General features: G+C 35.6%; 1 pseudogene; it reads right to left on the bottom strand.

Annotated features, from left to right (window-relative positions):
- Positions 1 to 38354: 38354 nt before the first annotated feature.
- LOC109447239 (eukaryotic translation initiation factor 4 gamma 1) lies at positions 38355 to 46683 on the bottom strand (annotated as a pseudogene).
- Positions 46684 to 72089: the final 25406 nt, after the last annotated feature.

Raw genomic sequence — 72089 nt, 5'->3', positions numbered from 1 at the left:
AAATTTGTAGATATGTCAAATTGCATCTTCAATTTCTTCCACTTTTAGAAGGCACCTCTCTCTCTCTCCCTCCCTTGCTCCCTCCCTCCCTTTGCCTCTCTCCCTCTCCTCTCTCCCTCTCCTCTCCTTCTCCCTTTCTATCCTTAGTAGAATGCTACCTGGTTTGTATGACATGTTTTATTATATACACATTTTAAACTTAAATGAGAAGATGTATTTCCTGTCTTGAATCCTGTCTTATATATACCACATTGTCTAATCTTTCTCTAAAGCATGTGACAAAAAGGATGTAAACTGAGGTCAATGTAGTAGGCAAAAGGCTAATGTGGCAATCCATGTCTGAGTTGGAGAAACAAGTAGTGATGAACCAAATTAAATTGTGTTATCAGGGTTCACACAGGTATTAAAACTGTTCAGCCTGGTTCTATAAGAGACAACAGTTCAAAGTCAACATGAAGTGATGTACAGATTTTTATGCTTGTTCATTTCTAAACGTGCATGTAATAGGATGTAGGTCATTAGGAGGTGTACTAACAGATTTTTATATCCAACCAATAACCTGTTTCCGTATACTTTCCTTTTGAACCTCTGTCTTCTATGTTACATGGTAAATAACTAAAAATAATAGCAGACATTTAGGATAAATATACTTGTATGCGTCAAAAAGATCATTTACTATATTAACTTTATATTTGTTAATAATTTCAGGCTAGTTAAAAAGCTATTTCACTCAATACTTGATTTCAACGGCTTACATAAATAAGGCATTCATTCTGAATCACTAAGTGTTACATCCATTTCCTAAGGTAGTTTCCAAAAGCATAACGGGCTCATCGTGGAAGATTTAAGCTTGAAAGGAGGCCAGATCCCTCAACAAGTTTTCCAGTGGAAGCAGTTACGTTTGATGCAGTGACTTCCAAAATGTACTTACTCTGAAGATTTGTATTTTGTTTCATAACATGTATTCTAATAATGATTTTTCTAGGATCATCCCCTAGAAGTATGGGTATAAAATAGGTAGCTTATCAACTCCCTGAAATTGTAGGCAAACTTTCGTATGACTATAACATGAACAATTTTCAACAGTGTCATGATTTTCATCAGATTTTTCCAAGGAGCCCATGACTACCCACCCACCCAACCCCAAATTAACACTGTTTTTAGGACTTAAACATTTATTTCTAATTCAAATGGAAACTTCAAGGTGTTTAATTTTGAACACCACACTTATGAAAATAATCTTCAAGGGTGACATTACAAGGTCAATGCCTGCTTGGAGAAAATTGTCTTCTGCCTACGTATCTTCTACCCATGTGGAGTAAGATATTAAAATACAATGCCACAGCTTGTTTTATTTCTTTTCAGGCATCACAATTTTATCTTGAAAGCCTTAAACCAGACCTAATGGTACCAGTGACTTAACATGATTTCTTCAGTAATACTCCTCACAAATTGATTATTTCCTGATTTGCTTTGCAAGCTTGTGCTAGGATTTGAATGTTGCATCTGTAATAGGAAGTAGTATTATATTAGTTTCTATGAACTTGGAGCACTCAAGAGGACAGACACTTGAAAATTCCCCTTTGCAATTAAAGGTTTTTCTGGTGGCCTAAAGTAGACAATATAGAACTCCTCAAATGCCTAAATTATTCCTGAGGGCATTAAGATTGAAAGAGAAGTGTTCTTGTACAGTTCTCTCTGTTGGACATAGAACTTTTCATGTCTTTTTAGCTAAAATGTTACCTTATTAGAGACAAATGAATTAATATACAGAAATTCTTAATATATAAAACTGTTTTGCCAGAAAGTGGTTTGATAGATTATTCCTGTTAAGGGTTAAAAGATATGTTGAAATCCTAACTCTAAGAATCATGTAGAAGGGTATTGAATATAAACCTCAGAAGGCAACCTGACTTGGGAATAGGGTCATCATAGATGTAATTAGTTGAGAGAGGTGAGACTTGAATAGAGTAGACCCTTAATCCACTGAAACTAGTGTCCTCATAAAGAGAGAGGAGACCTAGAGACACAAACACATGAGTCACAGGGCCATGAGGGATAGGGCCATGTGACAATTGTGACAAATACTGAAGTGCTACAGCTGCCAGCCAAGGAATGTCAGGAATTACATTACCTGTGACACCCAGAAGCTAGGAAGAGGCATAGAGGGATTGTCCCTTGTGGGTTTCAGAGGGAATATGGCCCTGCCCACACCTCAGTTTCTACCTTTTAGCCTCCACTACTATGAAACAATACATTTTTGTTGTTTTTAAGCCACTCAGGTTGCAGTACTTTGTGATAACAGCTCTAGCAAACAACTACAACTCCTGAGAACTTTCTGCTCAAGTAGCCTATGAGTCGTTAAAAACCACTGGGTGCTATTATTTGTTGTGTTACAGAGCTCTGCAAGCGCAGCATAGATCCACCCTGTTTTGTTGATTGAGTTATAACTTTATTATTTGTATCACAACAGCACTATTATAATATCGACAAAACAATCTTATGACTCATGGCTCTATATTCAGAAAAAAAATATGCATATAGATAGTTGCATGATACTCAGAAAATAAAAAGAACAAAGGAGCAAACCTCAGATGGCAGATATCGGTTTGGTTTCAGCATGGAAAGGTGAATAAAAAATCAGTTCTATTTTGTATTATACTAATTCTGACTCTTAAATGGTGTTTAGCTTCTAATTGCAAATATTTGGAGAAAACTGAAAATATAGCAGAAAGAATATTGAAGTCATAAACCCCGCGTTGTATAAAGATGCATCATAAATATTGCAGAAAGTGTTAAACTCTACAAATCCAATCTATATTTAATGTAGTTCCCTCCACTCTTTAAAGGGTTTGAATTACATTCAAACTTTTTCATTAATTGAAAATCTTAAAATATGGAACTTTTAGCATATAAAACGCATTGTCCTTTAAACCACCTGTGAAAAGATGACCAAAAGAACACCACAAACACAGTGGTTTTAGATAAGTGCTGTTTACTGTGACTGGCTTTAGTGGAGAATAAATAATTGGGCCCTAATAAATCATCCATCCACGTGGGGCTCACCACTGAATGGGTCATGGACCTTGTAAACCTTTTCTTTCTCTTTTCTACTTGGAGCAGTTACAGATCAGGGTGATTAACCCTAGTAAAACCCACTTTCCTACTACAGATATATTATTGATTCATAGTTTCCCACAAAGTTTTAAGGATAAAAAATGATTGAGGTTAAGGTGCCTTTGCTGGTTTGAGTGCCTGTCCTGTGACAATTATATGTGTGAAAGGGTATTGACAAAGAGCTCTGGGGCCTCTGATGAAATACAGCAGTCAGGGTGAAAAAACCATTTTTCATTTAATAAACACTTCGGAAAGGCTTGTCCCTGCACACCATATTTATAGGCACGTCTCAGTTCCATTTTCTTCCAGTCAGCTTCTGTAAAACTTCCTTAATCAGCTGGAATTGGATGTGACTCTGATGCTATAAATCTCACCACGGAATCAGTTAAATTAGCCCCATTTTAGGGGCATATAGGGCATGTTTTATAGGTATTTTAATGAGTGATACTACTAGAAGGTTTTATGTGCTTGCTTTCCAAACTGGGGTACAGAAACATTCCTTAGCTGAGAAAACGGTAACTCAATGGTTAGATTTTATAAAGAATCCGAAATATTAAAAATACGATGTTTTAATTCATCTTAACTGCCCCACTGTACATTATATATTGACTGTCATTTGAAATCACTTATGCTCTGGTCGGTGTATTAATGTTGTTTCTTATCTATTATATCCCTTTGGTCTCACAGGAGCCACACCTGTGGAAATCCTCCTGGGGTGTTTTGTAAGGAGAACTAGTCATAGTGCTGTTGGCTTAAAAAGATTCTGAAATCAGAGACGCGTTGGTCTTCCTAATGGTTTTATTAACTTGCAACTCTAACCTCTCTAGTTTTTATTTCAGTAGTGAAACAATACTTGACAAGTTGTAGAATGTTTTTTTTTTCCTTTTACCAGAAGCAATGGTATTATAAAGTGTCTCAATTCAGACTTTTTTACTTTATGTAACTTCTTTAACTATTGCAGTAAATATGGATTATTCTAGGAGTGAAATTCCTCCACAGAAAGTTCTTCCTAACCCAACTGTATGAGGCCAGCTCATTTTAGGCTGGGTCCATGAACAAGACTGCATGTCGGCTGTGGTTTCAGAGACAGAGTAGTATACATATCCAGAAGAACAAATGAGGGAGCTTTAATTTAGCTCCCTGATCCTCTTTATTTCATTGCACAAAATGCAGACAATGCTTTCTCATCAGTGTAGTAGAAAGGATATAATAGGTAGGTAGATAACTCATAGCATAGAATATAACACTTCAGTTAAAAATGATATATTTAATAGCAAACACTACTGTGGTATATTTGAAAGTGAAAAATAGATCCTAAGCATTCTCATTGCAAGGAGAAATATGTAGTTTATTCCTTTCTTGCTCTTTTTTTTTTTTTTTTACCTATATGAGACATTAGATGTTAACTGAACTAACTGTGGCAATCATTTCACAATATATAGGTAAGTCAGGAAGTTATGCTGTACACTTTACATGTATGCAGTGCTGTGTGTCATATCTCAATAAAACAAAAAAACTATATACAATACTAACTTTATATGCAATACTATTATTAGTATGAGTAGTGGTAATATTAATTCTCAGTGACAACAAATGGCAATTAAAGCAAACTGTCAAGTGAATTAAGTGTATTATGTATCTATTACCACTAATAATAAATCTTTGTGAATATAGAATACATTTTATAATGGCTTAATTTCTTTTCTTGGATAATCATATGGTAAAGAGCTAAATCTCAATCTGTGTTTAAATGTTATATTCTACGGGAACCTAAAGAAGATTATTTACCATTGAAATAAAGCAGAATTTTCTAATGCCTATCACAATTCATACTACAATTCATCATGTATGCTCGGCTACTTTATATACAAACCTGTGCGGTTTAAACTAGTTTTTGTGTAAATACAGCTCCAAATATGCTTAAAATTGCAAATGGAAATGATTGCCTGTTTCTGTCAGAAGCAAAATGTTTCTCATTAATCGCAGACTTTAATTTCAGTTCTGGATTTAAATCCCTTTTGAAAATGTATGCATAATTGTTTTATGAAGATATTAATTGTTCACACCCTCGTGAATTTATTGTTATATCGCCCATTGAAGAAATTTCGCAAGATTTCTTTTTTATAATGGTTATAATTTTAATTTACTTCAAAAAGTTTGTTGATTTGTTTATCCCATTTTTCTATTGAGATTACTATCTTTGTTTTTTAATTGAGGTATAATTAAGAAATAACTTTGTGTAAGGTTAAGATATAAAACCTGTTGATTTGATACATTCATATATTGCAACATGATTATCACGATAACTTTAGTTAACACTTCTATCATTTCACATTATCTTTTCTTAAGATCTAGTTTTTTTTAGCAGTTTTGAAGTATATAATGCAGTATGTTGATTATAATCACTATGCTGTGCATTAGATCTCCAGATTTGTTAATCTTTTATTTTGTGCCATTTGATCAACAATACCCAGTCCCCACCACCTATACCCCCAACCCCAGTAACCACCATTTATTTTACTTTCTGTTTCTAGGATTTCCAGCATATTGGTCTTTCTCTGATTTATCTCATTTAGCATAATGCCCTCATGGTCCATCTATGTCACAAATGGCAGGATTTCCTTCTTTTTCATTGCTGAATAATATTCATATATACATATGCACATGTATGTATGTATATATGTATCATATCATCTTTATCCATTCATGTTTTCTTTGAGTTTTAAAGTATAGTCTTCTATTTAAGTCTTAATTCATTGAGTTAACTTTTGTCAGTTGTATAAGTCTGGACTTTTACAAAGGCTCTTGTCGTCTGTGGGTGTCTGCCGAAGTCATCAATCTCCAGGTTCTCCCCAGCCTAGCCAAAGGGCTGGGGCTGCTTCACTAGCTCTTGCTGGTTCCATAGCTGTATTGATCTCCTATTGCCAGATGCACAGATGAACAAGACCTTTCTCAGGTCCCTTGGCTTATGCTGCTAGATCCTATGACTTCCATAGAGGAACTTTAGTTTGTGGATAGATGCTGAATTTCAGTTATTAAAAGGGGGACAAAAAGGAGGGACTTCTTATGCCACTATGATGCTGATGTCATGGCCAAGATTAATATCTTTAGAATTAATTTTTTTAATTCCTTGAATATGTCCTGTTATAATATTATCCAACAAGATAGTTGTACATACTTAAATGAATTTTAGAAATTTAAAAATTATTTCATAATGGTATCCTTTATTATTAAGGAGAACTGGAGGAACTCCTGGGTCAACTTTTTATGGAAGCTTTCTTTTGACCCTAAGACTCTGTAATGTTTACTGGACAGATGACGTGAGCCCCAATGGAAAAAAAATAGTATATATATATATATATTTAAACTGATGGAATATTGCTTTGTTGTATTGATAACTATTGTGCTGTAAATCTCTGGTACTAGAAACTTAAATAGGCACAGAATCCAATTATACTTATTCCCCTGTTTAGAGATCCTACTCTTACTTGGACATGGAGAAAAGGAATTTGATTAATATTAGGCCACTAAGGGTTTCTATGACAAAGTCATTCACCATTAATTTTCTAAAGGAGTAATACTCGAAAGTCAACTAAAGTCCATTGACTGTGACCATTTGGGAAATTCCCTGTGAATTCCCTGGAAATTCTCCACTAGTTTCACAAAAGGTAGAAAATTTCCTTGTTTGTATTCCCAGAATAGCATCGATCTTCATCCATTTTAGATGTCACTTGTTCATAAGGCACTTGTATTTAGATACTACATTTGTCTCTTTCATGGCAATTGTCTGGTAATTGATTTTCTTCTTGTATGGTTGACAAACCTTTATTATGGGCATACAGATTTGTTTCTGCTAGTGGTGGTAAGTTGTTTGGGGAAGCTGTAGCACAGGTAGAAATTTGATTCTGCATAACTTTGGCCTTGGAAAACCATTTTTCCCATCTGGTTTGAGGTGGAGAGGCAGCCCAGCTTTCTGTAGGGTATGTTCAGGACATCACAGAGAAATCTGCCATGAGAACCAAAACATAGGAAAGAACAATATATAAAGGACTTGTATGGACATTTGTTCTCCAGGAGCTTTCCTGGTTTAATATATTCCTGGTATAATATATTCATTTAGAAGAATGAGGACAGTAAACATGTTTTAGAATGTATATATATGTATACATATATATGTATATATAGAGAGAGAGAACAAAAAAATGTATACACATTTTAAGAAAGGAAAACTGTTAAAATTGTAATACTCAATATATACTGATAACAAAAGATGAATACAAGTCACATTTGACTTCTGCAATTACAAGAGGTGCTCGAGGTGGTTACCATCCGCTTCCAGACTCTTCTGATTACGGTGAACTACTGCTTGAGCAACGTAGACCAGTGTCCACTTGTGTACATTTTTTTTGGCACCCCTGGTTTGTGTATGCACACACACACACACACACACACACACACACATACACATACATGGTGTCACTCACTAAATTGCCTTTAAACATTATTTTGCATTTTGTTAGGTCTTTGGGATTTCAACTGACCTTGTGTTTCTTGGCAGTGTAGTGCTGAGGATACAGTAGTTCATAAGAAAATAATTATGGAATTGAGTACTTTTTGAATATTTCATTTAATTATCAAAATATTTAGGCACTTTTTTAAACCCTAGAATTAGATGATGTAACTTTTTAAAAGACATGATGTACTTAGGATAAAATGTTTTATGTGGACTGTCTCCCTCCATGCACCCAGCACCACCAAAATTATGTTTACTTGAATGCCGAACTTGTACTTGGCATTTGTAAAATTTTGATACTACCTTTAATGTTTTCCTTAAATTACAATCTTATTGTAAAATAATATATTAAGTATATCATTAATACATTTAATAATATTAATATAGTAAATGTGACACGTATAAATTATTGAAGAAATTTTGGAAAATGACAGTTGGTCATCACTATAGACAGTAGCAAGAAGCTGTAAAAATGACCATGCTAACTGAGGCTGTGCAAAGTCATCTTAATAATTAATAGGGATGGTTGTGATTGTTCTGTGACTAAACATTACATTTTTTTATTGCCAGTTTTAAATGTAAAAGTAAAGGAACAAATATAGCAAGTCTGGTGTTTATTTAGTACACTTAAATTGAAAACATAAGAAACATTGAGAATTCAAGTGTTTATTTCTTTGTAAAAAAATGTCTGAAGTGTAGTTTAAACATTATTCCCTTCTCCTCATTTAACATCCAATAGGCATCTTTTCTACCCCTTGGGCAATCATAATAATCCTCTGTAATTGATGGTCAGCTTCCAATATTTTATCCTTTGCACGTCCAATGTCACAAACTATCTACAAGAATTCCTTTTAAGATTCATGATTTGCAGGCATCAGTCTCCCTGACACAGTTTTTTGTTATTGTTGTTACAACCGCTTTACTCATTCACCTTCACTTAATTCCTCTAGCTGTATATCTACAGTGTATAACATGGCAGCAGTATTAACACTCCCACAGTCAGCTATTTCTTCTATAACTCCATGTATTTCCAATGCAAATTTTGTTTCTTAGGTTATCACTTTTGGGTTTGTTTGTGTGTTTTTTCTGTGATTGTTTTTGTTGTCCAATTCCCGCTTTCAGTTATTCATTTTTGAAAATTGTCCCATGGACCTAGCCAGGGAGACAAAGAAGGTATACAACTATGTGCTTTGTGTTCTGGCATGAAGTCAGTAACACATGCATAGTGAATAACCACTGTATTTGAAAAGAATGATGTGATTGATCACTGATGAGGATGTACATCTATTATTGCAGAGTTACGAAGATGAAAGAGTAGCAGTAAAGTTGTATTTTATACACTTACAACTAACATACCATGGTAATCGAAATTTGATCCATATTGTTGGGTGATTTGTACTATTTAATTAAACCATATTAAGTGAAATTTATGCATATTGGAATTGTGCAGATCTAGGATTGCCTGTATTAAAAGCTTATTTGTTATTCTACTACCTAGAACAACTACTAAATTTTGTTGTATTTCAATAATTTTTTGGTGCATAAACTTTTTTATGCAGATGTAATCCTGCTTCTACAAATTTGAATTTTTTTTGTTTAAATATTAAGGTATGGTAGATTCCTTCTAATTTTTTTAATGTTAATTTTGAAAGTCACATGGAAGACAATTGTTTTATATTATTTCTGTAAACCTTTTTACAGAGAGGTCTTACAGTGATGAGAAGGCCTCATGGATGGAACAGGAAGGGAAGAGAGACTATGAAAAGAGAGACATAGACACAAAGAAAATTGAAAGGGAGAGGAAAAGGACTGATCCAAGGCATGAACCTTCCCTATCTCCCCTAGTTGGTGAGTAAGAAGGTAAAGGAGAAAAGGGTATTCTAATATGCGGTGTGAACATTTTAGCAAGTGATGCTCTTAGATTGATCAGCATTCTCAAATTGAAGCCACACAATGCTCCTTCAGGATGAAGTGTCTTGATCTCAACATTATGAAGAAAATTAGGAGGGAAGGAAAGAGATAAACATTGAGCACCCCCATCACACTTTTAAATTCTTGCTCTTAATTCAGTTGGCTTTATTGCTAAATCAGTGGTTGAGCAGGGGTGGGACTGTGAACTTTGAAAGAAGAAATCAGCATATTATGACCAAGCGCTTATTGATGGGTCCGCTTCTGTCCTACTGTCTCTCATCTCTCCATTGGTTGGAGCACATCATCACGTTGATTTTTAGGACGCATAAATGGACAATTCCAGAATCTATACATGAAACTCTTTGTTCTCTTTTGTACATAAACATCAACTTTGCATGGTACAAAAATGTTTGTCTCATACTTCTTCCTATCAAAACTTTGTAGACATTACTCCCATATTTTCTGACATGTTTAAAGTTGTCAAGAAAAAAGTATGGAACTGGCCTGATTATTGTTCTTGGTGTATAAATTACGTCTGGTATATGCAGAATTTTTTTTTAACTTTGAGATTTAATAACTTCACCAATTTATTAATATTAGTTAATTTTCAATGATAGTATCATGTATACGGAGAGCCTTTTTATTCCACAGATTCAGACCCTTAATTTTCATTATATCTTTCAATGAAATCTCTGTTCAATTTTTATTTAGGAATATCAATGATGATCATGTTGACTCACCATGGTTTGCAAGTTCATAGCTATTATTTCCCCCGTAACTGATTTCTTCTTTTTATCCCTCTTCACTACACTTTGGGGAATTTTCTCAAGCCTACTTTCCACATCACAGATAGAGAATTTTACAGGGTTGATTCTGAGCTTTGCTCTTTCCAATGTCATTTTAATAATGTATAGTGACATTGTCTCTTTGAATTCTTAGCTGTGCCTCCTTACATCTGCATCTTTTATATTGCTTCCTTACCTTACTGTATCATTTCAGATTTTTTTTTAATTTTTGAAATTATGAGCTTTTTCCTAAAATTTTTCTAAGATAAATGTTTTTTAAAATTGTATCATATCTCTATTTCTTTCATTTTATAATGATGTTTTTCTTATTAAGAAAATATTTTTTAAAAAAAAGAAAATATTGCATAAAGTCTACAAAGTATTTTCTTTTGTTTTTTGTTTACTTATCTTTGGATGATCTTTTTCTATATAGTCCTCTTTCATTCCTCTTCCCCCCCCCTCTCATTCTTGATCCATCTGTCTCTAAACATATTATATTCTTACACCAAAGAATTTAAACTGAAAAGGGATAGGTGAGTTTATGGTGGTAAATGCTTATTTTTTGAGCTTCTTGGCAAAGTTTAGGGTGAAATTGGTGTCAGAAAGGGGACAGATAATATAGAAAACAACTTAGAAAATCGACCACTTAAAGTGATGACATTTTATCTCACAATATTTTGTAATTATTAAAAATTGTACATCAAGACAGAACCCTACTATGTTAACAGCATATTTTCTTTCTCTACTCAAGTTGGAGGATGAAAGTTTTCTAGTTCTAGCTTGTGATTCTACTTTGAGATGTTCCACACACTTTCATTAGAATTGGAGTTAGAAATAAGCTTCTAAGTTCAGTTAAATAGAGCCAAGCATATCTTTCCTCCTTATGGTCATATTTTCTGCTAGTTGTCCAAATTTATAGAATTGGCTTCTTAGACATTGTTCTCTATCATTTTGATATTTACCGTGTCCTCTGGACCTTAGGTGGTTTTCTTCTATTTCCTGTTAGAATGAAATTGTGCAACAATTAAAAACTATTTCCAAGCAACACACATGGCTGGGCATGAATTCAATGTTTCCCTACCTATCTCGCCACGAGGGTGGTTACTAGGAGGGTAAAGGGGGATCCTGTTGGGCACCATCTACACAATTCCTTTGCCAACTCTCTTTTGCCATATTGTCCCCACAAACTTAGGGATCTTGGTGAGTTTTCTATAAAGTATTTTAATAATAATTTAAAATCATTCAGCAAACTTCTTGGAAAGGTAGTTTCGTCTCAACTTCCCGTGTTATTTTTTTATTCAATCCTAATCTTGTTCACGTGCTTTTTGTAATGTTTTTGAGAAATAATTTTTAAAGTTTGTGAGATGAATCTAATGTGTATGTTTATGAAGTTTTCTCTCTTGCCATTTGTTTTCTTTATTTCGGTGACTAAATTCATCTTTATGCTACTAATTTTAACGCAGGTAAGGGTAAAAAAGATAATAGACAAAGACAATCATATTCTCACTCCATACCCAATCATTCAGTGTTCTGTACAAGTTCTTCATTCTCCATAAGATAAAGCCCAAATTCATAATATGGCAAATGGGTGCCTGTTTATAACTCTCTTTTTATCTGTTACTCTTCATACCTGGGAATTAGAGCTGCAGCTGTATCGACATAGTTGAGGTTCCCTTAATATGCCATCATTTCTCTCAATTCCTTGCTTTTGAAACTTCACTCTCTTCTCCCTCCTTGCTCCTGTGCCTTATTCCTAAATATTTGTTGGGATTCAGTTAGTCACTGTATACCTTCCTGGTAGCTTTTTCTCACACCTCCCTACTCGCATAAATATATACCTTCCTCACATAAATATATACAGACACTCAAAAGCACAGACACACACACATGCACATGTACCAGTGTGCACCTCTGTCATTACGTCTATAAGTCTGAATTGATATCATCGGCTTATTTTCCTATTTCTAATGATAAACTCTATGCTAACAGGCCTAATGCTTGACCCATAATTAAATACATACTTTTTTTCTGAATGACTGAATTGATTCATTACTTATAAATTTATCAGAAATCATTCTATACTTTTGTATCTTTTTAGCTTATCTCAGCATTAAGAATACCTTAAGTTACTACCTATGATATAAAGTACTACTATGTAGTTTATAGTTCATCTGAAACAACTCGCAATACATTTTTTTCATGCTTTCTATTTCCAGTTCTCCAGAATCTAGAGAACAATGTCATCTTCACTTTATTCATATCCTTGGAGACTTTATAATCTTTAATTATTTCACCTCTTGAAATAAATATTGTAATCAGTTTGTACTGTTCAGGATTTGCTCTATACAGCATTTCTCATCCACTTCACTTTTGTTCTGTCTTTCTCTGGATCTTTAACAATTTTTATCAAGTTTCAGGACTGGGTACAACTCATAATATTTTATATATAAAAACACCCCGGTTTCTTACATATATAGGGATAAGAAAATAATTATATCTTACTTTCAAAAAATTTACCTGCGATATCATCTTAATCTCTCTACAACAATAAATTGGGTAAATATTTTCCAAAAGTAATTTGCAATGATTCTAAATCTGCTTTTCTTAATTTATAACTAAAAGTTCAGGGCCTATTTTCTTATAAATTTAGTTAAGATTATTTTTCGAAGTTTCTTATCTACATTGAAGTTCATCTGTCATGTTTCAGGCCATAGTCAATATGAAAAGAGTTTCTTGTAGTTTATTCTTATCAGCTTGGCATTTCAGTAACTGGAAGAACATATTGTTGTTTTCAACTTTGCTATTTCACTATTTAGTCCCTTGTCATTAAATTAAAATGTTTAACAGAAAGTAGACTGATTCAGCCATCGATTTAGGTAGACTAATAAAAGATTCTGTGGAATATACTGTCAAAATTGTAGGTTTGGGGAACACGTATTTTTTTAAAGAGATAATAGTGTTTAGCTTGTTAGCAGTCAATAATTAAAGCCAGATAAAGTAGTCTAATCTAGCTTGTTAATAAACAGTGTGTATTCACCTAGTAACCTAGTTTATATGTTCAGTTATGGTTATAGTGATATCACTAGTAGATTTTTGTCAAGCAAGTGACAATTCTGTCATTGGGCCAATGGAAATTTCTTCTAGAACCATGGAACACTTTCAGTGAAAAGCATATTTAAATCTGAGTGTTACTTATGGGTTTAATTCCAGAACTATCAAAAAGAGGACATTCTAAAAGACCTAGTTAAATCCAAACCTTTGCAGGGTTTAGCCACAGAGAAGTACTGTTGAGTGTAGTTCTGAGAGTCATATGTTTGCTTCCTCAATTCTAGGATACTGTGTTTTGTTTTCATATAGTTCACTTTCAGCTCAAAAATTTCCTTTTGAAACTCACCCTCAGTTACGGGAAATATTACTTATAATTCTGACAATAAGTGAGATTTGCCATCAAAATTCAGATTTACAATAAATAATGGCCCATACCATTCACACTCTATGGAATTCCTCTGAAACCATATTCATATGTCCTTGACCAACGGAGGGTGGGTACCAGTCAGTACACACTCCCTTCTTTGGTACTTTGAGCAAATAATGCTGACTTGATTCTACATGAATCCTCAGAGGAACCCTGACTGTTCAAGTCCTATCTGCCCAAAGTGATGATGCGTTCCACCAGTATTTAGGCTTTCTTCTGTCCCTGTTTCACACGTCTAGGTTTCCTTTATTTCTCATATAAGAAAACAGACCACTGGTATTCAGGTCCTTGAGTCAGGTTCTACTCTTTAGGGAAAAGTCAGGATAAGAAATTTTTGCTTCATCATGTTTCTGAAATGCTACCTACATGATGAGGACAATGGAGTACATAATCCTGAAGAAAAGTTCATTTCTTACCTGTCTCTACGTATTCAATGAAATTTTCATATCCAAGCATGAAGATTTTGACAGTTTCATCTAATATGTGCAAATCTAAGCTCTTTGCAGCACCCTAAAGCTACCACTCCTGTTTATGTATTTTCTATCTCATCTGTAGTAACTCTGTCCTTCCTGTTGTTTTGGGAAAAATAAAAATTAGACTCTCTCCTTTCTCTCACACACCACATCTAATCCCTCTGACAATGCTGTCTGCTCCACTTTCAAAAGAGTTTGTGACCACCTCTGACTTCTCTCTGCTGTTGTTACCTCTTGAATGGATTTTTGTGATAGCCTTCCCAGGTAGTTTTCCTGCCTTTAGATTTGTTCTTCTTAATCTGAATTCAGAATAGCCACTAAAGCAATCCTAAAAGAACTTGCCAGATCTGGTTATCTTGCTCAAAATCTTACATCACTTCCCATCCCACTCAGATTAAAAGCCAAAGTTTATATAATAGGCTATAAGACACTAAATGAAGCACTTGGATTTACTATATTCTGCTGTCACTCTTTCTTACCACTCCATCCGTACTGGCTTCTTCATTATTCCTTGAGCAGACCCACTACTTCCCTTGTAGTAGTATATTTATGCCTTTGCTCTTGTGGCTCTCTCTGCCTGGAATGTTTGACCCTAAGATATAGAGTTAGTCAAACATTCACTCACTTCCTTAAGGTCTTAATTCAAATGTGACATACTTAGGCCACTCTACCTATAACTGTTACACACTGGCACTAATTATCCTCTTTTACTGTTTAATTTCCCCTCAGCCCTTAGCACTACATGTTGTGCTACATATTTTACGTACTTATGTGATACGGTGTCTATGTGTCTTCACAAATATAATGTAAACTGAATGAATTTTTTTTTCTGCTTTATTCACTGCTGTATCTCCCCTGCCTGCTACCCCATGAGTCTAGAAAAGTGTCTGCTACACAGATGTTAATAGCATTTGTTAAGTTAATAAATAATAAAGTAAATTTTAATAATATTTGAACTTTTAAAATTCAAATGGAGCATATCCTACCTGTGGCAAGGGAATTCAGTTTTTGTATTTAAACCAATCTCATATTTATATTATTGATTTTAGTCTTTATTTTATATCTACATATAAACATAGATATTTAAAACAATACATAAAGATGGAATTATCTGAACCTCAGAAGGAGAGAGGGAGAGAGGATTTTCAGTATCATTTCAGTATAAACTATTCCTTAATTTGCATTATGATATCTCCTTTGACTCATTTTGTATTTAGAAGCATGTGTTGAAAGTAAACTGACGTCTTAAGATGCTTAACCATAGATAGAGCTGGGAGGACTATGGGTGGAGCTGGACCCCTTATTAACTCTTGACTTCCTGTTGAACTCTATGGTAACGGGGGTGGGCGGGTGGGGGGGTTAAAGGGAGAAGCCATGTTTTGGGCTGGCCCCCTTTTTCCACATGGGCAGCTGGAGGGCAGTCTGGTGGAGAGTGTGCTTGCACTCTTTGGTGGTTCTGTTTCTTTTCTTTTCCCAAATAAACTGTTTTCTTTCTTGTAGTGGATTATCTGGAGAATTATTTGGCCAGGCAACACACGTTACTAAATTTTCAAACATTTAGGAAATTTTCAGTTGTTTTGTTGTTTGCTACATTAATGATAGTTAAACAATGTACTGTCTGTGGCTTAAAATTTTTGAGATTTGTTGAAATACATTTTCTGGGCCAGTAGATGGTCATTTTGGGAAAATATTCCATGAGAATTTAAAAAATGTGTTTTGTAGTTTTGGAGTGGTCGTCTTTGTATGTTAATAAAATCAAGTTTGATAGTCCTATATACAGTAACTATCTAGTTACTGTATTTCTCTTTATGTTAAAACTTTCCTTGAATATATCCATTTCTCTATTTACTTCTGATGGTTTTGGCTAAATATACTGTGAGACTATGTTGTCAGGTACATTCAAACTTAGAATTGTTATATCATTTTGGTGGTTTTAACATTTCATGATTATTGCATAAGCATCTTAAACTCTAATAATACTTCTTAACTTTGAAATTCTTACCTGTTGTTAGTATAGCTATAACAGCTTTGACCTGGTGTTTGTTTCTAAACAGTATTTTTCTTTTCTTTTCTTTTATAGGAAATAATATTTCCTATTACTTATTTTCATTTTATGTCCTTATATTAAATGTGCATCTTATAAGTATCATACATTTTTTAAATATTCCATTTTGGCAGTTTATGCCATTAAATTGGTGTATTTTTCATGTGTATATTTAACATTATTACTGACATATATTATGTTTTTTATTCTACACTGTCAAATTAATTTAGATTTTTTTACATGTTTATCCTTCCTATTCTTAATTTTTCCTATAAGTCTGTGCTTCTATCTAGTATCATTTTCTATTGCCCAAGAACTCCCTTTAATATTTACTTAGTGCAGGTCTGATTATTATGAAATATTTTAATAGTCATAATTCTGAAAACATGCTTATTCCATCTTCAATCTTGAAGGATATTTTAATTTGCTGTGTATTGCTATTTTTTTCTTTTCATTTCGATAGTATAATTCAATTGCTTCAGGTTTTTGTTGTTTCCATGAAGAAATTAAATGTCAGTCTTTTTGCTTCTCCTGTGGAAACTGTGTTTTCTCTCCATCTTTGTTTCATTCAAGATTTTTAATTTTTAGAAGTTTTGTTATGGTTTACACTTGTATATTTTAGTAGTTTTTATTGTTCTTGGGCTTTATATCACTTTTAATATCTGTTTTGAGGTATTTAGGCAACTTCAGAAAATTTTATGTTATTATCTGTTCAGATAATGGTTACTTCTTTTTTTTTTTTCACCATTTCTTCTGAGAATCAAACTAGTCATATAACACTTTTTATAGCATTCCATGTGCATTTTCCCCCTGCATTTTCTACCTTTTGCTTCTGATGCTTTATTCTGGGTATTTTCTTCAAAACTGTTTTTGAATGCATTAATTCTGTCCTAAATTGTGCCTAATATGCTGCTAAAGGTATTTGTTGTGTTCTTAGTTTCAGTTGTGATACATGAAATTTTCCATCTTGTTTTTTCTTCTTGTTGTTTTTAAGTCCTTGAATATATTAACCATAGTTATACTAAAGCCTATGATTAATAAATAACTTCATTATTTGAATCTCTTTCTTTTATAATCATTTTTTCTATTCTTTGTTTTCTGTCAGAATTTGAAATCTTGTATGTCGTGTTATTTTTTGATAGAATACCAGGCATTTTAAATGAAAAACAAAAATAAAAAAGCAATGATAATGTCATCTTCAGAAAGAGTTCACATTTATTTCTGTCAGGCAACTGGACTAGGGTCTCTGGCCAGCTAAAACCACTTTAATCATATTAGGGATTGAGTGTTATGAAATGGATTTTTGATAGCTGGTCTATGTTTATATTAAGGTATAGAATAGACCTTTGGGATCCCAGATAAAGCCTGGGGTATATAATGGGCCTCATGTTCTTTGATAGGCTCTGAAATCCATAGCAGAATGTCAATAGTCGGCGGAAAATTCTGCTCAGCTTCTCAGCCTCTCAGACACAAGTTTCAAAATTAGATTCCAGGAAAAAGAAAAAGTAGTTTCAGGTTCTGAGCTGATGTCTCTAGGCTTCTCTTCTCTGTAATGCTGTTGTGCTACAAACCCATTCTTCACTGATAACAATTCAATGTCTACAAGGAGATTTTTTTTACATATGAAATTTATTTCATGTGCTGGTCTTGGTGGCACTTGGGGGAGGCTACCCTGTGAACCAGATCTAGATGCCACTAGTGCTGGGCTTCAGACCTTTTGCTGGGCACCACAGTGTGAGCTGAACCTAGCCACAAGTCATGGTTGGCCTGTGGCTGCTTAATTGCAGCTGCGTTTGAAGCCAGCACTAGCTATAACTTATGCCAGGCTTGGGGACTGTGCCAGGCTGATGGAAATTAAAATGCAAATAGAGACTAGTCACTGCTTGTACCAGACTTGGGGCTGCTAATCAAGTGGCACAGGATATGTCAAGGTCTGCTGCTGCTTGTCATGGGTTTGTGGACCTTGGAGATTTTAGGAAAGTCTGTAGTATGAGCTAAGGCAGGCCACTTGTGTGAAAAAGCTGCTGGAAGAGGTGTGGCCATGCTTGTGAATTGGGTATGGTGGGGTCTCAGAGATTCACCAGGGCAAGGCAAATGGAATATCCAGGTTAATGGACAGCTCAGAGTTGACACCTACCTGTGCCAGGCCAGCTTATGTGAGGAGTGCTCAATAAAGGAACAATGGCACCTGCCAGCACTTCCATCCGAAGACAGAGCTGACCGACCACTGCCCCTCCAACCCTTTCCCTGAAACTAGTCAATTTTATTCCTCTCCATATTCCCTGGCACTTTTCAACCTCCCACCTCTACACTGGAGCCTAGAGCAAGTGAATTTGTGAGCGAGCGAGTCCATGCTCTGGCCCCTCAAGAGGAATGACTGGGGCTCCAGCAGTTTTTCATCTTACTCAAATACAATCCCCATTGGTTTTCCCAGTCAGATATTATGGGGACTCCTCTTCCCAGCACTAGAGTCCTGGGCTGGGGAGCTCAGTGGTCTGGGCCCCTTCACTCCTCAGGTGGGGGACCTCCACAGCCAAGTTATCCCTCGCGATTCTTAATCGCCATACCATAGGTGTGGGACCTGCCCATTCCATCTCTCTGCCCTTCCTGCTACTCGCATCATGGCTTCTTCTTTATATCCTTAGTTACAGGACTTCTGTTTAGCTAGTCTTCAGCTGGATCTCAATGATAGGCGTTCTATACTTTAGTTATAATTCTGAGGTGGTCATAGGAGAAAGTGAGCACAGCATTTACCTACTCTGCCATCTAGAACAGAAGTCTAAAAGTTGAGTTATTTCATGGGAGGGACTATTGTCCCTTCCTTCCTGCCTTACATGAGGGAAATACCAAATTTCAAACATGAATAATGATGAATTAAATTTCCAATTTGCAATCTACATTTTGGGCAACTTATGATTATTGTGGAAAATTGCTACTTGATTTCTAGTCTCTTAGTGATAAATATTCTACCACAGAGAGGTGTGCATAAGGGAGTGTGTGTGTGTGTGTGTGTGTTAGAAGGAAACTCCTGGAGGAGAAAGAAAATTGCCTTTCACATAAATCATACAGCATGTCTGTCTCATTTCCTCTGTCCATGAATGGAGTTGGGATAAGTTGAACAAAAGGAAAGCCAGATGAGTAAGGAAGCATATAGCAAAAGGCTGTGTTACAGGAGAAAACCTAGTTCTAAATATTGTGAATCGGTGAAATTTATAAATGGTTTATAATTTTGAACTACCAACCATTCTTAAACACCAATTAGCAGGGCCAGTTCCTTCTTGAACTGTACACTTGTCTTGCTCTCACAACAGTGGGATCATCTCAAAGCATATGTGATTAAGATACTAGAAATCACTCTCGCTACAACTACCCAAATGTGCATGAACTTCACAAAATATAATGTAATTAATTAAAATAGTGGAATGAAAACATCACTGATCTTTACTGGCATTAGTGCTGGTCTAAATACTTTCAAATATCTTCAGTAATATAAAAATTATCTTTTTCTATCACCGCTAGTTTTAAACAAATGCCATTCTAAACTACAAATGTCTGTCATGGGTATGTTTCAGCTAACATCAGGAACTACACTTCTAACCTAAATGTTATTTGCAGAGATTTTTATTTGCAGAGAGTTTTATTTGTCATTAGCTACACATTGCACTTCAGCTCTAGGATTTCCTTACAGACCGGGGTCATGCTTTGAATGGAGCACTTGTTTGGACAATGTCCTGTTTCTGAACCCCACTAACAACACTGACAGCACATCTACTATCTGATGGAATAGTAATTCCACACATCAGCGACTGAAACATGATCACCCATAAAATGCTATTGGACATAGGGCTTGAGTGTTTTAAGTATTTTGGGAATTCTGCTTGAGCCGATGCCTTTGTAACATAAATACTATTATAAACCAGATGAATGTGACTACAACCTTTCATATCAAATGAAAAATACCTTGGTGCTATTGTAGACAGGAAAGGTGATGCTTTGAAATAGCTTCTTATGATTGAAAATACAAACGTGTTTTCTAAGGGACAGCTTTAAAGAATCTTTCAGATTTAAAGCAATGGGTAATAGGAGTTATTGCTAATTGTTTCACAGATTCTGTACTTTTGAAAACCGTTTGCTTCAGAAGTGAGCTGGAGACTCTTAACTAACACATTCATCCAAATCTAAGATATAATTAGCATTCTGAAAAGCAAGGTAACAGCAAGGATCTTTATTACACAATATGCTGTTTAAATCTGATATATTTTCCTGTAATTATTCCCACTGAGGTATGTTAGTATTTCAGTTTTCCCATTTTATTAGATCTTCATTACATAAAATGTACTGTAAAATAGCAATATTAATACAAAATGTAACATTTTGAAATTGTTTTCATTTTAGTCTCCTACGTATTTACTCACTTTCTTCATTAATTTATTCATGGTTTTAGATGCTGAGAATACAGTGATAAAAGAGACAGACTAGCTCCTTGCCTTTGTGAAATGCATGTTCTGGTTTGGGAGTAGAGAAAATAAACATATTAAATACATAATTAAAACTATCAAATGGCCATGAATTATATGCAGGAAAGTAAAATTAGGTGATGCATTAGAGAGTGACTTAGTGACAACTTTAGATTCAGAGGTGATGGAATGTTTGTCTTCTTGTTTTAGGAGACAGCATGTAAGTTGAAATCTGAATAGTAAGAGGGACTATATGTGCTAAGGTAAGGAGACAAAAGATTCCAGGAAGAGGAAATACCTGGAGGAAAGGCTTTAAGGCAGGAGCAAACAAGGTGCATAGAAAGAACAGCAAGAAAAATGAGGTGACTGATACAATTGGTGCTCAGGAGAGAGGTACCAGATGACAATGCCACGGTTAGCATGGCACAGATCACACGGTGCATTGTCATCTTAGGGAAGGCGGTTGTATTTGAGTCTCAGTGTGATAGAAAACCATTGGAGACTTTGAAAAAGTGATGTTAGAGCTTCTTAGTTGTAAATATGTAAATAGAGAATAAACGATAAAGGCAAGGATAGCAGTTGTGAAGCTATTGTCTCAGCAGAAGACGACTGTAATTGTTACTAGGGTGGTGGTACTGGAAATGAAAAGAAGAGGACAGATTGGGGGTATACTTGGGATATTTAGTCAATGAGATCTACTATTGGGTGGAGTGTGGGAAGTAACAGTAACAAGCAGAAGCAAGAATAAAATGAAATACTTTAGAATAAACAACTTTATGAGCTATAGTAGTTTTGTGACAAATGACGTAATGAACCTCACCACAGACGTGAACCTTCTGAACCTCACCACGGCATCTTAATGCTTCTAGACTCAACACTTGGACGAACATTCAAAACTTAGACTCAGTACTCAACACTTAGATTCAAGACTCAAAACTTTGGTTTGGTATATACTGAGGAGATCTTATTTTATCTTGAACATACCTTTGAGTAGAATTAGAGCATTCTGTAGTCAAAGTTAATCCAGAGACGTCCGTAATGGGGCACATGCAGGTCAATTGCAAATATAAGACTGAAAAACTGATAAAATATGTTTTATAATGATTTCAAGTTTCCTTGTTCAGAGAAACAGTCTCCATGCCTATTTTTCTAACTTCTGTCAAAGAATACGTACATCTTTACAACATTTAAATTTACCACAGTGTACCTTTCAAATGTTGGAAAAAAGTGACATCTGGCTTATTATTTGAACGAAATATATAGCTGAACGTCTAAAAGGAAAAATAAATTTACAACCACATAATAAATCAAATACAGTATAATATGTCAAAGCAAAATGCAAAGACGATCCATTTTAAAATAAAATAGCACAAAATATTATTAAAATTGTGATGTTTGTGTTTCCTTCCCCAGTATATACATTTTCTATGCTGGCATATGATGGAAATAACCTAAATTATGATAATAAAACAGAGTAAAAAATGCTTTAAATATATATTTCTGTATTAGCTGAAAATTTTTTTAGACCTTTCACAAAATGAATCTCATTTAATAAAATAAATGAGTTGAACTCACACAAAGTGTAGAGGTAAAATCACATAAGGAAAACTTGGACCCAAAAGATACATGACTCAATTTAGGTGTTCACATCAAGTCTAAAAAGGACATTCTTTAACTTTTGTTTACAAATTTATGCCATTATGAAGATGTGGTTTTTAATCTCAACATGTCCACTTCAGTGCTGCCCAAGAATCATACTACATTTTCAGGACCAATTCTAATATCAGTTATCCTGGCCTGGGTTCTCCCCAGAAGCAGACTATGAGAAAGGATTTGAATTTAAGACATTAATTTGAGAGATGAAATAGAGAAGTTAAGAAAGTCACAGAAGGGTGTTATCAATCTAGTTACCACCATTAGCCACCAGAGCTCAACCATCCTGGAAAATCTACAAGATTATATCAAACCTGCCTCAGAATTGTTCTGAACAAAGGGTGAGGAAATTAGGATATGTGCATATTCTTTCTTCTATTTGACATTACTTGACAGTTGCTTCTGGGAGCATTGAATCTGTAGCACTTTTTACCTGCCCCTTATGTAGACCAACAGAAAGCCCTCAGATGGAGTCATGAGTGCCTTGGGATGAAGCCATCATCGTTAATAAGAAGAGATTTAGTCTCTTTTTCTTCCTGATTTTATAGGAATCAAAGTTTACTACAAAGTTATTAGAAAATTATGCCAGAGATTTTTTAGGTCTGCGATAGATAATAGACAGAAGCTGGCAGTGCACTTTGGCTCCCAGCTTTAAGTCTTTGTGGAAAGACCTTATCTATAATAAGTCTGGATTTTTTAGCATATGTGATCAGAAACAACAGTAGTGTGCATAAATTGAATGACATAATAAAAGTTTACTGAGACGTTAAGTAAGAAGCAAATATAGTTATCACCTTTGTCTTAGTCCGTTGGACTGCTATAACAAAATACCCTGGACTGGTGGCTTATAAACAACAGGGATTTATTTCTCACAGTTTTGGAGGCTGGGAGTTCAAGATCAGGGTGCCAGCATGGTCAGGTGGTGCCTTTTCACTGTATCCTCATGGTGAAAGGGGCTAGGGAGTTCTGTGGAATCTTGTTTTCGTTTTTTTGTTTTGTTTTGTTTTGTTTCTAAAGAAAAGTTGACTGACATCTTTATTGCTTTGGAGCAGGGTGGGGTTGGGAGTGCCCAGGAGCCCTTGGTGGAGTAAGCTCACTTCCTCTTTGCCATCACAAGCTACTGGCATGTGCAGGATGACACTGGTTCTACGGATGGTGGCATGTGCAGATCTGGGTGGTACTGGTTCTTATGGATCATGTGTGGGAAGCTGCTGAGGGTGGCCCAAGCTTTCTTGTTGATGGTGTTCTGCACATAGGAGGTGGTCAGCTTTTGCTGGCCGGAACTCTGCTTCATGAAGACTACCCTACCTTTGCCGTTGCCTGTAGGATCGCTTTTATAATAGTACTAATCTTTTATGAGGGTTCCACCATCATTGCATAAGTACCTCCCAAATGCCCTACACAAGTGTCATCACCTTCAGAGGTGAGGATTCCAACATATGAATTTGAGGAGGACACAAACATTCAGACCATAGGAACCTTGAAGCATTTTGTGTCTCTTGTGTGGATTAGACTACAATGATTGCATGAATCAGTTTTCCAACAACTCAAAGTTTTTCCCTGTTTGTATACTTGAAAAATTTGTCAAAGAAGCGGTTGCTCATTTTTTCCCCCAATACACCAAAAACCAATCCATTTAATGATTACAACTACCAGTTTTTTAGTGTCTTCACTGAAAAGCATTGAAAAACATTTTATATATATTGCATAACCTAAAAGTAGAAAGTAGCCCCATTTACATGAGGAATTAAAAAAAAAAAAAAGAAGTAAAGGCATTTACATTCCTGTTGGTCTTCAAACTATATTAAATTTATTTGTTAACAAAGTTGTAACATGCAGTTAACATTTTCAAAATAAATCCATTCCACATAGTTTTTTTTTTTAAAAAAAGATAAGTTAGTTCTTCTGAAATCATGGAAATCAAATAAACTAAAAGTCAGGGTACCTGGAAAACACAGTTAAACAGATGAGAATTCAGAAAGGATACAGATCAGTTATTATTTACTGATAGACTGAAGATTAACAATGAGAAATATAAAAGAAAAATATTGATTTATTCTGCAAAAATATATTGAGTGGCTACTTGTGCAAAAAATCTGAAGGCTTTATTTGACTATGAGGATGGTGAAAATTTATAATTTTACTTACCATATTTGTGAGTCTGTTCGAATTTATCCAAGTATTGCAGAGGCAGTTTTCACACCCCAGGGTCCAGAGAGAAAGTGAAGGGTTCTATATAGAAAGAAAAGCACAGTCCATAATATAGAAAAGTAGGAGACTATCAAAAATGTTTGAAATTGCCTTCAATTAAAAAGTGCTTTACTAAATTTAGAAACAAATAGAAATATGGCAAATGACATATATCAGAATAGACTAAGAACACAGTAATACATACAAGGTTAATTTTAATGTAGGGTATTTATGGAAACACATTATATGGAAATTAGGAATATCAGTGCTTATATTTGAACATGGTATGATAGTGTGAAAAGTAGGCTCCAGAAACATAATTACAAAATATCAATGAGAAGAGAAAGCACAATAAAAAAGCTGATGGGTGCCTTTTCAAATGTCCCCAGGATAAGGACTAAGTTTATTGATATCTGAAATACTGCAATTATAAAATAATAGTAATAATAATAACTAACATCCTGGATTTTCTCATACACAAGAATGGGTTTTAACTAAAGATGGACCGGATAAATATGATTCGATTTTTGAAATGGAGCTATAAAAATGTAAAAGGTGGGAGAATTTTTTAAATTGATGTCTACTTTTAAGGATAGATTTCGAATCGACAAGTTTAATAATTAACATTGAAGGCAGTTAATCTAGTGAGTCTTATTGTGATTCTCCAGAATATTTCCAAAACCAGTTTGACCATAAGAATCCCTTGGGGTATTTGGTAAATCTGTATTTTCCACAGACACACAAGGTGAACATTATGATCAAGTAAGTTGAACACACTATAAATGCGTTCTTTATCTAACCTGAAAACGCATTTTCTTTGGTGACTGCATATTCAAGATAAACAATCTTTTGTAAAGATGAGACAATTGGATGGAGTACTTTCTCACAGGAGCAATTTCCCCCTAAGAACTTCCTACTTCAAGTTCAAGCAAAAAAAGAAAAACAAACAAACAAACATGCCTCACATTAGGCAACCTTAGGATGCAGCATTTTTCCAAGCAGTTCTAAATCCAACCACAAGCTATCTCCAGATGCCTTTATTCCCACTATTTTTTCTACTTAGTCCTCCGGATTTTGCTGCAGAATGAAAATGAAATAAAGGATAATTTCACTGTAGTTCAAGGTTAACACAACCTTGTTTTAATAACACATTGAAAGCTCTTAAGAATATCCCCATGCAGTGTAAATTAATTGTTAAGAAAGCCATTCGACTGTAAATGACTTGAAGTTTCTTATTCGTAATTGTATCTGCAGTGTCGAGGACAATGCCTGTAACAAAAGAAACAATACATATTTGTGAGATAATAAAAATGAATGACATATATTTGTAATATTTGAAATAAATTAGTCACAGCCAATCATATGAATGCTGGACAGCAAACCCATCAGTAGGTTGCATAGTCCCAGGGTTATGGAACATTATTTTAATGGAGGTGAAAAAAATGTGTACATGGGGGAGGGTTGAAAAGGATTTAATTGTAGCAATATCTTTAGGCTTTATATAGAAAAAAACAATCTGGAGTTTGGGTAGATAGTTCTCAGATCACAAGAAAATGTCTGGAGTAAAGAAGTGTAGCCATAACATAGAAGAAAATAGGGGGGAAAAAGGAACTTTAGGGATAATAGGACATCTTTGAGAAAACACAGGGGGAAAAAAGCTTAAAATATTTATAAAAGACAAAAGGGTATAAAGAAAAAGCAAATCTCTCAAGAATTTATTTACCAAAAATGATGGTAAGCGGCAGGGGATTTTTCCCCAGCCACTGAAGATATTACTGACATATAACTATTGTTATTTTTTTTTGTGGTTTTAAAGTATTTACTTTTGAATAGGTAGTACCTGCACTTGCTCAAAATTCAGAAAGAACAAGGAAAAAATAGAGTGAACCCTTGCCTCCATCCCACCCCATTCCTTGGCTGCTTAGTTACCTACCTCAGGGCTGCTCCTCCACAGCTAGTTTTGTATATATCCCTCTAGATAATGTTCTATGCATATCACTGCTATCAGTAGGATTTAGGAAGCTTTGATCCTAAGGTGCCCACACCCATAATGCACTGCAGTATGACGAGTGCTGAGGAATCTTCTCCTGTAGTCACCCTTTTCTCACAGCTTAGTCACTTACGTTCTTTCACTTGAGAAATAAGCCTAAACAGTATGATCCTTAGTACTAATGAATAATGATTTCATTGCTTCCTTATTTGCACTTACATATAGAGGCCTTCAGCACATCCATTAATTTGGGATTGACATGTTTGAGGGATTGAAGTGTGTTCTTTGGAAGAATTCAATCATAGTCATTTATTATTTTTAGACATTTGTAGTTAGGAGGGGGAAAATGTATCCCCCCAGGAATAACGAATACTGTTAGTATTTAGAGAATTTAATCTTGAGAATACATATAATTTTAATACGTCTTTTCCCAAACGTTTTTAGATGGGTCTTATTTGCCATTCAAACAATTTTATAAACCAAAGCAGTTTACAATATTTTATGACTAATATTCTTTTATTCAAGTGACAGAAAAGTCAACTGCCATTGACCTAAATAAACAAGAAATGTATACATAATGTATAAAAACATGTATGTATATTTTAATAGAACAACCCAGGGGAGGGCTTGGCATCGAGTGCAGCTCTATCAAGAGAATCATCATAATTTTCTCTAGACTCTGCCCTCCATTTAGTGAGCATCATTTCCAGGGTGGCTATTCTCATAGACGCAGTAGTGCAGGTCCCTACTACATCTGCTCAATCCATACCATTGAGAGTAGAAAGCATCTGTTCAGGCCTTCTTACAGGAGAGAGAAAAAAAATAGTTTGACAAAAGCCCCAGGCAAATACATCCTTGTGTGTCCGATCATGTAACCTCAGTTTCATCAGTTAATGTGATGGTGTTAGCGTGGGGCTGTGGGGAGTGCCATGTCATAATTGATATGAAGTCTTAAGGGCTTACCCCTGAGCGAATATGGAGTCCATCCCCCTGAAACACAAGGCTGAGAATAGGCGAGGAGGGAATGCCAAAGAAACAGGTAGTAGTTGATATTAAAAGGGAAAGATGGAAATGGCTGCAGAGGGGACAAATGTCCACAACAAAACTACACAAAGAAATTGGAAGTTATTACTTTTGAGGTAAAATTTCATGGGTATATCTAACAAGCATCCTGAACAGTGGTAAACTATATAGCCTTTCCTACAAGTTTTAAAGCGAAGTATATTTTCTGTTGTGTATATAGGAAAAATGTTATTTCAATAACATTGGACAACCTAAGAGACCCCACCAGGGAACTTTTACAAATAGATTCTTTTATTGACTTAGGGGAAATTTAGCAATGAAATTCAAGTACATGAAAGGTTATTTAAAAGGCTGGTAGCCAGCTGTTCTCAATTTGTGCAGAGGCTGCCACCACGGACATGTGTTTAGGTTGGCACGCAAAGGGCCTGTAGATAATGTTAAGTGCCAAAAGTTCAGAAATAAGAGAAGCAAAACCAATGAATCACTGAGCTAGTAATTAGTAAAAGTTTATTGTATACACACAAAAAAGACAGTTTGTAAACCAGGAACACTCCAACCTAAACATGGAATGAGGCTCGGGGGTATATTGTTATAAAGCAGCTTATACACTATTTATACTTCACAGTCATTGGTTCTAATACTAGAATTTTCAGTGGTGACCTCATATCAACTTGGGGAAACAGTTCAAGTTTTGCTTATGATTTCCAGAACATAAGAAATGACCGAGGTTAGTCTTGCAAAATAAGCTAAATTAAGCTTTATTTGTATGACTAAACTGGTTTTATCTGCTCAGGGAATATTCAAGACTGATCTTTGCTTGGTTTTGATTTTAACGTAAGTTAAGACTTTCTTGTTAGTGTAGTTATGAAATCCCAGGATACCTTGACAAGGAAGGTTCTGGAAGTTACTCTGGAGGCCTCTATGTAATAAAATGGTTGGGGCGGGGTGTGTTTTGTTTTACTCATATGATTCAAAGAAATTCTGCTTAAAGGGTAAACTGGATGACGTTTTAATAATATTTAATAAACATAGATTTTTTTTTAAGATTGATATTTTAAGCTGAAAAACATCAGCCAGAAACAAACTGAAATAAGACAAACCCTTTTACAAATAGAATTAAATCTCCAATTTATCATTTAGAATACTAAATCGGCAAAATATGAGTGATTATATTTTAAAGATTACAGCAAATGTATCTTAAAATATCATCTTAAAATCTTGTTTAAATTGCTACCTTTAAAACAAAATCTATACAGCATGTAAACACCTGTGGTGCAGGATTTTTAGAACATGGGAATGAGTCGTTCTATGAAATTAAGACCAATAGTTTTTCTAATGGCATAAAATCAACCATTTTTCAGGTCTGTGCAATTTAAATCATATTAGCATACATTAGCTAGAAACCAAACTTCAGTTCTACTAGTCAGGGAACTTGTGTCAAGTAATTATTAGGTATAACATTACTGTTATTGCTCATAGCTATGCATGTGTCCTTTTGAGAAAGTATCACACACTTTAGAAGGAAAATGCAAAGCAAAAATACTGCAAACTGGCAATCAAAAGTCCATTAGAATCTACAGTTTTTCTGTTAGCTTTGTAATAGTCCACATTTCGCTTTTTTGTATTCTGACTATGCATAAATGGCACCGTAACAGCCAACACTTTAATGATGTCCCATAATGACAGTGAATAATGCTTTTTTATAACAGTAGAAATTATAGTATATGGAAATAAAATCTTTGAATTTACATGATATACTCATGAAAGCCAATATGAAAAAAAGAATTGCATGTAGAAATTGGGGAATGGGCTTTTAGATTTTCATAGTTATTAAGAAATGTTGCTCCTCTTAAATGAGTAAATTTGTTACCAGTATAATTAATCTCTGTGATTAATTATATCACAAACAACAACAAATACTTGGTTTTAGATTTTGAGTCATGTAATTAGTGCAAGTTTTTGTATGTGTGTTGGGGGGGTCAGCATTAGAGCAAAATTGTATGAAAAGAAAGCGATAGATTATTATTATTTTGCTAAATGATGTCGAGCAAGACCCAGTTTTGATGAAAATGCATAAAGATTTATTTCCATGATTAATTTAGGTAACTGTTGTCAAACATTTTAGATTCCAAAAACGCAATAGGCTACTTAGATTTCAAAAAAACTATCATTACAAATGATAAAGGCGTCAGTCCAACAACAAGATATAACACTGGTAAATATTTATGCACACAACAAAGGAGCACCTAAATATATAAAGCAAACATTAAAAACAAACAAACAAAAAATACCTAAAGGGAGAAATACACAGCAATATAATAACAATAGGAGACTTTAATTACCTGCTCAAATCAGGCATAGATTATCCAGACAGAAAATCAGTAAGAAAACATTGACCTTATACAACATGTTATACCAGGTTGTATACAAAACATTCCATTCAAAAGCAAGAGAATATACATTCTTCTCAAACATACTTGGGACATTCTCCAGGACAGATTACATGTTATGCCACAAAAAAGTAATAAATTATAACAAATTGAAATTATACCAAGCATCTTTTTAAACAAAGTGGTATGAACTAGAAATCAACAAGAAAAATCCACAAGTATATTGAGATTAAACAACATGCTACTGAACACAATTAAGAAATCAAAAATAAATTAAAAATACCTAGAAACAAATGAAAATGGAAATACAACATACCAAGCAAAAGTTTGGGATGAAACAAAAGCTTTTGTTAGTTTGCTACCATATTATTGAACCTGTAAACAGAAGCCCTGAAGGATACCATAGCCAGGTTACCAAAGGACGTGTCCTCTGGGAAGCAGCTACAAAAGCCAGGGTACCACATTGGTACACAAAAGCTCCTTTTTCAGAGACACTGGCAACCTGTGGTGGGGCAGAGGAAGAGTTAGAAGATGGTGCCCAATGGAATTCTTTGTCTCTGGAGAAGATTGTATCAGCTTCTAATGTGTGTTTACTTAGAAGTCTGCTCCATAGTCTGCGGGGTGAATATAAGCTAATAGGCCTTTTTTATAAACGAGGTGTTTCAGTCTGCTGCCTCTTCACTGTGCCCTGCGGTGTAATAAGTTAAACACTGTTTCTCCATTTGTTATTGTCCTGTGGGACCCATGATCATAAACCCAGGAGTCACGAGAGCCACACAATCAAGGGATGTCCTCTGGGCAGCAGCCACAATAATCAGGTCACCCAATGTGTGCACCAGCTCCCTTCTAGAAGCTACTGGCAACCTGCAGGATGGCAGAGAGAGAGCATAAAGAAGACACCTGCCAGCCTCTGTTTTTGGAAAGTATTTCAGTCGGCCTCTAGAGGTGTGTTAAATGATATCTGCCTGTTGTGCTGAAGCTTTAAGATAAGCAATTAGTCCTCTTTCACAGAAAGACTGCCCTTTTCAGTTGGCTGCCTCTCTGCTGGTCTCTGGGATATGGCCAAGTGAGTATCCGTCAACCATCTCTTGGTTCACTATAGCCTTTTGGATTCTGTGGACACAAAGCCCATTAGCTTTAATGGCTAGATTTTTAGAGGGTTTGTATCTCTGGTGCAGGCCCTAAAAGCTGGGATGCCAGATATGAGGATCAAACCCTTTACTTCTCAGGGAGAAAGTTGGAATTGTGAGTTCTCTCTGGATTGTGGATTGCTCCACTGGGAGTGGAGTTTATGGTGAAATTGTGTCTCAGCCTCTCCTACCAACTTTATTGTTTTTTGTCTCATTTGCCTTATGTGTAGGAGTCACTCAGCGAGTTTTGGGGTGTCTTTCATAGAAAATTGTTCCATATGGAGGTGTATACTCAGTGTGTCCATGGAAAGAGTTGAGTTCAGGATCATTTTCCTTTGCCATCTTGGACTGGAACTAATTGAATAATTTAATTAAAAATAAAAAGGACTTATATAATATCTGTTATACCTTTTTGTTTTAAACTGTCTCTTGAAATGCTTAATCTTTAACTGAATGTCTTCTGTAAAGAAATAAGAAGTAATTTAGGAACAGATGAGGAGACATGGTTCACCTTATCATTGGCCATGAATTCTTCTAAAATATTTGTGTGTGTGTGTGTGTGTGTGTGTTGTCTTTTAATAGGCTTAGAAACCCATGTATTCTTCAGAATTACATCTGGGAAATATTAATTTTGAAATGTGTATGCATTCAAAAGCATGTGAGTGACAGAATTTGTAAGATAATCTCTAGAGAAATCTCATGTAAAGTGTAAAAATAAAGAAAACACTGAGCAAGGATCATAGCTCCCCAAGGAAGCATAAGACATATTCACACATTTATCTCTCGCTTGAAAAAACTAATATCCACATCAGATTGAAATGATATATAGTTATTGTGTGTTGTTTTTTTATCCATTTGAGTTGTACATTCCTTTATTTATTATTTACTATGTATTACTAAACTCTTTTTAAATCTGTTAAACACCAGCTATATATAGGCATTGCAATAACTTTTAGAAACTCAAACTTGATGAAGGCAATCTCGTGCATGCTGCTATGGAGACATATACTTGTAAAATATCAGGTGTTTGTCCGATTACCAGGTGAATGAACTCTGAAGGCTGTTAGGTGTTTGGATTGGAGCTCAGGAACAATGCCTGGGGCAGACAGAGATTTGGGGGTTATCAATGCAGAGGAAGCCATTGTTATGGATGAAATTGAATAAGGAGAGTTCATACAATGAGATGAAAGTAAGACTAAATATGAAATTATAGGGAATAACTATTTAGAAAAGAAAAATGCAGAAAAGGCATCTGGAAGCAAGACTGAAAGGTGTCACATGACCTTTGGGCCAACTGAGAGTATGGTCATACATACTAAGAAAGATAAAGTTTTAAGAAGAATGCGATAGTAAATAGTGACAGATGCTGTAGAGAGTCAAGCAGATGAACACCAAATACTCATTGGATTTGGGGAGTGGAGGCTATTAATTGCTGTAAAGCAGTTTGGATGAAGTGCTGGGGGCCAAAACTAGCCCTCAGTCATTTCCAACAATTTGAGGAGGAAATTCAGGCAGGAAATGAATGACACTGAGTATAAATTACACTTCTAATATGCTAGACTGTGGGAAAAAATAAACTGCGTACATAATGGGGGAATTGGCCTTAAGGGAATATTTTAGTTGTGTGTTTCTTTAATTTCATTGGCTATACTAAACATGGAAACATTTCAACGTTAGGCATCTGTGCCAATAGAAGAGGGACTGAATAGACAGGACAGAGAAAGTGCAGATGATAAAACATGGTCCCAGAGCAGGTACAGTGCATAGGACCATATTCCAGAGGACCACAATTAGAATGTAGGCACGAGTGTTTCTGACTGAAAAAATATCAGTCACTCAAGGTCCTAAGCACATCCTGTTTTCTGAAAGACTTTGAAGAATCTACATGACATGCTCAGGAAGTGTTCGGTCATGAAAAAAATATCTTCAGCATTGGAAGCATCTCACTTCCTCCCCATACTTCCCAAACAAAATGAATATTCACTCACATATGTACGTCTATTGCTACTTGGTGCAGAGTTGTTAAGTTGTCTCAGAGATCTCATGGAACACAAAACCTGAAATATTTTCTATCAGGCCTAATACAGAAAAAGTTTGCTAACTCTTCATCTTAGCAAACCTTACAAAACTTAGTATTAACAGTAGCATTATGGGTCATAAACCTGACCTCTATTGTTTGTGCTTTTTAAAATTATAATTCATATGTTATATACAAAATGTAGTATTGAGTTTATGAGAAAGTCTGTTTCACTTGTTGCCTACTCTCTAAAACCAAACTGAATATTTCTAAAATTCCAGGTCTTGAACCAGTAAGCTACTTATCATGGATAATATTAAAAGTAGAAATTAGAATTATTAACCATTTAGATATAAATTCAACAAATATTTTTTTAGGCACCTACTATGTGTCAGACACTGTTATCAATACAGGAGAAAGATTATAAACAACATGAGTTTTTTGTGTGTTTTTTTTGTTTTTTTTTTAGACTCCGCATGTAAGTGAGATCATACAGCATTTGTCTTTCTCTGACTTATTTCACATAACATGATGCCTTCAATTTCCATCCATATCATTGCAAATGGTGGGATTTCCTCATTTTTTATAGCTGAATAATATTCCATCGTTTGTATCTCACAACTTCTTTGCCCATTCATCCATTGATGAACACTTCTTTCCATGTCTTGACTATTATAAACAATATCACTATGAACATGGAGGTGAAGATATCTTTTTGAGTTAGTGTTTTTGTTTTCTTTCTATATATACCCATAAGTGGAATTGCTGGATCTTCTGGTAGTTCTATTAATTTTTTGAGGGCTCTTCATACTGTTTTTATAATGGCTGTATCAATTTACAATCTTCCCAAGAGTGCACAAGGATTTCCATTTCTCCACATCTCTCCACCATTTATCTGGTCTTCTTGATGATGGTCATTTTAATAGGCAAGAGGTGACATCTCAATGTTTTTAATTTGCATATCCCAATGAATCGTTGTATTGAGCATTGTTTCATTACCTGTTTGGGCTTTCATATATCTTTTTGGAGAAATGTTTATTCAGGTCCTTTGTCCATTTTTAAATTGGGTTACTTATTTAATTTTTTTTTTGCTACTGAGTTGTATGGCTTCTTTATATATATTTTTGGATATAAAAACCTTATCAAATATATGGTTTGCAAATATTTCTCCCATTCCCATAACTTGTCTTTGCATTTTGTTGATGGTTACTTTTGCTTTGCAGAAGGTTTTTAGTTTGATGTAGTCCCACTTGTTTTTTATTTTATTTTGTTGTTTGTGTATCTGGTGTCACATCCTGAAAAGTATTGCCAAGATCCAAGTCAAGGAGCTTTATTCCTACATTGTTTTCTAGGAGTTTCATGGTTTTCGGTCTTACATTTAAGTCTTTAATCCATTTTAAGTTGATTTTTGTGAGTGATATAAGATATGGGTCCAGTTTCATTCTTTTAGTTGTGAATATTAAATTATCACAGCCTCATTTATTCAAGAGGTTGTATTTTCCCCTTTAAGTATTCTTGGCTCCCTTATCAAATATTAGCTGACCATATATTTCCAGGCTTTCAATTATGTTCCATTCATCTATTTGTCTGTTTTTATGCCAGTACCAGACACTTTTGATTATTACAGCTTTGTAATATAGTTTGAAGTCAGGAAATGTGATGCTCCTTATTTGGTTTTCTTTCTTAGAATTACTTTGGCTATTTGGGGTCTTTTGTGGTTACATATAAATTTTAGAAGGGTTTTTTCTTTTTTTGTAAAAATGGCCACTATATCTTTTTTTTTTTTTTTTAAAGATTTTATTGGGGAAGAGGAACAGGACTTTTATTGGGGAACAGTATGTACTTCCAGAACTTTTTTCCAAGTCAAATTGTCCTTTCAATCTTAGTTGTGGAGGGTGCCGTTCAGCTTCAAGTTGTTGTCCTTTCAGTCTTAGTTGTGGAGGGCGCAGCTCAGCTCCAGGTTCAGTTGCCATTGCTAGTTGCAGGGGGCGCAGCCCACCATCCCTTGCGTGACTCGAGGAATTGAACCAGCACCCTTGTGGTTGAGAGCCCACTGGCCCATGTGGGAATTGAATCGCCAGCCTTCGGAGTTAGTAGCACTGAGCTCCAACCGCCTGAACCACCGGGCCAGCCCCAGGCCATTATATCTTGATAGGGTTTTCACTGAGTCTGTAGGTTGCTTTTGGGAGTGTTGACGTGTGTTAATATCAATTCATCCCATCTGTGAACATGAAACACCTTTCCATTCATTTGTGTCTTCTTTGATTTCTTTCATCAAAGTATTTCACAATATTTTATTGTTTTCAATGCTTTTGTAATGGGATTGCTTTCTTAACTTACTTTTTTAAATAGTTTGTTGTTAAGTGTATGGAAACTGATTCCTATATATTTATTGTGTATCATGCAACTGTACTAAATTTATTTGTTCTAACAGTTTTTTGCTGGTGTCTTTAGGATGGTTTATATATAAATCATATGATCAGCAAATGGAGATAATTTTATTTCTTTCATTTTGATATGGATGTCTTGTATGTATGTATGTATGTATGTATGTATGTATTTATTTTACTTTACCTAATTGTAATGGCTAGGGCTTCCAGTACTATGTTGAATAGAAATAGTGAAAGTGGCCACCTCTGTTTTCTTCCCTGATCTTATGAAAAGGTATTTTAACTTTTACAATTGAGTATGATATTAGCTGTGGCTTTATCATATGTGGCCTTAATTATACTAAGGAACTTTCCTTCTATATCCAATTTCCTGAGCATTTTTATCATGAAATGATGTTGTATTTTGTCAAATGCTTTTTCTGTATCTATTGAGATGATCATATGATTTTTATCTTTCATTCTACTAATATGATGTATCACATTTATTTATTTGTATATGTTGAAGCATCATTGTATCTCACGAATAAATCCCACTTGATCATGGTGAGTGATCCTTTAATGTGCTGTTGAATTTACTTTGCTAATATTTTGTTGAGAATTTTAAAATCTATATTCATCAGGGATATTGCTCTATAATTTTCTTGTAATATCTTGATCTGGCTTTGGTATCAGGGTAATGCTTGCCTCATCAAGCGAGTTTGGGAGTCTTTCCTCCTCTTTAATATTTTGGAAATATTTGAAAAAGATTGGCTTTAAGTTTTTTGTTTTGTTTTGTTTTTTAATGTTGGTATAATTCACTAGAGAAACCATGTGGTCCAGGGCTTTTCTGTGTTGGGAGCTTTTGACTAACAATCAGTGTCCTTTCCTTACTCATTGGTATGTTAGACTGTTTATTTCTTCATGATTTAGTCTCTAATAGGTCATATATTTTTATATTATTTATTTATTGTATGGTATCCAGCTCAGTGGCATAATTGTTCATAGTAGTTTCCCCTTTGTATTTCTACAAAGTCTAATACTTTGTATTTCTGTGATAGCAGTTGTAAGATCTTTGTTTCTGATTTAACTTATTTTAATCTTTTCTTTGTGTAATCTAGCTAAAGTTTTGTCAATTTTGTTTATCTTTTCAAGAACCAGCTCTTATTTTCACTGATCTCTTCTGTTTATTTTCTGGTCTCTATTTTAATTATTTCTGCTCTGATCTCATTATGTGTAAAATGAGACTGAGATTTTTTTTTCTTTTTTTCTTTCTTAATATAGGCATTTAATACTGCAGACTTCCTTCTTAGAACTGCTTTTGCAGCATCTCATAGATTTTTGATATGTTGTACTTCCATTTTCATGTGATTCGAGATTTTTCTTGATTTGTCTTTTGATTTCTTCTTTGAACCATTAGTTGTTCATGAGTATGTTTGGTCTCCACATATTTATGAATTTGTTACAAAAACTGTAGCAAGAGAAAAATAAAGATGATTATATAATGATAAAGAGGTCAGTCAGTTCAACAAGAGGATATAACAATTGCAAACATACAGGCACCTATATTAGAGCATACATACATATATATATATATTCAAATATTAATAATTATTTAATATATTTTTGTGTTCCAATATTGGGTGAGTTTTTGTCTTAAAGTCTGTTTTGTCTGATACAAGTATAGCTACTCCTGCTCTTTTTTGGTTTCCATTTGCATGAAATATTTTTTTCTAGTCCTTCAGTTTCTACTTGTATCTTTAAAGCTTAAATTAATCTCTTGTAGGCAGTATATAGTTGGGTTTTATTTATTTATGTTTTTATCCATTTAACCACTCTATGTATTTTAATTGGAAATTTTAAACCACTTACATTTAAATTAATTATTGCTAGTTAAGGACTTATCACCATTTTGTTAATAGCTTTCTAATTTCTTTGTGTTTCTATAGTTCTTCCTTTCTTGATGTCTTTCTTTGTTAGCTGATAATATTTTGTTTGTGGTATACTTTGAACTTTTCTCTATTGTTTGTGCATCTGTGGTTAACATGAGACTTTGTAATACCTCTTATTGTTATAAGCATCGATTTTAAGCTAATAACAACTGAACTACAATTGCATAAGGAAGTTCTACCCATTTACTTGCACCCCTCAATTTATGTTGATGTCCCAATTTACATGTATTTATCCATTAGCATAATATTGTAACTATATAACAATTTTGTCTCTTAACCTGAATGCTAGATTTCAAAGTGACTTACATACCATCATTGCAGTATTAGGGTAATTTTAATTTGACTATATATTTATACTTACCTTTACCAGTGACTTGTACTTCCATATGTTTTCATGTTACTAATGAGGATCCTTTTGTATGAGGTTGAAGAACTCTTTTTAGCAGTTCTTGTAGGACGGTCTAGTGGTGATGAATTTCCTTAGGGGTGTTTGTCTGGGAATGTCTTTATTTCTTCTTTCTGAATGACAGCTTTGCTGGGCTAAGTATTCTTAATTAACAGTTGTTTTCTTTGACCATTTTGACTACATCATCACACTCTGTCCTGGCTACAAGATTTCTGCTCAGAAATGCTGATAGCCTTATGTTGATTCCCTTGTATGTAATGATTTTTCATTTTTCTCTTGCTGCTTTCAAAATTCATTTGTCTTTGACTTTTGAGAGCTTGATTATAATGTGTCTCTTTGGGTTGAATCTTTTGGGGGATCTTTGACCTTCCTATAGCTGTATGGCCATATCTCTACCCAGATTTGGACATTTTTAGCCTTGATTGATTGATTGATTGATTGATTGCCTCTTCAGCTACTTTATTAGCTCAGACATATCACACTAAAGGCACCTACCGCTGCTGCTGCTGCCCCCACCCCTGCAGTCTGGGTAGCTGGTTGGGCCATCTGAGTATCCATGGAGCTCCAATTCCTGGCCTCCCCACCTGACCTCAGCTGTGGATAGACTCCTTCTTTCTTATGAAGCCTCTGGAAGAAAACTGTGACAGATTGAAGGGCTGTGCTCTTGCCCTGCTGCTCATCAGGGTCCTTGCTACTCTCCCAACTGTAAAAAGTGTCCTCCTTCACTGAATTCTCATCATACAGCACATGACAGAACATCCAAAGCAGGTTGCCAGGCTCTCCTAAGGTCATTACAAGGGCCTGGAGGGGACAGATCACCTGCAGCTCCTTCTGCCCATTACAGAGGTATTTCTAGAGAAGTTTTGCTCACACTTTTAGCACAATGACATCCACTTGGATGTCTCAAAGATAATTGCAGAGTAGCAGGCGGTTGTTATGAGGGCTCAAACTAATGTGTTGGATGCTACCTGCTATTCACTCAGGTTAGCCTCTATTCAGTCAAACACCCACTGGTTACTGCTGCCCTCCTTGAGCAGCTTCTCCCGCTGCCTGCTCAGCTCCTCTGAGGAGAATAACCTCTGGCGATGGGCTTCTGTCTCCTGTCCAAGAGTATAGTCCACCATCTGTTCAGTGACGAATGCACCAACATCCTGGTCGTCAGGTAGAAGTTCTTTCCTGCTGAGTCCAGCCTCTTGCCATAATGCCCCCACCTTTTTGGGACCCATATTTTTGCATAGGCACCCCAGGATCTCCAGCAACAGGGAAGCAGCTTTGTCCAGGGGCCTCAGAGGTTTTGTAATCTCCTTGAAGAGCTCCGCCATGGGCACCCCACCATCCTGCAGAATTGGCGTTAACAGTTCTGCTAGGAAACGCAACACATGGGGGATGTCAATTTCCCTGTCTTTGGCCAATTAGGGGATTTCATACAGCCACTGGTAGTGCTGAGCAGTGGAGAGGTGCCAGGCACAGAGCAGCTGGTGCTGCAGCTGTCCCATACGTTCATGAGCAATGGCTTGGGCTCCAGTGTAGACTCGAGGCCATGCCGCACAAAGATGAAGAGCAGGGAGGGTGAGGCCAGTTCCTGCACACACTACCCGGCCTCCTTCATGTCACTGAAATGGAGGTATTCCTTAGTGATGGGCTTGGATTGCTTCTCCAGCTCCTCTTCAGGGAGCAGAGCCTTTGGTGGGCTCCCCGGGGGCAGGGTGGCTTCTCACCTCACAGCATCTACCAAGAGGCTGATCCTCCAAGAGGCTGGCTGCTTTATGCAGCCCCTCAGGCTGGGAGGACTGCTGTCTACTCTGCTCCTCCACTTCCTTGCTGAAGCCCTGCTCGGTGGCAGGTGTCTGTGAATGATCAAGCGGGTCCTCACGGTCACCTCCGTGTTCACTCTGGTCTAGGTGATCTCTCCGGTCCCCAGCTTTCTCACCTCGTTCCTGGCTCAGGCTAATCCTCTGGGCCACATGTCTGTTTTCGGTGCTTTCTGTAGGTGCTGCTTGTTGAAGGGCTGAGAAGTCACTCAAGGTACTAGTAGCTGGACAAGCAGCTTCTGATGCTGAGTCAGAGGGCGTGGCTCCTGAGCTTCTGCTGCCCTTGCCCCAAATCATTCGCTTTCCAGGTGCAAAGAGCTGGTTGTTAGAATCAATGGCCTGGCTTCCTGATCTTGGTGAGTTGTGAGGTGTCAGTAGGGAGGTGGCCCTTCCTGATGGGAACTGTGTTCCTGCCACTGTCACCCACAGGTGGAGGGCCACCCCGACATTTGGCACTGCCCTTGGCCTTTAGCTGCTGCACTTTTATGTTCCTGATGCTCGTTCTTCTCCGCCTCATTGTGGGTCAGTGCTCGTGGGACCCTCGTCCCCTCGTGTGGCACCTAATTGCTCCATCACAGACCAGCGTGTCTTGCAACATAAAGCAGATTCGGGATGAAGTTTTGTTTTCCTTAATGATTTTTTTTTCCATCTGGTTGAAATACTGATCTATTCGGGGCTTGGCTTTTTCAAAGTCCAGGTCTTTGCCAATGGTTGTGAGCAGACGGCAAAGGCATTCCAGGAACTCTTCATTGTGGTTGTAAAGGAGATGAACCATGCCGTCATGCCTTATGGCGTCTGTTAACATCTCCAGCTTGAACAACTCCCTGATAAACTCGATATTCCCTAAAGAGCACCACCGGGCCACGTCTCAAGCCTCTTCCTGGCCTTCCTTCAGGTGTCCCCATTTCTCTGCCCTAGTAGGTTCATCCATCTCTTTTCGCTTCGTCTCAAAAAAACTCAGCATCTTTGTCTTCTGCAAACTCCTCTGACATCAGTTCAACAGCGGTTTTCCCAAGTTTACAGTCTCTGTTGGCTTTTCTGTAGTGGGTACTTTGAGTGCCATGAGGCAGTGGCACATGTTGGCATAGGCCACAGAGAAATTGGACTCTGAAATGGCCCCTCAAAGATGAGGTCAGTGACCCCTTGGAGGTGTTCCTAAGTGCAGATGGCTGGATGTGTCACCTGCTTCATCAGCTGCTTGAACATCTGGGGTGTCACCTTCTTCAGGATGGAGCATGCCCTGCAGTACAGGTCCTAGGTTTTGCTGCCATTTGCATCCTCTGCCCTCTGTCCTTATCAGCTGCCATCTGCTTGCTGCTGGATATCCGTGCCTTCTTAGCTTTGTTCAGCATTGTATCTTTAGTCATTAACACTATGACAATGAGCTTGCTTGGCTCCTTTCAGGGGCCTTGCTGAGAGTGCCAGCATCCCAGACTAACCGGCCCTTGGGACAGCTCTCCACCTGGCCCATGGTTGCTGAGGGCTGGTTGGACAAGGGTGGCAAAGGATGGATCGAAGCCTGGGCCACAGTTTATACCTTGACGTCTAGTGGGATCCCATGGCTGCTGTGCTGTTTTATTGGCCTTATCCATCACCATGTCACTGATATGGGGCCATCCCTCGGGCTTCTGCATGCTGGCAAAGATGAACTGAAAGCCGAGCAGGAATTCATGGTCATACTGCTCTTTCTCCTCAAGGTTTGGAGGCTTCTGCTGATGTGACTTGTATTCATACTTCTGTTCCCCGGGCTGGGTGTTCTCCGCATTGAGAATTTTGTCTTCCTTTGAGTGTCTGGTCTCTCTGCTTCCTCAGGTCGCAGGGGCACACAGCTGCCTTCAGGCTCTGGACCAGGATCACTGTCTCCAGAAGGCAGATTTTCTACCTCTGGTCCTCCAGTTTTGCCTCCTTGAAGGCATCTAGAACATCTCTTACAGCTGTCTTCTTATTGAGCTCCTTAGTTTTCCGTCTCCTTGGCACAGATACTGCCACTGGGGTGGCTGATGCCACCTCTCAATTCTGGGATAGTTTGGAACAGGGATGCTGTCTGGAAAGAGCTGTTCCTCTGCTCCCTTCTCACTTCTTAGCTTCTCCTGCTTCTCTCCCTTTCTTCTTCCTCTTTCTCCATTTTCCTCCAGAGCAGGGGAAATAGTTGGAGCCGTAGCTGGAGTGGCAGAGAGGACAGTCGGGGGAGCCACCTCATAGGCCTGCTCCTTTGGCTCACTGACTGGGCTTGAGTCTACAGCTGGTGGCGAGGGGTCTCTGGTGAGCAGTTTCTCAGGTCAGGCATTTGGAGCAATGGGCATGGGGATTCGGAGGGATAAGCTGGGGGAGGGCGCGGGGCTAGCTCTGGGTTCTGGGTTCCACTCCAGCTCTGGTTCCGGATCCTCAGAAGGCACCATGCTATTAGGCCCAGGAAGAGTTTCTACCTTGGGAGATGCCAGGTGGATGGAAACCTAGGGAGGATTGGAAGAGAACTCAGATCTGGAATTGGTTTGCTAAGTGTCACTTCTACTTCCAGCATGGGTTCAGTGAGGGGAGGGAGTGAAGCCTGAACATTCAATTCCACCTATTCATGCATTCCAAAAATAGTCTAATTAGTTAACAACTAGAGTGGGAAGGCAAAGTTACTTAGGAACTGTTAATGTTCATTAGCTCTGTGTGTGGCCTTCTTGTGTATATAGGCGGTGGTAGTTTGCAAATGAAGTATATAAGCATAAGAAGTAAGAAGAAGGCAAGGGAACCTTAAGCTCACTTTCAATATGCCTTTTAACCAAGCACATCTAGCAGAAAATGATATTTATGCCTCATCCTAGATACACACACACAAACAAAACACACACACACACATATGTCTTAAGTATTTCTTTCAGTTGTATTGATGTATATATGTGTATATATACATATATACACATATATGTGTGTGTGTGTGTGTATATATATATATATATATATATATATATATATATATATATATTTGACATACAGCACTGTATAAGTTTAAGGCATACAGCACAATGACTTAACTTAATGTATCGTGAAATGATTACCACGGTAAGTTTAGTGAACATTCATCACCTTAAATAGAAACAAACAACAATTTTTCTCTTCTTCTGATGAGAACACTTAGCTACATTTAAATATACCATATAGCTGTGTGAACTGTAGTTATCATGTTCTATATTACATATCCAGTGTTTTATTATCTTATAACTAGAAGTTTCTATCTTAACTACCTTCACCCAATTCCCCTATCCCTCACCACTTGCCCTGGTAACTGCAAATTTGATCTCCTTTTCTATGAGATTATTTATTTTTGTTTGTTTTTGTTTTGTTTTCTTTTAAATTCCAGATATAAATATTTGTGTTTTTCTGTCTTACATTTCACTTAGCACAAGTCCTCAAGGTCTTCTCTTGTTGTTGCAAAGAGCAGGATTTCTTTCTTTTAATACCTGAATAATATTTGTGTGTGTGTGTGTGTGTGTGTGTGTGTGTGTGTGTGTGTGTGTGTTGTATTTTCCATTCATTTGGTGATGGATATTTAGGTTGTTTTCATGTTGTGGCTATTGTAAATAATGCAGTGAACATGGGAGTACACTCATGTGATAGTTCTATTTTAGTTCTATGGTAGTTCTAATTTTAATTTTTTGAGATATCTCCAAACTTTTCCATAGTGGCTGTACCAATTTACAGTCCCACCAACAGTGCACTGGATTCCCTTTTCTTCACATTTTCACCAGAATTTATCTCTTGACTTTTTGAAGATAGTCATCCTGACATGAGGTGATATCTCATTATATTTAATTTGCAATTTCTTAATGATTTTTGTGTTCAGCACCTTTTCATGTACCAGTAGATATCTTCTTTGGAAAAATGTCTACTCAGGTAGTTTGCACTTTTATTTATTTATTTACTTACTATTGAGTTACGAGTTCTTTATATATTTTAGATATTAACACCTTATCAGATGTATGATTTGCAAATATGTTTTCCCATCCTATAGGTTACCTTTTCATTTTGTTGATCATTTCTTTTGCTGTAAGGAAGCTTTTTAGTTTGATGTGGTCCCACTTGTTTTCTTTTTTTGTTTTGTTACTTGTGCTTTAGGTGTCATATCCAAAAAATCATTACCAAGACCCATGGCAAGGAGCTTTCCTCCTGTGTTTTTCTTCTAGGAATTTTATGGTTTAAGATCTTACATTTAAGTCTTTAATTCATTTCAATGTCAAATTCAAGTTAATTTTTGTGTATAGTGTATGATAGGGATCTAGTTTTACTTTTTTTACATGTAAATATCCAATTTTCCCAGTATCGTTTATTGAAAAGAATGGATTTTCTTTATTGAGTATTTTTGGTTTGCTTGTCAGACATTAGTTGACTATAATCCATGGGTTTATTTCTGGACTCTCAGTTCTATTCCATTGATTAATGTATCTGTTTTTATACCACTAACATACTGTTTTGATATTTATAGCTTTGTAATATAGCTTAAAATCAGGAAATATGGTTCCTTCCTCCTGTTGTTGTTTCTCAGAATTGCTTTGGCTATTTGAGAAATTTTGAGGTTCCATACAAATTTTAAGATCATTTTTACTACATATATATATGTATATATATATGTAGTATATTTATATATATATATAAAATGTCACTGGAATCTTCATAAGGATTGCTTTGAATCTACAGGTGGCTTTTGGTAGTATGGATGTTTTAACAGTATTCTTTCAATCCTTGAAAATGGGATATCTTTCAATTTATTTGCATCTTCCTCAATTTATTTTTTTCACTGTCTTGTAGTTTTCTGTGTAGAGGTCTTTTACTTCCTTGGTTAAATTTATTCCTAGGTATTTTATTGATTTTGATTTTTTGTAAATGGGATCTTTTCAAAAAAATGTTTTTTTGTCAGATAATTTGTTGTTGGTGTATAGAAACTAATTTTCGTATGTTATTGTGTCTTGCAACTTTACTGAAATTGTTTATATCTATAACTTTATTGGTGACATTCAGGATTTTCTCTATAAAATCACATCATCTGAAGATACAATTTTTGTCTCTTCCTTTCCAATTCTGGTACCTTTTTATTTGTTTGTTTTTTTAATGGCTCTGGCTCGGAATTACACAACTATATTAAATAGGTGTGTTGTCAGTGGGCATCTTTATCTTGTTCCTGATCTCAGAGAAAAATATTTCAACTTTTCACTGTAGAGTGTAATATTAGCTCTGGGCTTGTCATTTATGGCATTTATTATGTTGAGATACGTTCCTTTCATACCTAATTTGTTGAGAGTTTTTATCATGAATGGATGTTGAATTTTCTCAGATGTTTTTTTTGCATCTATTAAGATGATCATATTTTTTTTCCTTTCATTCCTTGTGATGTCTCACATTTATTGATTTGTGTTGTTCAATCATTCTTGCACCCCAGGGATAAATCCCACTTGAGCATAGTGAATAATCCCTTTAATGTGCTGCTAAATTCTGTTTGCTAGTATTTTGAGAATTTTTGCATTGATAGTAATCAGAGATATTGGCCTGTAGTTTTCTTTTCTTGTAGTGTCCTGTTCTGCCTTTGGTATCAAGGTAATGCTGGCTTCAAAATGAGTTGGGGAGTGTTTCTTCTACTTTGATTTTTTTGGAAGTGTTAGAGGAGTATCAGTGTTATTAATAATTCTTCTTTAAATGTTTCATGAAATTTACCAGTGAATCCATCTGGTCCTAGGCTCTTTTTCATTGGAAGATTTTTGATTACTGATTCAGTCTTCTTACTATTAATGTGTTCTGATTTTTTATTTCTTCATGATTTGGTCTTAGTAGCTTGTGTTTCCATGTATTTATCCATTTTTCTAGGGTATCCAGTTTTTTAGCATATAGTTGTTCTTAGCAACCTCTTATGATCCTTTGTATTTCTTTAGTATCAGTTGTAATGTCTCTTCTTTCATGCATCATTTTGTTGATTTAGGTTCTCTTCCTTTTTTCCTTGGTTAGTCTAGCTAAAAGTTTGTTCTCTGACAAGATATATGGAATTGATAAACTCTTAATTTTGTTAATCATTTCTATTGTGTTCCTGTTCTAGATTTCATTTATTTCTGGTCTAATCAATGTTCTTTCTTTTGCTAAATTAAGGATTAGTTTGTTTTTAGTGTTCTAGTGCTTTGAGATGTAAAGTCATGTTATTTATGATCTTTTCATTTTTTGATATATATGCTCATTACTATGAACTTCCTGTTATAACTGCATTTGTTGATTCCATAAGTTTTGTTATGTTGTGTTTCCATATTCGTTTAACTCAAGATAACTTTTTTATTTCCCCTTTAATTTTTCTTTCAATCTATTGGTTGTTTAGAATGTTGTTTAACTTCCAAAATTCATGAGCTCTTCAGTTTTACACTTGTTTTTTAATTTCTCCCTAGGTTTTGGAAGTTTTTTTCCATTATTGCTTTATTTATTTACTAAATGGATTGGTTAATAACATATAAGTTTTAGGTGTAGAATTTTATATTTTCTGTCCCTTTCTTTTCTCCTTCTGGGATTCCCTTAATGTGGATATGTTTTCTTACATGGTGTCCCATAAGTCCTATATGCTTTTGTTTTTGTTTGTTTGTTTGTTTTCTTCTTTTTTTTTTTTCTTTTTGCTCCTCTGGCTGGATAATTTCAAATGTTCTGTCTTCTGTGTCACTGATTCTTCTGCATGGTTAAGTCTGATGCAGAAGCTCTATTAAATTCTTCATTTCAGTCATTGTATTTTTAGTACTTGGATTTCTGTTTATTTTTCTTGATGGTTTCTATTTCCTTGTTGAACTTTTATTCACGCATCATTTTCCTAATTTTATTAAGTTGTCTATGTGTTCTTTCAGTTCCTTAAACTTTTTAGAGTGTTATTCTGAATTCTTTGTCTGACAGTTCATAGCTCTCCATTTCTTTGGGAGCACACATTGGAGATTTATTAGTTTCCTTTGATGGTGTCATGTTACCTGATTTTTCATGATCATCAGTTACTTACATTGGTGTCTGTACATTTGAGTAAATGGTCTCCTTTTTCAAACTTTTGGGTTCACTTTAGCATTGATAGTTCTTCAGCATGCTCATCTTGGGGTTCCGGATATGTAAGCTGGTATTGCCTTGGACAGGTGGGGCTTGCTATCAGGGTGTATTTTTAGGTGAGGCCACTGCTGAAGTTGTGAGGTTTGGGGGAGAATGCCACTGGCTGAGAATAGTTGTATAACACTACTGGTGTGGTTTCCTGCCCAAGAAAGGCTGTTGGATGGACTCCCCAGTTGCCCATGTTTTTTGGTCAGGTTTTCTAGGTGGTTGGGACTTTGTACCACACACAAAATAGATAAGGCTGTGAATCAGCTTCAGTGTCCTGATGGGGCAGAGACTGTGCCCTAAAGTCAGCAAGGTTTTCTGTTTGGGCTACTAGTTTTTCTCTACAGACAGGGGAAGTCACCAGCTGTGTCTTTGTTCAGGTGCCACTATAAGTAGGATTGTAGAAGGGGCTACACAGCTATCTGTGTATCCTGGTTAAGTTCCCTGAATAGACCCCAGCTGAAGGCTCTATTTAGCAGTGGACAGGAATACATTTAATTTTCCTATCCTAGAAGGGCTCCTATAACAGAGGCCTTAAGGCCACCAAGTTTCTTGTTTGGGGATCAAATTAGGCAGAACTATGCACAAAGTTTCCTGGCCCAATACCCTAGCTGTGCAGATGGGTAGGGGTGCCAGGTGGACTCTCTGTCCAAGTGCCCCTTAATCAGTCGCAGAATGGACTCCACCAATTCCTGGGAGCTCTGGTTAACTTTTCTGGTCAAATTGGGCTGGAGGCTATTTTCAGCTTTGGAGGAGGGTCTATAAATTATCCTCCTTGCCAAGTTGGGGCTGCAGAACAGGCCCTAGGCTGGCAAGGCTCTTTGGTAGGGAATTAAATCAGATATAACTGTGTGCTAAGTTCCCTGGATCGATGGGAGGTCCATCTTGGCTGTACAGATGCAGGGCAGCTGGCAGGCTCTCTGTTCAAGTGCTGCTGTAATTGGGGCTGCAGTGCAGGCTATCAAGATTCCTGGGAGCTCTGGTTAGGTTTCATTGGTCAAGGGGTTGGAGGCTGTACTCAGCAATGGGCAGGACTACAGATTAGCTTTCTTGCCAAGGATGGGGGTATGGGTGTGTAGAACAGGCCCCAAACTGGCAAGACTCTTGTTTGGAGAGCTAGTCAGGCAGAATTGTCCAGATTCTCCGTCCAGATGGGATTGCCAGCTTGACTCTCACACAGTCGGAGCTGCTGGCCAGCCTTTCTGTTACTGCTTGTTTGCTGCTGAGCCAAGCAGTTTCCCAGGTGTTCAGGCAAGGCTTTCTGGTTGGGAGTGGCTGGGAGCTACCCTCAGCAGTGTGTTGGGCTATCACTTAGCTCCCCTGCCTGGGTAGGAAGACAGAACTAGCTCCAAGGCCAGAAAGGCTCTTTATTTAGGGACTTGATTCAAGCAGAATTGTGGCCCATATTCCCTGGCCAAATGAGGCTGCTGGCTTTGCTCCGCAGACCATCAGCATTGCCTGCCAGCCTCTCTGCTTGAGTGCTGCTGGGTCAAGCAGCTTTGCAGGTGTCCAGGCCCTGCTTCCTGGATGGTTGTGTCCAGGAGCTACACTTAGCAATGGGCAGTGTTATGGCTTAGCTCCTCTGCCTGGGCAGACCAGGCTCCATGTCCAGTAAAGCTCTTTGTTTGATTTACCTAACAAGTCAGATCTGCACCCTGCAGAATTCCCTGGACAAATAGCACCATCTTTGCTCTACCGATGAGCAAAGTTTCTGGTTGGGACTTTTACAGGAAGTAAAAGTGCTGCAGGAAGGAACTCAGTCTGCCAAGATCAAAGCGCTGGTGCTGCAAGCACCACCCCTGTCTTCTATCACAATCCAATTCTTAGTGGCCAAGCCCTGCAAATTCCCCTACATGCCTGTGAGGAGAGACTGGATTGAGCCTCCTGACAAGTGACTCCCACGGAGCCCCCTCCATGTGGTGCTGCCCTGGTTAGGGGGAGGGCAATGTGGTTTGAGTGTAGCTGCTTCTCTCATCTTTATAAGGCGGGCTCTCTGCGTCTCTGTGATGTGGAGGTGGGGGATGTTTCTGCCTCACCCCTGTATTCTAGGATTTTCACAGTGGTGTCTTGTCCATGAATTAGTTTTTCTTCTTGTGAGGGGGAGCTGGGGATGACCTATGTTGCCATCTTGGTCACGGCACTGTCTATATTACTTTAATTTTAATATGAGCCATGCAAAAGTATTATTATATTCATTTGGGACAATTAATTTTCCTGGGAGAAGGAATCATAATTATGACATTATATTGTCTTGGAGATCTTGAAATAAAGGTATAATTTGTTAAGCTTGAAGTAATTATTAAGGAAAATATGTATTTATTAAAGGTTAACAAATATAAATTACAACTTTTCTTAAAAGTATTCCCTCTTTTGCAATTTTTTTCCACTATTTAATTTGATAACCAATTAATTTTTAATTTCCCTGTTGACTGGTTCCCACTCAAACCCAACTTGACCAATCTTTAAGACCCGTGGGCAATTTCTTTCATTTATCTAGGCCATGTACTGCCCACCAATTAGTAAGGCATGGATACTGTATTAGTGATCTAAAATTGTGTTCCCCCAAACTGAAATGTTTAACAGAAATGCATCAAGTGTTCCACAAATATTTGCATTTCAAATGAAATTAAACTGTATCAACTAACATTTAAGTTACTAGACCATTTGAAGACTATTTGACATATACTTACATTGACCTATTGCTTAAACCTCAAAGTCATCCTAGTACATATGTTTGAACATCTTATTAATGTGTCCTTATTTTAGAAGTACGGGCAAATTTACTTAGTAAAAATTATACAACCAAGTACACTGATGTAAACACACATGCAACCCACTCGTGTAAATTCTAGGCAAGTACATCAGGTATGTTCTTGCTCCCATCAAAGCAATTTATGCTGTTACAAAATAGCATGTTATCAGACAATAGTACCATATGGTAGTTCTAATAGGAAAATATAAACATTTTTCTCACCTAATTTTCTTTTTGTGCTTTTTAAATTTAAATATAGTTAGTATACAATATTATGTTAGTTATATTCGTTTCAAGTGTACAATATAGTGATTCAACATTTTTATGCTTACAATGTGACCACCCCACTAATTCTATTATAGTCATCATTGTCACCCTGCAAACTTATCACAATATTATTGGCTATATCCCCATTCAACATTTTCACCCATCCTCTCATCCCCTCCTTTTTGGTAACCATCTCTTTGGTCTCTGTTTCTATGAGTATTTTTTCATTGTTTTTTGTTTTTAGAGTCTATGTATATGTGAAACCTTATGGCATTTGTCTTTCTCTGATTTATTTCAGTTAGTATACTACCCTCTAGCTCCATCCATGTTGTCACAGATGATAAGATTTCATTCATTTTATTGCTGCATAATATTCCATTGTGTGTTGTGTGTAGCAATTGAGATAAACAAGATTTTTATCCTTGGTTTTGTTGATGTGATAAATCACATTGTTTTGTGATGTTGGACCACCCTTGTATCCCTGGTATAAATTCCACAATCATAGTGTATAATCTTTAAAGTACTGTTGAATTTGGTCGGCTAGTATTTTGTTGAATTTTGGCATCTTTGTCCATCAGGGATTTTGATCGGTAATTCTTTTTTTGTAGTGTCTTTATCTGGTTTTGGTATCAGGGTAATGCTGGCCTGTGGAATGAATTTGGAAGCATTTCTTCCTCTTCAAGTTTTGGAATACTTTGCAAATGAGAGGTACTAATTCTTCTTCAGATGTTTGGTAGAATTCACTTGTGAAGTCGTCTGGTCCTGAGCTTTTGTTTGTTGGGAGTTTTTTTATTACTGCTTCAATTTCATTGTCGTAATTGGTCTGTTGAGATTCTCTTTTTCTTTCTGGCTTGGTCTTGGAAGGTTGTGCATTTCTAGAAATTTATCCATTCCTTCTAGGTTGTCCAATTTGCTGACATATAATTGTTCATATTATTCTATAGTGATCTTTGTATTTCTGTGGTGTCAATTGTAATCACTCCTCTTTCATTTCTGATTTTTTTTTCTTGATGAGGCTTGTCAATTTTATTTAGCCTTTGAAAAAGCCAGCTCTTAGAAATGCAGTAGAAAAGATTCATAAAACTATTTTCTATTTCATTTACTAATTTCCTTCCTTGTACTTACTTTGGGTTTTCCTTTTTCTAGTTCCTTTAGGTATAAATTTAGATTTGGGATTTTTGCTGCTTTTTTGAGGTATAACTATAAACTTTCCTCTTATAACTGATTTTGCTACATCCCATATTTGCTACATCCCATATTTTGTTGAATTTAGGTTGTGTTTTCATTTGTGTTTGTCTCAAGGTAGTTTTGATTTCTTCTTTGATCCATTGGTGGTTTAGAAGCGTGTTGTTTAATCTCCCCATATTTGTGTGTTTTCCAGTTTTCTTCCTATAGTAGATTTCTAGTTTTATGCCATTGTGGTCAGAATTATACTTGATATAATTTATATCTTCCTGAACTTATTGAGGCAGCCTAGTATGTGACCTATCCTGGAAAATATGCACTTGAGAAAAATACGTAATCTGCACCTTTTAGATGAAATGCTCTATAAATGTTCAAACTGGTCTAATGTGACATTTAAAGGCATTATTTGCTTATTAACTTTCTGTTTGGATGATCTATCCATTGAGGTAATAAGAGTATTAAAGTCCCCCATATATTATAGTATTACTGATAATTTCTGCCTTTATGTCCATTAATATTTGCTTTAAATACTTGGGTGCTACTATGTTGGGTGTGTAGATATTTACAATTGTTATATCCTCTTCTTGGATTGATTCCTTTAAAATTATGTAATGCCCTTCTTTGTTTCTCTTTACATTTTGTTTTAAAAACCACTTTGTCTGATATGAATATACCTATCCCAGCTTTCTTTTTCATTCTTTCTATGTGGAATATCTGTTTCCATCCTGTCACTTTCAGTCTGTGTGTGTCTTCTTCTCTAAAGTGACTCTCTCATAAGCAGCATGTAGATGGGTCATGATTTTTATCCATTCTGCCACCCTATGTATTTTGATTGGGGCACTTAGTCCATTTACATTTAGAGTAATTATTGATAGGTATTTGCTTATCGCCGTTTTGTTATCTTGATGTCTTTACTTTTGATTTGTTAGTTTGCTTTAGTGTTTTGGTTACCATGAGGTTCATCTATTTCTATAATAGTCTGTTTTAAGCTGATAAAGCATTTAAATTCAATAGCATTCTAAAACATTACATTTTTGCCCCTGTTCCACTATCTTCACAACTTCTGTGGACAGGGCAGTGCCCTAGTATCTCTGTACCATCTCTGGAGGGGCAGTCCTATGTGCAGGCACTGCAGCATTTTGCTAGCTCTGTATATTCTCCAGGCAGGGGAGCCCTGAGTGCACGCACAGCCCAGAGGATGCACAAAACAGCACTCCTCTGAACCCGCTGGATCAACTTCCAGCTGGAGCGGCCCCTTCTATGCATGCTATGGTGCCCTCTTGTTCCTGCTGGGTCTAACTCCAGGAGGGGTGGCTAGAAAAACACTACAGCATCCTGCATGTCAACTGGAGAGCCTGGCTGGAGTTCCCACTCACTATCCATGTGCAGAGGAATTGCAAACAATGATGCTTCCTTGTTCCACTGGTCCTGGATTGTTCCCTGACCTTCTCTGGGTGGTCTCTCTCTCTCCCTATTGTGCAAAAGCTGTTCAATTGGCTCACAGTTGGCTCTAGGAGGAATTGCTCCAAATACAAATGTACATCTAGTATATTCTTGGGAGGGGGAGAGCTCAGCTTCCACCTATGTGCCACCTTGGACATGCCTCCTCGCTTGACAGAAAAGTTAATAGCAGTCATTATTTGCTACTATAAAAGAAAGGGAGAAAAGAAGATTACCATGTTTTCCATCAAACTTCCAAATTAATTGAAGTGTATTTTAAAATTTCATAGAAAACTGGGAAGGAAGGAAAAAAAGAGAAATATAGAAAGGGAGATATAGTAATAGGTAAACTAGTGCTATTTGTAACTCATTATCTGTATTAATAAGATTTTTCTCTGCACTGTGCAACTAAAGAAATTGCAAAAGTCAGTCAATTGCTGAGACTGGCATCACACTACAAGTGTGGTCATACATTGTAGTCATATATTAAGTTTTAATTTAGAATATTGCTGCCTAAAAGACTTGTTTGTTAATCTGTTGGATTTTTGCTCAAGAGAGCTATGTATACAAGAAATAATTTCTGTATAGGGTTAAAAAACTGGAAAAATTTAATACTAACTTTAGAGTATTTCTGAAAGAAATACTAAACAAAATTGTACGCCAAACTGCTTGAGTGGTTTCACATTCATATGTCCCGGAAACTCTGGGGGCAGTCTGTAAATTGAACCATCAACATAGAAAGGGATGGACAGGGGATTTCACACACTCAGGGAACCAGCCTTGTCTTATCTTGCCTCAGTTTATAGCATGGGGATGTGAAGTAAAATAAAGTTGGTGGGACTGACTCTTAATTCTCGATCATTATCTCTGTCTCTGACCACTCATGAAAGAGTATCCAGTCTATATCTCATTCTTATCAATTAACTTGGTAAATTCTCCTTGACTGGGGTTAGTAAATATGGAAGGTGAACATGAAATAATAGGAGTTGGGCAAAAAAAATATTTTCTTCATTCCAACACATGACAGTGATTTTAAATATTTGAGTGCATCAAAAAAGCCTTTTACTGATATTTTAAAATTTAATTTTTATGAAAATGATTCATTTTGTTATAAATACCGTGTTTCCTCGAAAATAAGACCTACCCGGACCATCAGCTCTAATGCACATTTTGGAGAAAAAATTAATTTAAGATCCGGTCTTATTTTACTATCATATAAGACCGGGTCTTAAGACCAAGTCTTGTACATATAATATAATATAATATAATATAATATAATATAATATAATATAATATAATATAATATAATAAATATAATATAATATAATATAATATAATATAATATAATATAATATACCAGGTCTTATATTAATTTTTGCTCCAAAAGATGCATTAGTGCCGATTGTCCGGCTAGGTCTTATTTTGGGGGAAACATGGTATACATGGTATTAAAGTGTTAATAAAAACAAAACCAACATCTACTCTTCATGGCTCTTTACAAAAATTCTACTCTTCAGAGATTATTTTCAGTAATTACCTGTTCATTATGGTATTTATTTCCATTTTTCTAAATACCTGTTAATACTGATGTTTTAGATAGGAAGAATGGGAGTTTTGACCAACTTATGCCACAGCAACTATTTCACATACTTTCCCATTATCAAAAATATAGAGCTATACAATATTTGGTTTAAGTCAATAGTATTTACTTTCTCACATCTATGTAAACATTATTTGTATCTGATCCATAATGCACTTCATAATTAAATTTGCTTTCTACAACGTATTTTTCTCCCTTATCTTTAAAAAAAATAGTTTCTTAGTTTGTATACATTTATCACTAGTTTGCTCCAAACCCTTAGACCATCAAGCTCCTCTAAATATTAAAATCAGTTTTGATTTTGTCCTGGTGTCACGTGTCCTAGAAATGCTCCATTCTCCTGTTCTTAAGTATTCTTATTGGTCTCTAAGCTGGCCTGGGAATTTCCTTTCTACTCTCCTTTATCAGATCTGTTACCCAAACACCACATTCTGGATTATTCTTCCATTTTAATGAAATACTTTCTCCAATTGCTTTAAAAAAGGTGCCAAGGAAGGACATTTTATCATGTCCAAAATGTCTTCACTGCCTGATTAGATTTAGTAAGTGTTGGCCCTAATATGAAATTCCATATTAAAAATTGTTTTTTCTGAGAATTGGTAAGGCATTGTCCTATTTATAGTCTTTCTTGAGTACCTAGTGAGGTCCAAGCAGAACTCATGAGTTCATACTTCAGTGTTTTTGAGGTCCTAGGGATTTCCTGCTTGCGTGCTAGCCACTGTATGACTCTTAGCAACTTACTACATTTATTCTTCATTCTCCCTTTAATGTTTATAGTGGCCAGGTCCTCCTCTCCCTATCACATGTAAGCCATAATTCACATCCCATTTCCCCTTGAGGGGCCCCTGTTATTCCTTAGAGTTCAGACTACTTGACTGTCCTGAGATGTCTGCTCTCGGAGGGATTCTAAAGAGTTGTAATTTTATAAAATTATTATTTTTGCGTGTTTTAGAATAGGTAAGAGGCTGTCTTCAGCTTTCTTCCCCCTAAGCAAAATCTAGTAGCCCTTTTTAAAATTTTTTTGAGATTTGCATTTTGAGACTAGTAAAATGAATTGTTGATACAATAACCTTTTGATCCAATTTGTAGGCTATACCGGTGTGTATGTGTTTATTTTAAAAATATAAGCAGATGGAGTGATATTACTTACATAGATACTTAGAATACTAGGTGATAACTAAATTTTAAACTAAGGCATGTTAAATACATCTAAAAATTTTTAAAGCTTAATGTTGTAAATATTGTAGTGCTACTCAACTTCAGACCATGCAAGTTTAGATCCAGTATCTATTAATCCTTTATATTTCTGGGTAGTTTATTTCCCCAAAGCCTTGCCATCCTAGCAATTTTCCACAGATGAATTTGGGGAAGGAGGCTATCGCCAACATATACTTGTGAAAGAACCAAAGGATCTTTCCTCAGAGAAAAGTGGGTTACCCTTATAACAAAGGTACCCTAAAATCAACTGTGATATACGAATGGGATGGGATCTGAAAAATGAGTGAGAGCGCTGTAACTAATCTCCATTGCGGTGACTCATGGCAGGATTCAGATCATCTAAACTGAAGTAGGTGTCCTGTTATATAGACTAATAACTTTTTAGTAGTTGGCTCATGAATTTCACTACAATGATCAATTAGCCACTGATGACTTTAAACCTAATCATTTTCTGTACCACTTTTTCTGCTATTTATACTATAACTTTTATATAATGAAAATTATATATGAATATTAATGTATACATAATACATCAACATATATGTTGTACCAGATATTTTCAGACAGGAAAAAACATGATTGGGGGGTACATTAGGAGTTAAAAGTCAGGCATGGTATTGTGTTAATGCTCTACCTAGGAAAGAATATCTGTTGCTCTGCAGAAAGATGAGGTGATGATTTCTGAAGCATTTCCTTACTTGGGAGATTCTGATAGAAAAGTTGTAGAAGTGCATCAGTTCATTAAAGTAGTAACAGTTTAGTCTCAGTCACATTACAAATAATTATTTTACTTTTTGCTTAAATTCACTTTTTAAAAGATTTTTAGTCCCAGTTCTCAGAATACGACTTTTTTCCTGTGCAAAATTAACTCAAGAAGAACACAAAATCAGAAACAGCAGTCAGCCAAAGACCCAATTTTAGTAAGTTAGTAACAAAAATAACTGAAGCTAAAACTTCGAACTAATTTTAGGGGGAAATGATGGCCAAGTACCTAAAAATTTGAATATAAAACGTATTTGTAACTATGCAAGCTTTGTGAATATATTATAGAATATTTGTGTGTGTGTGTGTGTGTGTGTGTGTGTGTGTGTGTGTGTGATTTGGAATACCTTATTTCCAGGGCAACCTCTGGATCATAATACACATGATCCTTTAGAGATTTCAAAAATATCCTTGTAGAGAAATACAAACTCCCACTGTTTTAAAATCCCAGGAGTCAAAAATGTGTTACAGCAAACTATCACAGTTTAAAACTACATTTAGCATAATATTTGTAAATATTTAAAATAAGCTTTCTTTAGGAAAACATGCAAACATTTATATTTGGCAGCTCCTTTTCCTCTTAGTATGTTTAATGACACTGAGGTTAATATAAATATAACAAATCATGGAATTACAATAACTAAATACTTGCATTTTCCCAGTATTCCTTATGCTTCTAAACATGAAGTGTGGTAGAAACAGCACTAGTAACTCATGCTAACTATGTGTCAGTTTTGTAGCTCAGTTTATTTTTTCTATGAAATTAGGAGGTGTTCTAGCAATTTATCTGTGGTATATTTTACCACCTAGTTGTCCTGTCAGCAAATCATTAAACTCTTCCCAAGTTGTTTACATAATATATAATATTCCAGTGCATTTTATAAATTTAGTTGTTTTCATCCATATTGTAGAGAACATTTTGAATACTGGCATGTCTAATAACACTTTCCTCTCTACAAAATCTTAAATGCTTTAAATGGAATAAAGTAAAACAATATTTTGGAATTAAATAAATGAACCCAAAGAAACAAATGGCTGTATCTGTCAGAAATGCTGAAAATATTTTTGCAGCCATTGTTTGGTCCTTTCCTCACTTTAATGTATTGACCACATCAGTCAGTTGTTTTGTACCAGTTCTAAAACAGAAACCTAAATTGTAGCATTTAGTATTACACAGAAAATATTGAGGGTATAGTAATAGCTATTTTAAGAAATTAAGTAAAACAGGGACCTATTTTCTTAAGGGTATATGTTATTTTTAAAGTTATATTTAAAGTTATATAGATGAGGATTCAATCTAATGTTTATCACTTAATGCATGATTAAAATATTATACAACTACATGATAAAATATCAGGTCACCAGAGTGACATTGGGAATATGGTTGAGAAGAAAGGGCCAGGAATCTGTTTCTCCACCTAGAAAATAATTGTATGGCATGAAATTAAGTGACTGTTTGGAAACAGTGGATTCTCTTTGAATGCTTTCAGTGTCCAGGGGAAACCCTAACTGGTAAACCACAGGTAATATTGGTGGATTTTGGTCTTCAACATGGCAGTGGCTACCCATCCCACATCCCTAAGCTCTGTACCAGGAAGCTATGGGGATGGCAACCTCTGTTTCTGGCATGGCTTGTTGGAGCCAGGGTGGACAATAAGGACCTTGTCCTCCAAATATTGGGGTTAGATGTTCTGAATGCTCATAGCTACTTTTGACTGCCAAGTTTCTAATACAGAGGCTAGCCATCATTGTTTCACCCCACCAGCTAAGGACGCCAACAGATTTAAAGGAGCCACATCTGGGTTTTTCTGTATATTCAAAAACAATAGGGTATACAGGAGAACTTGACTACTACACATGCCCAAGGAGAGAAGTAGGAACAGAAAAGACCTGAGTAGATTGTAAGCTTTCACCTTAGGTTCATTACCAACAAAAGATACCCTACAACAATCAAACAAGCAAGCAAACCCTGTGGAAGGGAGATAATCTGATTTTCAGTTGCCACATTCTAAGATTCAAATTAAATTTTCAACAACAACAACACAAAAATCACAGGGCATACAAGGATTATTCAAAGAAATAAGTTGACAGACAACATACCTAAAGCAGCCCAGACATCAGCATTAAGGGACAAAGACTTCAAAACAACTGCTAAAAATGCTCAGACATTTCTATATCCAACAAAACTGTCCTTGAAAAAATTAGGGAGCTATTCAGACAGCCAGTGATAAACAAAAGCGAAGGGAGTTCATTACAACTAGATCTGCCTTGAAAGAAATGTTAAACAGGAGTCTTTCAGATTGGCATAAAAGAAACCTAGACAGTAATTTTAAGCCAGACAAAGAATTAAAATTCTCTATTAAAGGTGAAAATGGACAATTATATAAGTTAGTATTACTGTAATTTTGATATGTAAATCCGTTTTTTGTTTCTACATGATTTAAAAGACAAAAAATTCTGAATCTATTTTATTGTGAACACTCTGTGTAAAGATGCAATCCATGACATCAATAACAGAACTATTGGTAAAGATGTGCAGGAGCAGAGGTTTTTGTTTGTTTTAACATTAGCATGTTAATTTTAATCCACAAGAAAATGCAGAAGATACACAATAGGAAAGAGAAGGATATCAAAATGTTTCACTACAAAAAAATCAACTAAAAACAGAGACAGCAGTAATGGAGGAAATGAGGACGGCAATACTATAAAAGGCATGATAGTAACAAAAAATAGCAAAATGGCAGAAGTTCCTCCGTATCAGTAATTAGTATAAATATAAATGCATATACTCTCCAATAAAAAAAACCAAGATTGGCAGAGAAGAGATCTGAGGTGGCTATTCTAATAGTAGTCAAAATAGACTTAAAAATCCAAAATGTTTGAGAGACAAATACGAATATTATATATGAATAAAATTTCTATTCATCAAAATGATATGGCAGTCATATATTTACAGACCTGATAACAAATCTTCAACATATGTGAAGCAAAAATGCACAGAATTAGAAACAGACAGTTATATAGTATTATTTGAAGACTTCAATTTCCCACTTTCAGTTATGGATAGATCCATCAGAAGATATGTAAGAAAACAGAAAATTTGAAAAGCACAGTTAAGCTTAACAGATATATACAGAACACCCACCTGCAAAATAATACAGGTTCTTCTTATGTTTACATGGGACATTCTCCACAACAGATCTTCTGTTAGACCATATGAATGGTCTAACCATCTATGATGATTATAATAGATGTAAAAAAGATAGATATCATGCATATAAAATGTCTTCTTGGGCTACATAGGATGAAGTTAGAAACCACTAACAGAAGGAAACCTGGAAAACTCACAAATATATGAACTTTCAAAAATACACTCAAATAATTGGTCAGAGAAATCAGGAGGAAAAAATAGAATATGCTTAGAGATGAATGAAAATGGAAAAAAATAACCCCAAACTGATGGGATGCAGTGAAAGCAGTATTTAGAACACAATTTATGGTTGTAAATGCCTAGATTTAAAAAATAATAATAGGAATCAACCTAATTTTATACCTTAAGTAACTAGGAAAAGAAGATCAGAATAAAACCAAAGCTAGAGGTAAGGAAATAATAAAGATTAGAACTAAGATAAATAGGTGACAGAAAAAATAGAGAAAATCAATGAAACAAAAAGACAGTTCTTTGTAAAGATCAACAAAATTGACTAACCTTTAGCTAGTTTGGTAATGATACAATAGAGAGATGCAAATAACCAAAATCAGAAATGAAAATAGAAACATTACTACAAACCTTATAGACATAAATGTATTATAAATACTAAACTATTAGATTGGTGCAAAAGTAATTGCGGTTTAGAAGGTTAAAAACAATTGCAAAAACCTCAATTACTTTTGCACCAACCTAATATCTATGCCATCTTAGATAAACAAGAGGTGGGGGCAAAAAAAAGAAAAAAATCCTTGAAACACACAAAGTACCTAAATGGATTCAACAGACTTATAAAAAAATAAAGAAATATCCTGGACCAAATAGTTTCATAAGTGAGTTCTACCAAACATTTAAAGAAAAATTAACACCAATGTTTTTCAGTGTCTTCCAAAAATTAAAGAGAAAAGGACACTCCTTAACTTTTCCTATGAGGCAGTATTATCCTGATAAAGGCAGAGAAAGCTATCACGAGAAAATTACAGACAAATATTCCTTATAAATAGAGATGCAAAAATCTTCAACAAAGTATTAGCAAATCAAATCCAAGAGCATATTCAAGGAATTATTTCCCATGACTAAGTGGGATCTATCCCAGAAATCCAAGGGAGATTCACTATAAAAAGTTCAATCAATGTAATACATCACATTGACAGAAAGAAAGAGGGAAAAATACATCCCAATCGATGCAGAAAAAGCATCTGACAAAATCCAACACCCTTTCACTATAAAAGCTCTCAGAAAACTAAGACTAGAGGAAAAACACTTCAACATGATAAAGGGCATTGATAAAAAAAAAAATCTACAGCTAATATACTCAGTGGTGAAAAAATGAAAGCATTCCCCTTAACATCTCAAACAAGTAAATTATTCCTGCTTTCACTGCTGCTGTTCAACATTGTTTTGGAAAGTCTGGTTAAAGTTATTAGAGTAGAAAAAATAGAAGACATCTAAATTGGAAAGAAAGCAGTTAAAATATGTATTTTTGCAGATGATATGATCCTATATGTAGAAAATCACTAAAATTTCCCAAGAAAGCTACTAAAGCTACTTAATAAACTTAGCAAAGTTTCAGGGTACAAGACACTGTGTTTCTATACATCATCAATGAACAACAACAAAGACATTGAAGACCACAGGCCGGATGTAAATGTAAACCATGACAGTAGGCAAGGGCTCATTTAAAGTCTTTTGATTTAAGTTAAAGAATAAGTTGATTTAAATGGGTCTGCAGTAACTCTTAAGAGTAATAGTGATATGCTAGACAATGATAAAATTTTACACTGTAAATTAAGAGCAACAATGATAATTTTACCTTAAAAAGCACAGTGGAAAATTTGAAAGGAATCCCAAAGTCACCTAGACACAATGTAACTTGGATTTGGTATAATAGGATTTTTAATCCTGTCATCTGTTCTTAGGGTTTTGTTTTTTTGTTTTTTAATATAGGAGGGAAACTAATATACAATTCTAAACTGTGATCCCACACCCTAAATACTACAGTCTTGATGGAGAAATATAACACATTTACTACGAATGATTTAGAATGGGGTATAAATATATATATAATAAAAACAACAAATTCCAAAGAATTGGTATACCCATCCTAACTATTGGGAACTAAGTAGTTTAATTGTAGATTGTATTAGTGACGGCATTGTAAAAGTTGTGAATAGCTAATCAATGAAAGAAATAAGAGCACAGTTAATCATGGATAAAAATAGTGACTGCTAATTAATACTTATGAGTCAGAAAACTATATGAATTGAAAGAAAAATACTTTATATGAAACTCAAATGTATAAATTTAGGGCAGCATAATAAAATAATCTGGTCCTGGACTCAATGAAAACTGTTCAAAAATGATATATTATTACCAGTAAATAGTTTTCAAATTGGCAGATTACTAAATTTTAATGTTTGAAACATAGGTTGAATCTTAGAGGATTTGTGAGATTGTACTAAAGAAACAAGAAATAGGAAATAGGTTTTATAATAAAACATTTAAATACCCTAGAGATTAGACCCCCACCCAAAAATATGGAGTCTAGCTATAACTAAGTTATGGTGATGGGTCATCATAAAATATAGAAAAAATCTTGGGAATCAAAATTGGTAGAACACAATGTTATGATTACCCATCATACATATTTTATATACAAAGGATAGAATGTCATGATAGAACGTTGAGGCCTAGAAAACAAGACCAAAATGCAGAAATACAGGACCTAGGATAAAATTGACGAATTTTCCTCAAATATCAACTAGGACAAGAAGAGAACTCCCAAGTTACTTCTCTAATGGTGACCAGTGATCAAGATTGGTGTGGTGGAAATCTAGAGTTAAGCAAATAGGATAATAACTAAACCAATATAGACTATTTTATTAAAGATAATTGAATATAAAGATCACAGCAATGCCCGTCCATAAAGCAATCTACCCTCAAGTGCAAACGTAACATTGCATGGAAATAAAATATTACTTAGCTAGTGCATAGAAATAACCAAGGCAGTGGATAAGCAAAATAAAATTAATAACCTAAGTGTAGGAGATACCAATTGGACCAAAGTAAGAACATAAGCAAATGATGGTTGTGATGCTATGAAAAATTGTCATATGTACTTAGAAGTGATGTCAGAAGTGTAAAAATTACTTGCCTACCTAGTAATTCCTATGGATATTAACCTGGCATTGAGGTTTTTTTGTTTGCTTGTTTTTTGGATAATAGGAACTAAACACTCTTCTAGTAGTAATTGGATTACATGGGAAAGAACGTTATGTATATGCTCTTGGAGAAACAGCCTGCTCAATGATTATTACCCCGGCATCATTCCCACCACAGACATGGGTTGTAGGATATTGAACAATTTATCTTTGTATAATACTTTAACTAGGGAATTCGATACGGAGTATTCTAAATGACTTTAAAGAAAGGCCAAGGTGGTATGATATAGACACACATAAAACTAAAATATGAGGAAGAAGTTAGGACTCATCCAAGTTATATTTTCCTATAATAAAACCATTTACTTTTTCAAAGGTTGAAGAACTAGAGAAAATACCTCCTGGTCCTGCTCAACCTTTCGTGAGAGTGCACAGTGACAGAGTAAGATTACCATCCTCTGTTGATAAAATGGAGAAATTATAGAAACAGTTAATTACTGAACAGGAAGACATAATGGCAAACATTTGGCACACAAACAGATGATTATTTGGAGTTATGTTGTCTCTCGCTTTGGGCAAGTAGAATGTAAAAGGCACCCTTGAAATTATAGGAAAGACTGGACTAATTGGACTCATTTTGTTACTACTGAGTAAATCAAGGATGTGATATTATATAGATAATGATCTTTAATAGTAGCAAAAGGTATCAAATGAGACCTAAATGAGAGATAAATCTAAATAAAAAAGATTAAAAGATGAGAAATCTTAGTGGTAGAGATATACCAAAAAGGACTAATACATTTTTGTAAAGAATAGCCCATCCTAAATTTCAACAGAATTTGAAAATCTTGTTCATTGTACATATGAGCTCTGACAATTAAGTTTGCGAACTTGTGCACTGATGTTGTTAACTGTTTTTGCTAGAAGAGGGATTGTTCATTATGAATTTGTACCAACTGGACAGTTAACCAAGTTTACTATTTGAAAGTGCTAAAAAGGTTGCGTGAAAAAGTTAGGCGACCTAAACTTTTCACCAACAATCCGTGGCTCTTGCATCACGACAATGTACCAGCTCACACAGCACTGTCTGTGAGGGAGTTTTTAGCCAGTAAATAAATAACCGTATTGGAACACCCTCCCTATTCACCTGATCTGGATGCCAAAGACTTCTTTCTTTACCCAAAGATAAAGGAAATATTGAAAGGAAGACATTTTGATAACATTTGAGACATCAAGGGTAATACAATAACAGCTCCAATGACCATTCCAGAAAAAGAGTTCCAAAATTGCTTTGAAGGGTGGGCTAGGCACTGGCTTTGGTGCATAGCTTCCCAAGGGGAGTTCTTCAAAGGTGACCATAGTGATTCAGCAATGAGATACCTATATGTATTTATGTTTATTTATGTTGGAAGTCATTTATAGCAAAATTATTCAGAAGCTTCAAAGAGTGACATAGAAGAGTTAGACTACATTAAATGTAAATGTTTTGTCCAAAAAAGAAATATTCATAAATGGGGACAAAAATATATCAGGAAAGAAGACAAAAAGATATCAGGAAAGCTTTTTCAATATATATCATAAAACAAACTACAAAAAGTTCCTACGCATATGTTAAGAAAACAATTCAATATTAAGACATAACACTGATGGGAAATTCATAGACGAGAAGCTCAAAGTATAACATGATTCTCAATCTCACTAGTAACCAGTGAAAATCCAAATCAAATTAATGAAAAAGCACTTTACCTTTACCATCTAGCTGGCAAAAATTTTATAAAGATAAATGAGAATACTTGATGCTGTAGATATGCAAAAAAAATCACTATTACATATTAGTGGGATATTTTGGAAATTAATCTGGAAATAAAATGTATATATAAACTATATATATTTAGATTTATGTTTAGAGAAAAGGCCTTGAAATTTAGGAGCTATGTATACATATATGTGTGTATGTATATATACACATGTACCTATATATTCATGTACACATTTTTTACATACATATGTAAAAAAAAAAAGTAATAGTCATAATTTTATGGAGCACAAACTACAAACAGCACTCTCTCTCTCGCCTATCATTATCTTTAAGTATTTACTATTAAATCTCCACTCCTTACTTACTGATATTTTTGAAGGTGGTATTGCATTTAGCCAGCTTTAATTATCAGAAGGCTACAACTCTTTCAGATAGAAAAATCCAGTCTAATTTAAAACTTTCATCTTCTGTACAGTGTAGAGCTTTCGCGAGATCAGTTCTGTCCCCTTTGTTCTAGAGTCAAGTGAGAAACGGAGGGATGGTCTATTTATTTACCATTCCCCTTTTTCCTGTCCCTTCTCCTCTCTTCACTGAGGGATAGTGGAGAAAACGAATGTTAGAAAAGTGGGGAAAGTTTTGTATCAGTGCTCTGCAAATCGGCCTGGCCTTCAATATATCTTATGTATCAGATATTCAAATCCTGGCCTTCCATGGAGTATGTGTAGGGTTTCTTCTCAAGACCTGCAGCATTTGTACATGGCAGATTTGGGGTGATGTCCACATTTACCTCAGATTTGTCCCTAGATTGACACTCTGCTGCTTATTCCCCACCCCAGAAGTCTCAGCCCACTTGTCCTCTAGTCTGTGTGTCCATTGGAAATCTCACATATTCCCAACATGCAGAAGACTAGTGGGGTAGCGGCAACAATATTACCCTTGTCACCTGCCATCCAGATGGTTTCAGCCAGACTCCCACTTTTAAAATTCTCAAGGTGAGGTTTAGGCACCATTCTCTATGTTCACATATTCCCCCAAAACTCCCAGAGCATGTTTAAGTTCTCCCAAGAATCATCATCACATTTCATTTCACTGGCCATACCAAGATGGGCATATATGCTTCTGCCAACCACCAATCATCCAGATGCCAAGAAGGATGCCAATTCCCCCTTCTGGTGGCCACCACTAAACTTAGGGATTTCTTTCGTTTGGCTTAATGGGGACAATGATTCATAAGGGATGGAAGGGGAGAGGTCATGATACGTTCCCCTTCTCACCCTTGCCAGGACTCCTTCACACTCTCACATTTTCAGCTTTCTCTTTATTTACCTAGAGTGAAGGGGAGAGCATCACAGCACTAGAGCTTTACCATCTTTTGACAAGCTCTGGTTGGGGTGTCTGGAATATCCTACATTCTCTCAGAAGTATGTGAGTGCACTTATTACCTGTAAATTTTCAGGTTTGGGGCCTAAGTCAAAAATTAATGCAAAAGGTAAACCTCATTCAGTATCTGGTTACATGCACATTGGTTTTCACTCAATAATGGCATAAAACAACGACACCAGCTTGTAATGTCAGATATGCAAGACTATGGCAAAACCAAAACAAAATAAACCCAAACTAGAAATTACCTGAATTTACAAAATTGGAGCATAATTGACTAAACTGTGATTTGGCACAAAATAGTATGCTGCTATTAAAGTGATGTAGAATTTTTTTACAGGAATTTTTAGAATACATGTAACAAAAAAATGGCGATATTTGGAACATAATTACACTTTTTAAAACAAGTGACATAAACAAGAAGAAAATCTTTATATTCATATGTGATTGTATAAACATGGAGAATGGTGTGGAAAGACACATGCCAGGATTTTAGCCTATTTTATGGGAAAGGGTGGCAGTGAAAAGAAAAAAGACAGACCTTTCTAAGAGAAATAAGAAATAAAATATGCATGGTATAAGTTTCTATGTACGACAATACTATAAATATGCAAAAACTTACTATGTACAAAACCAAAGACCAGAAGGCAAAAAGGCAAATGAAAAAAACATGAATGTGATTTTGATTTGGGATTGTGACCAAGTTTAACTTGGAGATTTGTTAATTTTAATATAGCTTTTTCAGTGAAGCAGTTGGGGAAAAAAATGCCTGGGGTTTATTTTGTATAAATGTTTCTCTTGTTATCAGTTGCAATTTCTCCAGAAAAATCTTCCTTTAGCATTTCAAATTGAAGTACCTCGTTCCCCTCTAAAATATAGCAATTATGTCCTGCATAATGTAATAATTAAAATAATTAATCAACTGCTGCACCTCATTTTTTTTCCTTTTTGACCTATATACATTTTAAATTCTTATTGAAATTTAAATATTTGTCATATTACTCAATTATATTTTGAATTCCTTGTGGTTAGAAAAGCTCTCTAATGAATCTTGGGATTTGTTCAGTCATTCACTACTTTGCTTTGCAAGTTCAGATGCCCTCAATAAAAGTTGCAAAATGAATTTAAGAGTAAGTCTTTTTTACCTAAGGAGGGCAATTGATTTAATTGCCACCCTATTCCCTCACTCAACAAATATTTACTCAATGGGTGCTTGAATAAAAAGTTCTCTTGTGGGCACTGGCATTATTGGATAGAGAACTACCAGATATTGCTGGTAATAAATAAAAATACAATATAATAGCAAACACTGATATGAGCAATAAAGAACAAATGAGACAGATTAAGGAGGAGAGAAGGGAGAGAGAAATTATTTCTATTTTGATGAAATGCCATCTGAGCAGAGACCTAAGAGCCGTGAGGAAAGATACTATATGGGTAACAGAGATTACTTCAGACAGAATGAGTGATGCTGGCTGTTTTCCAGGGGGAAAAAGGAAGTCCCTGTAGCCAGAGTACTTATGAGCAGAAAGAAAAGTGGTTGGCAAAGAGTTAGATCATACAGGTGCTTCTAGGATTTAGAATTTTATTCCAGAGCTTTTAGAAACTATTAGAATGTTTGACCAAAGAAGTGACAAAGAAGTTAGGGAATACTTCCATCATTATTCTGATACAAAAATCAAAGATATTACAAGAAAACTACAGACCAATATCCGTCACATACATAGATACGAAAATCCTCAATAAAACACTAGCAATTGAATCCAACAATGTATAAGGAATCACAAAATGTAAACAACAAGGAGATACCCACCACGCACCTGTTAGAATGACCCAAATCCAAAACACCGACAACACTGAATTCTGGTGATGCTGTGGAGTAACAAGAATTCTCATTCATTGGTTGTCAGAATGCAAAATAGTACAGCCACATTGGTAGACAGCTCTACAGTTCTTTATAAAACTAAGTATACTCTTACCATACAATCCAGTAATCGTATTCCTTTGGTATTTATCCAAAGATTAAAACGTATGTTGACACAAAATCTGCATACCGATGTTTTTAGCAGTTTTATTCATGATTGCCAAAACTTGTAAGCAAGAAAGATTTCTTTCATCAGGTGAATGGATAAATAAACTGTGGTAAATCTAGACAATGGAATATTACTCAGTGCTAAAAAAGAAATGAGCTATCAAGCCACGGAGAAAACTTAAATGCATATTACTTAGGAAAAGAAGCCAGTCCATAAAGGCCACGTACCATATGGTTGTGACTCTAAGATATTCTGGAATAGGTGAAACTATGGAGACAGTAAAACAATCAGTTTGTTGCCAGGGGAAGGGACCTCTGGAGGCATGAGTAGGCAGAGCACAGAGGAAACTATTCTATATTATACTATAATGGTTAATATGTGTCAGTGTCATTATACATTTGTCAAAACCTACAGAAGGTACAACATCCAGAGTGAACCCTAATGTAAACTATGGACTTTAAGTGATAATGATGTGTCTATGTAGTTTAATCCATTGTGAAAAATGTATCACTGGTGAGAACAATGTCAATAGTGGGAGAGGTTGTGTGAAATTGAATGTTGAGTAGGGAGGAGGAGGGGAGGACAGGTGATATAGGGAAACTGTAGGTACTTTCCCACTCAATTTTGCTATGAACCAAAAATGCTCTATAAAAAATTAAGACCAGGGGTGGCCAGTTAGTTGGTTAGAGCGTAGTGCTGGTAGCACCAAGGTTCCCGGTTTGATCTCCACATGGGCCAGTGTGATCTGTGCTCTCCTTAAAAAAAAATAATAATTAGAAGAGCGTAAATAGGGTCTAATATATGGTGATGGAACGAGAACTGACTCTGGGTGGTGAACACACAATGGGAGATATAGATGATGTATTACAGAATTGTACACCTGCAATCTATATAACTTTACTGACAATTGTCACCCCAATAAACTTTAACTTAAAAATAAATAAATAAAAAGTTTATTAATCTATTCGATAAAACTGTCTTTAAAAAGGGGCGGGGGGAGGTTACCTGCATTACATACTGTCCATATATGGGAGCTATGATCCTTTGTTTAAAAAGGAGTTAGTAAGTTACAAATACTGTTGGTGCTAATAAATATTTCTGGCAAAGGGTGAATGTTCTTATTGCCAGAATTCCCAATCCAAATTCTGTCCCTTGGCAGTTCATAGACAAATGTATCTTGATAGACCTGAAAACAGGAAGATCCGCATATTGGAAGAAAACCCAGTGTTAGTACTGACACTAACACTTGCACTCAGCATCTTTGTGAGTGATGCAAAGTTCTCCACTTGCTGAGGCAGCTGGAGGGATCCAAATATATTTTTCCCATTGCTATAGATTCCGAAGTACTTTCAAAATTGTTTACAAAGTTAATTGCCTTCACAAGTAATACGTTCTAACTCAGCTCTAACATGCTTATGAATCAGCTGAGCATCTTGATAAAACACATTTTCTTAGATGGAGCCTGAGATTTGTAAATCTCCAACAAGCTCCCAGATGCTGCTGGCGCTGCCAATAGTTGGACTAGAACAAGGCCTTTGACCACATTTTTCGAAGTGTAGCCTAAGAATAACCTGCATTAGAATAGCCTATGGTGGTCCTGAAAATTTAGGTTCTAGGAAGGGTCTCATACCCACTGAGTTATATAGGAATCTGCCTTTTAAACAAGTGCTCATGCGATTCTCAGGTATATCACTATGGACAACCAGAGTGAGTCTGCACAAATCTATGAAGTAGTCTCTCTGTGGAATGAGTTTTGTTTTGTTTTGTTTTTACTTTTCCTTTCAACTTTGGAATAAGTGTAGAAAATCAGTAGTTATAAAATCACTTAAACTTTAAAACACTTCTGTAGTCAGATAAAGTGAGTTTAAACTATGTTTATAGATTACTTGGTTTTTGGCGCCATTTAATTTTTCTGTCATTTAATGAATTTTAAATGCAAAGAGAGGAAATATCTTTGCTTTTGCTACAGGCAATGTTTTGATTTGCAAGCCTGATGTCTAAACCCTGATGAAAACTATTGTCTATCTTTATTGTGGATTGTCTCGTATTGTAGAAAATATTTTGAGGACTAAAAAGCAAACTTTTTTGTGATATCCCTCTTATTAGGAACTCTGCCTCTAGGCAAACTCTATCAGTCAGAACACAAACAAACAGCTCAAAATATGCGAAAGCAGGGTCTCAGAAGTGGAAATGGCAGCCCTAAGACTCCTACCCCCCCCACACACACACACACATTTGTTTTACTTTTACAGCCTAATTTCCTAATTCACTCAAACCATATTTCCTTTCAGTATCTTGTAGAAATTTTATAAATGCTCAGAGAAACAAACTATAAAGCCTTGGGGAGCATTAGAGGCATGAACACAAACAAAACGGATGACTAGAAGTCAAAGCCAGCAACTCAAATTAAAAAAGTAAAAATTTTAAGGTTTCAAGTTTCCCATTTTTAAGAATGAATATGCATGTTTCGTTCATTTTTTGTGAAAAATTATTTTAATGATGTATTAGACCGTAATTATGCTTCACTTATCTAAAAATTTATTGTAACCCTATTTTATTTTACTTTTCCTATTTTATTTTGATGACACTAAATAAAATATCTGTGTACAATTTTAAAACAATTGAAGAGTATGAGCAGCCATAAATGTGCTTACCATTTTCCTAATTCACGCACACACACACACAAAAATTCCCCAAACTTGGTCAGAGGTTCACATATCTCATTGGCCTTCTTTAATTCCAGGGCTGGAGAATAAAAGACAAGTGAAACAATGTTTTTGTAACCACAGAAGCTGCATTTTGCAAAATAATGAGGACTTGGTATAACTGGAAACATCACACACCTAAAGCGGGATCCAGTTAATCAAGCATGACAGGCAGGAAAAAAACAAAATCACAACACTCAGCAGAGTAAGACAGTCCATTTAAAATGGTAATACACACAATTGTCATCTTATTTCACTCCTGACATCCTTTGGCATTTGCTCATGTCAGTTATTTGGTCTAGTTTGTCAGTTGAGTATCAAACAATCATGACTAGGAAATAAATTTGAAAGTCTGAGGAAATAGACTCTGACAGGAGTCACAGCTGAGCGTGGGCACAGGTGCCCACTGATACTAATGATTAAATTTTATTCATGACTAGAAGGTTAAGAATCCTTCTCAACTCTCAAAATCAATGTTGTGATTTTCTCATGTTACACACACACACACACACACACACACACTCATCATTTAAGCAATAAGGAATCATTTCACATTATATTGGTTAACTCATCCAATCTACTTTCTCAGCCAATTTTAGGGATAAACATGTCTGGTTTAGTGTTGAGAATGAATTAGCCGGGATCTAAACCATTAGTAAGCATAATACCTCCAGTAAGCAGGAAGCACCTAATCAGCCATGTTCACTGTTCATCTAGTGTTTAAATAAGTTTCATCAACATCAAGGAAAAGATAATTCCATTCTGTAAAAAGCAAACTTTACTCAGAAAACCCAGGGAACTGATTTGTTCATGTTCTATCAGTTTAAATCATTTCAAAGATCAATAAAGTCATGAGAACAGACATTAACTTTCAAACAAATTGCTATGCATTATTTTCAGGGAGAAAATATTCATCAGTTCCAACAGATTACACTTAGATGTGCAGCACAAAAATCTCCCTGTTGTCTGCAAAGACTCTCAATAATGAAAGACTAATCTATCTGACTTGCCCCAGTGAGCCCTTGGAAGGTAGATTGACCCCACATTGAGTGACTGGCCTCTGCATAAGGAATACATTGATGTAGCTTTCCCCCCATTGGGTCAACAAAAGCAAACACTCAATCTCAAGGTGTAAAAAAATATTTCCTTCCCAGCGCTGGAGAATTAGTTTATTATTCTAAGTATGCCCTGTTGGATCCTTCCTCCAAGGATTCATCTGAACTCCACAGGGTTTTGTTCGGAACCACTGAAAATCAAATCCTCCCACCTCACTTTTTCTGATTTTCAATTTACTAGACTTATGCCTAAGTCAAGCAGAATATCACACAACAGTCGAACACTAAAGAGTTCTAAGAGGCCCTAAGTTATCTGAGAAAGCCAAAAAAGCAAAGAACTTTTCTGTGTGGTACTAGCCACCACAAAGAACTTAAAATTCAAGCTTATACTATTAAAAGGGCCTTCCTAAATTTTTCTTAGATGGTAGAAAGAAGGAACACTTTTTTCTATGAATACATATTTAAAAAGCATTTCCCTAGTATTTATATAAACATTAAATCCAACCCAAGTGTGAAATAATTTGGCAGACTTAATATATATTTCCTACTACATCTCAGCTTAATTTAATATTTCTATGTTTTTTAAAGAATACACAGTCTTTATGACTCACCTGAAAATAAATTAGTGTTTTATTTTCAGTTTATTTGTATTCTCTTTAGCTAAGAAATAGTATTTGAAGAAATAATTGCCATTTTTGATAAAGGACTATTACCCAAATATACAAAGAACTCTTAAAACTCAACAATAAGAAAACAACCTGATTTATAAAGGAGTCAA

The sequence above is a fragment of the Rhinolophus sinicus genome, linkage group LG07 (assembly GCF_036562045.2).
Source record: "Rhinolophus sinicus isolate RSC01 linkage group LG07, ASM3656204v1, whole genome shotgun sequence".
Classification (NCBI taxonomy): domain Eukaryota; kingdom Metazoa; phylum Chordata; class Mammalia; order Chiroptera; family Rhinolophidae; genus Rhinolophus; species Rhinolophus sinicus.
This window is presented reverse-complemented; position numbering and strand designations above follow the sequence as displayed.